The following is a 72,089-nucleotide window of genomic DNA, read 5'->3' as shown; positions in this document are numbered from 1 at the left end:
GATATCACGCAACTGGAAATTATGTCACACGATTGCTCGACTGTGATGTCATCAGGCAGTTGTGATGTCATCAGTGATGTCACTAGAGCAATTGTCTCCTTCATTCTTTAGTTAAAATTGGTTAAGTGGTGACGAGCTGAAGTGACATCTCAGCGTATGTGATGACGTATCCAAGTGAAAATAAACTGCTTTGACTGGAACAAACTTTTGATGTGAAAACAATTGGAAAAACGAAAGGAATTAGATTTTTGTGAATCTTGTGGCATACATGGTTAAACAGGTGCACTGAATACCCAGGGATGTGAACTAAAATAATAAAGAAAAGGGTTCAGCTCATCTTTAAAGAAGTCACCTTTCCACATGGTGTGTTTGAATTAACTGCTGCTTTCCTGCTTCCACCACTTCTGAGGAAGGCACTGCTGAACTTGAGGCATTCACAAACATTTCACGGTGATATTTCCCTCAAGATCTCCACACTTCCCAGTTACCCATACAAAGAGGCACTTTTTTGCTTCACACTTTCGCTCAAATTTCTGCCCTCAGCATTTTAGTGCAGCAAGCACTAAGAAAAACTTTCTCAATAAGAACTCAAGCTGTGCGAAACAGGTTGCTATTGAGTTGCTTTATTGATTAATTTCATAGGGCAGGAAAAAATAACCCAGAGCAAAGTGTTCATCAGGGCCACATGCTGACCGCATGGCAGTGCGGTTGCACTGAGGCCTGTGGGGTAGGGGGGCCTGTAGAGACAGTGAGTGCTCCAACAATGTGTTGAGCAGAGAACGGGCCCTTCGAGTACTATGGGGAGTATAATGTTAACACTAGAAGGACAAGAATTCCATAACTACTAGACCATAATTGGTAATTTTGACCACTATAGATACCAAACTATATGATCTCTCATGATAAATACCCAATTGAGAGATTCATGCATTCATGGTGTGAAGATATATTTTGAAAAGACGAAATAACACCTATGTGCATTTTAACAAGTTTAAAGAAGTGGCAGATGTGCATTTTAACAAGTTGAAAGAAGTGCGAGAATTCCATAACTACTAGAATGGCCGTCAGCGGTCATTTTGACCAGTAGATTCCAAATAATCTCTCAATACCCAATTGAGAGACTTATTGTGCTATTTAAAAAGACGGAACAACACCAAAATGTGAAAATATAGACCAAAAAATATGTCTAGAACCATGGAAAATTCAGTGAGGTCAAAATGACCGCCTACTTCCCACCTGGGACGATGTGAACGCTGAAGGAATGCGTGCCCGTCCGCATGTCCTCGAGTGCCCACCGCCCGGGTGGGGTCGTCAAAAGGGCCTTTCTGTGTGGAGTTTGCATGTTCTCCCCGTGCCTCCCGGGGGTTTCCTTCATATAGGAACCCCCTTCACCAAAAACATGCAATATCCTGGTTGCTAATGTGGTTCCTCCTCTGGTCGTTAAGGGCGCCTGTTCAGAGGGAGGGGAACTGGTTGGAATAGCGTGAACCTCCCACATGCTATGTCCTACCGGTGAAGCTTCCTCTGTCAGGTGAAAAGAAGCGGCTGGCTAACTGCCCATGTCTCGGAGGAAGCATGGAGCCAGTTTCGGCTCTCCCCAGATCGGCAGAGGGTGGAGTAGCAACCAGGATAAAGAAATTACGTTAGCACTAATGGGGGATAAAAATGGGATACAAAATCGAAAAATAAATAAATAAATGACCGCCTATGGTCTTTCTAGGTAACAATGATATTTTCTTTGCCTTTTGTGGAATTCATATAAAAACTATTTTACATGACGATACAGACACTTTTAGAAAAAGTCATGATCAGGTACCAGCAGCACTGTATCTTTTTAATTCAACAAAGTTATTGCACATTCTCTCTCTCATTATACAAAACACCCAGTTGTCCTCTCTTAAAATTTGGTATCAATTCCGACATCATTTCAATTTCTCTTCTGCCTCAACTTTAGGTCCTATAACCTCTAACCATCTATTTCCCGCTTCTTTAGACTCTCCCTTTTCTTTACGGAAATCCAAAGGAATCACCTCCTTTTGTGATTTATATCAGGATAACATATTCCCCACTTTTCTATCCCTTTCAAGTAAATTTGACTTGCCACGTTCACATCTCTTCACATATTTTCAGATACATCACTGTGTAACCTCTCAGTTCCGCTCTTTCCCTTCTTTACCAACTTTGCTTCCTTGGGAGGAATTACTTAATATTTCACTCGATCAGAGATCACATATATCTCAGATTTACTCCTCCATTATGTCAATTAATAACAAATATGTTGTGAAAGCTAAATCAGCATGGGAGGAGGGAATAGGTATTGAGTTATCTGATGATTGGTGGGCTGGAGCAGTTGATAGGGTTAGTTCTACAACATCATGTGCTCGGCTGGGTCTCATACAATTCAAGGTGCTGCATAGGCTCCATTATTCTAAAGCCAGACTGTCAGAAATCTATCCCATGTATAGATAACAGATGTGACAGATGTAGCCACGCCCCTGCTAACCTTAGTCATATGTTCTATTTCTGTTCCAATTTATGTTCATTCTGGGACATATTCTTTAAAACTCTATCCGACATCTTAGGAATTGAGCTTCAGCCATGTCCCCTGATTGCGATTTTTGGCGTTCCTGGTATTAATTTAAATTTGCGCACCAAACACCTAGACATAATCGCCTTTTCCTCCCTCCTTGCACGAAGGCGAATCTTACTATTTGGAAATCACCTGGTCCTCCATCAGCAGCTTCATGGTTGGAGCACATGATAAGTTTCCTTAAACTCGAAAAAATTAGGTTCTCACTAAAAGGTGCTGTTGGAAAATGTACTGCTAGATGAGAACCCTTTCTTAGTGTATATAGCCTTCAGAGGCTTCCAGTCGAGCAGCAGGTGTAACTCGCCTTCCTTTTTTGTCTTGCTTTTGTTTCCTTTCTCTTTCCTTTCCCCTCCCTTTTTGCCAGACCCAGGGGGTCGGCCTACAGGAGGCTTTGTCTGTCGGTCGGTCTGTCGGTCTGTCCCTCTTTTCCTCCCCAGCCATTCAGGAATGCTTCAGATTTCAACCACCAGGGGCAATAGAGCAGGTCTGGACTTGCTACCATTTGAACCAGCAGTGAATGGGGACACTAACAAACATTGAATTACCTTTAATTCAACTGGTTTAAACATGTGCCGTGTAACTGTACAGGATCTGTACTTGTTGTAATTGTGGTGCCTAGTTTGGTTCATTATTGGCCATTAGATCATATTAGATCATACTTATTTATTTATGGAATAGTTAAAAGAAAGACATGTCTAAATGTGGTCATTAACTACAGTACATTAGAGGGCAATAGAGGGCCCACAACACCTGAAGGTAATTTGTATAAATATCACCTACAGCCAACTGATTAATGAGATGGCAATCAATAGTATGACAGCAATTGATCATATTTACACAACCATAAACCCACAACACACTTGTAACATTCAGGAGTTGAAAATGTTTTAGCCACTCAAATTGCATTGGGAAGCTGCGTTCGGCAGGTCAGGTGAGCAAGTAAAATCAATGAGGGTCTAATCAACAAGGGACAGGTGAATGTAATCAGACTGGAAGGTTTGCTGGTCTAGCCTATACACAAATCTACAACCAAATACCCCTATACACCCCCACCATGCTGTATTCCCATTTAATTCCAACAAAATGTTAATACGGCCTAAAATTATTTATACTTTTAACTTATAAAGTGGTTTGTAGGTGTGTTGCCTACTAGGAATTTGTTCCTTCTGGGTCTGGCAGAACCAGGTCTCCTGGTCTTGTTTTTATGCCTCCGCCGGCGATAGCCAGGCCGGAGGCATTATGGATCCGGGTTGTCCGTCCGTACGGTACGTACGTATGTCCGTCCGTCCGTACAATGTTTTTTAACGCGATATCTGAGGAACGCCTTGACGGAATTTCATCAAATTTCCCTCAAACATCGACTTAGACTCAAGGATGATCTGATTAGATTTTGGTGGTCAAAGGTCAAAGGTCAAGGTCACTGTGACCTCTCAAACTCCATTTTCAAGCTTGTTAACGTGATATCTCAGGAATGCCTTGACAGAATTTAATCAAACTTGTCTCAAACATCGACTTGGACTCAAGGATGAACTGATTAGATTTTGGTGGTCAAAGGTCAAAGGTCAAGGTCACTGTGACCTCTCAAACGCCATTTTCCAGCTTGTTAACGCGATATCTCACGAATGCCTTGACGGAATTTCATCAAATTTGCCTCAAACATCGACTTAGACTCAAGGATGATCTGATTAGATTTTGTTGGTCAAATATCAAAGGTCAAGGTCACTGTGACCTCTCGAACGCCATTTTCAAGCTTGTTAACGCGATATCTCAGGAATGCCTTGACGGAATTTAATCAAACTTGTCTCAAACATCGACTTGGACTCAAGGATTAACTGATTAGATTTTGGTGGTCAAAGGTCAAAGGTCAAGGTCACTGTGACCTCTCAAACGCCATTTTCCAGCTTGTTAACACAATATCTCACGAATGCCTGGACGGAATTTCATCAAATTTGCCTCAAACATCGACTTGGACTCAAGGATGAACTGAATAGATTTTCGTGGTCAAAGGTCAAGGTCACTGTGACCTCACGAATGCCATTCCCAAGTTCGTTAAAGCGATATCTCAAGAACTGCTTGATGGAATTTCTGCCAATCTGGCTCAAACGTCGACTTGGGCGCAAGGATGAAAGGATTACATTTTGGTGATCAAAAGTCAAGGTCACTGTGACCTCTCAAACTCCATTTTCAAGCTTGTTAACGTGATATCTCAGGAATGCCTTGACAGAATTTAATCAAACTTGTCTCAAACATCGACTTGGACTCAAGGATGAACTGATTAGATTTTGGTGGTCAAAGGTCAAAGGTCAAGGTCACTGTGACCTCTCAAACGCCATTTTCCAGCTTGTTAACGCGATATCTCACGAATGCCTTGACGGAATTTCATCAAATTTGCCTCAAACATCGACTTAGACTCAAGGATGATCTGATTAGATTTTGGTGGTCAAATATCAAAGGTCAAGGTCACTGTGACCTCTCGAACGCCATTTTCAAGCTTGTTAACGCGATATCTCAGGAATGCCTTGACGGAATTTAATCAAACTTGTCTCAAACATCGACTTGGACTCAAGGATTAACTGATTAGATTTTGGTGGTCAAAGGTCAAAGGTCAAGGTCACTGTGACCTCTCAAACGCCATTTTCCAGCTTGTTAACACAATATCTCACGAATGCCTGGACGGAATTTCATCAAATTTGCCTCAAACATCGACTTGGACTCAAGGATGAACTGAATAGATTTTCGTGGTCAAAGGTCAAGGTCACTGTGACCTCACGAATGCCATTCCCAAGTTCGTTAAAGCGATATCTCAAGAACTGCTTGATGGAATTTCTGCCAATCTGGCTCAAACGTCGACTTGGGCGCAAGGATGAAAGGATTACATTTTGGTGATCAAAAGTCAAGGTCACTGTGACCTCTCCAACGCCATTTTCAAGCTTGTTAACGCGATATCTCAGGAATGCCTTGACGGAATTTAATCAAACTTGTCTCAAACATCGACTTGGACTCAAGGATTAACTGATTTGATTTTGGTGGTCAAAGGTCAAAGGTCAAGGTCACTGTGACCTCTCAAACGCCATTTTCCAGCTTGTTAACGCGATATCTCATGAATGCCTGGACGGAATTTCATCAAATTTGCCTCAAACATCGACTTGGACTCAAGTATGAACTGATTAGATTTTCGTGGTCAAAGGTCAAGGTCACTGTGACCTCACGAACGCCATTCCCAAGTTTGTTAACGCAATATCTCAAGAACGGCTTGATAGAATTTATTCTGATTTGGCTCAAACATCGACTTGGATGCAAGGATGAACTGATTCCATTTGGTTATCAAAGGTCAAGGTCACTGTGACCTCTCGAATGCCATTCCCAAGTTGGTTAACTCATTGAGTGCCAATGACAACTTTAGTCGTCAATTGCTTTAGTAACGTTGAGTGCCAATGACGACTAAAGTCGTCAATTGCGTTTTTTGACGGTGGGACGTGGATCAAAGCCTAATATATCTCCTGTAAAATTTTGGGGCATGTTGAATGTGTATAACCTATTTTATAGGGGTGGGGGAAAAAATCGATTCACCTAAGTATCGCGATTTTTAATGTCACGATTTTTTGGATCGATCTTTTATTCCAGAATCGATAATCGCAAAAAAAAAAAAAAAAAAAAAAAAATTGTGCTTGCAGTCAGGCCACTCACTGAACAGCAGGCCAGGCGCCGCCTACTGGTTTACTAGTGGTTTTATTACTTTATTAGTTAGTCTGAAGTAATAATTACACTTCAGGGTTAAAGTGGGTGCATCTCATTGTAAAATTGGACTTCAAACGGCCCAAATCTGGCTTCAAACGGCCCAAATTTCACGCGCGTTGGCCCATATCGGCCTGGCCTGCTTGGTATCTAATGCCCGGCCTGAATTATGATCCCAGTCCGCCCCTGTTTTTAACTATATCGCCCAGCCCTACTCATGATATATAATATACAGTCTCTAGTGTATGATTCAACTTTTCCCATGTTCTAATCTAGTGTAAAAAAGCAAACAAACTGAAAAAAGAAAAGAAAAAAATAAACAAAAATCGCAATAAATCGTAATATCGAATCGCAATAATCGTAGAATCGCAATACTTAAGAATCGCAATATAAATCGAATCGGCACCCAAGAATCGTGATAGTATCGAATCGGGAGATAAGTGAATCGCCACAGCCCTACTATTTTACCGACCCATTAGGTGGCGACAGTGCTCTCCAGATTAGAGGAAGGTCCGGAAAACAGCAGGAAAAACCCCCGTGATCAAAGAGAAACCGCTCATGCTGCAGCCAGAGCCATATACAGTAGATGGCTCTGACTGCAGCTGATGTTGGCTGCGAACAGCAGTGAATCCGCGCACACAACTGAGCCCCTCTGCCTCTGTCTGTCTGTCTGCATAGTTTCTTCACACGATTAGCCGCCAGAAAGGCAGCACCCGACGCCGAAGGGCCAAACCTTTCCCTGCAGTCCGGTTTGGCATTTCCGTGTCGCGCTGGGAGCCGGCGCAAAAAAACGGAGCGCTCCGAAAATAGACTGGGTGCGTGTTAGGCTGTGTGTTAGTGTGGGGAGGAGTTTGCAGCTGAGGGGGGGAGAGGGGGGTGGGGCACGCAGGCACCACACAACTACACCACGTCACTACATCAGAAAATATTATCTTCAGACTCAGTGAATGTGCTTGAAATGCTGCATTTCACAAAAGGCGGAATAACTCAGCTTCTAATTTGAAAAGTGTCTTTTTGCTCAAAACAGCCTATCTTCTCCGGCTCATAACTAAAGAACGGAAAATGGGATCAATAAACTTTTCTTTGCAGATGATGCGTGTTCGGTGTTTACATAGTAATATCACACAATATTCTGTGGGCCTCGAGAAATCACTGAAAACGCTCTGAAACTCTGGCACTGGGAGCGTCCGTTCTCCAAAAGTGGCTGGCACTCAATGAGTTAATACAATATCTCAAGAACGGCTTGATAGAATTTCTTCTGATTTGGCTCAAACCTGACAGAGTGCAGTGTGTGCGGGGGGGAAGTGCCCACGGGGTGGTGCATGGGGGAACGGGCACTGCACTAGTATATATAATGATGATATGGGTCAAAAACGGGAATAAAACTGTCTATTTAAATGGAGGAACAGCACGCTGCCATGTGGCCCCGACGGAGCTCAATTCTAGGACTGGCATGGACACTATTGATATCCAAACAATGCGTAGGAGGCACAAAAACGCTGCGGAGAACACTGGGTGAGTCGTCAGATAATAATTAATGTGAGGAGAGGGCTCCAGGTTAAAAAAAACTAAATTCTCCTTTAACTTAACCTAACTAACTATCCGGTGTGCACAACATTGTCACACTAAACTCCGGCTGACACCCCAAAAAACTACAATCCGCTACAGAAAAATGTATATTGTTTGTTTATTAGCTGGCCCCTGGCCTCCTATCATTTCACAAAAGTGGACCCCGGGCAAAGCAAGTTGAGTATCCCTGCCCTAGAGGCTATTATTTCTGAATGCGTGACCAGGGCCGTAACCAGGGTTCCGAAATAGGGGAGATCCAGCAAGGGGAGGCGGATTCGGCGGCGCCCGCTGGGAAAAATTTGAGGGGTTTTTTCCCCCTTTTTTAGCCATATTTAGAGTAATATATCATTTTAAATCAACATTAGGATTATACTGTTGTGATGTCATTATTCAGTATATTCTCTTTCATGTCACCATCTGCTCAGCTCTCCTGTCAACATAATTGTAACTAACAAACACAAACTGTTTTAGCCAAATTCATATCAAAATGACACCTACAAACACAGGTACACAACCCAAGCCGTACACAACACACAAAGTCATCATCGATAATAAAAAAAAACATACAGAGGGACATTTATTTATTCCTGATAGGAACGATTGAAAAATAAAATAAAATATATAATGTTGTTTTTAACTTTACACCACCTCTTTTTGTTACTTATTGGGTCATGAAACTGAAACCATGCATATAGCCACCTGCATACCTGACTTCGGGAGCTTGGCAATTGGCATCATGCATGATTAGCCAGTACCATCCCAACGTGTCACACAGGTAACATTACTTAAGAGACAGACTAGACACTTACTTTCTTGGTTGTTGCTAAAAAATCTGTCAGTGTCACTCACTGTCTGTCGTTCACTTCGCTCACTGTCTCGCAGCTCGCTCACCTTCAATTATCTCGCCAGGCAGACAGACAGTCATCACTCACCACCATGCTGCTGCTCTCTCGGAATCAAGTTACCGCAGACGCGGCGTCAGATGACTTCCTGCCTGACCTGCCTTTCGTTTCAAAATAAAAGCGATCCCGTGTTTTTCATGCTTTTCCATGCAGATTGTTTTATATAAAAAAAAAAAAAAAAAAAAAAATCTCTGAAATATTAGGGGAGGTCCGGACCTCCCCTTGCTCATAGCTAGTTACGGCCATGTGCGTGACTCATGCAATTTGACACGTACTGTACATTCTACTTTATTATACTTTACTCTACTTACTCTACTTTATTTTAGTTTACTCTATTGCATTTTACTGCATTTTACTTATTGTACTGACTGTTTAAGTTTAGGGAGATACTGTGTGATACTGTGTTATGCTATGTGTGTTCTGAGTGTGAGCTGCTGTAACTTGTCCCAATTTCCCCCCGGGGATCATTAAAGTCTTTCTGATTCTGATTCTGATTCATTATAGCCTACCATTATAGTCACATAAAAAACTGAGCTCTACTGATTATTTCCCCTTGAATTTATTCATGACAGACTTGTAAATGCATATTTGGACAGGCACATAGGAGGAGATTTCTTCACCCTCTGGTCTTAATTGGAACCTGGGGAGGGATGCTGCCCCCCCTAAACACAGGGTCGTTCCTCTGTGTACTTTCTCAGTAGGTGTCAATGGCCCTAATTAAAGCTGGAGCTTAGGGATCGAAGGAGCAGAACTGAAGACAAATGTGTCAGCCGCTGGTAATTACAGTACAATCTCGCCGAGGTCATTTTTCTGTTTTTTGCAGATTATGAAACTACAGACTGTAAGCTTGCAAATAATGTCTCACACATCAAAATCTGAAAATAATTGAAGAAGATATGCTCATTTGAATGTTGTTACACCTCAAATCCAGTTTTAGAGAAAAGGAGCCTCAAAGGTGGGCCACTTCTCACCTTGGGCCAGGCAGATGATGGGGGGAGTGAACAATAGCTGCTCATTTACATTGACCACTCCCCATGCACTCGAGCTGTCATCAGTCCACTGACAGATGGGACAGTGCTGTCTTTTGGGGGGTTCCAGGAGAATCCCAGCAAAAAGGGGGATACTTATTTTCACTAAATTATATATATTATATTATATATTATATTATTATTATTATTATTTAATATAATAAAATGTAGGACTGTTTTGGTAATTGATATTGAATATTCTTTCCATTTCTGTGGACGAGAAAAATAAATAATGTGAAAATATACCATTCAGTCAGTTCTAAATGAACAGTGAAAAGAAGACAAAAATGTCATTATCCTAAAAGGCATTTATTGGACTGTCAATCGTGACCAGCAACAAAAAAAAGTAAAAGGAAGCTCTGGAAGTTATTGTACAAGAGTTCTGGCTAACGAGGCCTCCCAGCTTTATAGATGGTTTTCAGAATCAGAATCAGAATAACACAGTATAGTATAGATAATACAGTCAATACAATAAAATAAAATGCAATAGAGTAAAATAAAATAAAATAAAGTTGAATAAAGTAGAATGTACAGTACATGTCAAATTGCAGTTATTGCACACTGGAATTACATTAAATCAACTTGCACATTACATGTGGCGTAACTAAGGCACAGCTATCTCTTCTTAGTGAGGCGTTATGGGTGGGATCATCGTTCTCTTCTCCGACACTGCTGTCAGAGAGCCCAGCTCCAGGGCAGGTTCTGAGTAACTGTCTATATGCGCAGAGGGAGCGAAGCAGCAGGTGGTGGGCATGTGATGTATTTTGCTGCATCAGAACAGAATTCTCTGATCTTCTCATAAAGGTACTTCTGCCTGGCCATGTCCAGTCCGGGCGGGGTCTGCACATTATCATCTTCACCATATCGGGGCGGAAGATTATCTGTGTCACGTAGCAGCTGAAATTCGACTGGTTTTGCATCACGGTGTTGCCTGGTCACAACCACACAAGGTCTCTGGGCATCAAAGCTGTAACAGAATCGAAGAAAGGGAGCACATTTAAAATATTGCCAACTGTCATTTTCACAAAATATTTGCCTGATAATTAAAATACTAAGAATGATAATTACCTGAAGTGCTGGTAACTTCTAATCTGTGGCAGCCTTCGGAAGTACTGACTCAGACGTTGGTGCCAGTCATAGGTTTTAACTAACACGGTGCCATCCTCTCGTCCTACCAGTTGGGGGATGTTTATGTGTGCAACAGGAGAGCTGGCCTCCACCACGTTCTCAATGTCAGCCAAAGTGCACACTTTGGTCTTCCTGAAGCACTGCTTGAACATTCCAAAACACCAGTCAGGGCCAAACTTTGTGTGGCCTGCAATCAGGAAGTGGAGGCCTAGCCTGAAGTGAAGTTAGTGGATAGTACGAAAGGCACATTACCATAAAACAAAATTGTTTTTGTTCTGACCGCTGCAGTTGTCACAATGAAGGTCCACGTCTGTTTCTCCAACTGCGTACTTTTCGAAAAAAGTGATCCACGTAGTTGATGACTGCATTGCTGCCCTTGCTCCAAGCCATTAACCTGACGCTGCCAGATGGATGTAAGTTCGTTCACATTTGTTTCACAACCAACATCCATCTGGGTTCGGCCAAGCTACATTGCTGAAGAGGGCGGTCACTTTTTTCAAGCTACAAGGCAGGTGATTGGATGGACCGTCTGTCACCGTCTGGGCTTGCCAACGCCAACCAATCAGATCGACTTCCCTTCATGACGTAGGAGCGCCTGGTAAACACGAACAGCTAGGACTACAATTGCTAAATAGTTAGCATGGAGGTCGCAGATTTCTTGCTGTTTTTGTAAGGTGAATATTGGGTGCAACCATTGACTATTCAATTTGCCAAAAGAAAGAAGAATTACTGCAGATGTCTGACTGAGGATGAAGTGCAGGTAGGCCATTTTGCACGTTAAATGTAACTGATTGGATTAACTGATGTTACGCTAACATTTACGCAGCATTTGCGAGTTAGCTTGGCAGCAGCAATCCACAACTAGCTAGCAGCCGCCCCGGCCTCCGGGGGCCCTCTCCCGGGCCGCGGACACCCAGGGCAGCCACCGGCCACGCGAAGGGGCTCTTGCCGTGGGCGGTGGCTGTGCTGGGTGCCCGCTGCCGGGGGGGGGGGGGGGGGTGGCTCCCGGCACGCGGCGCCCGCCCGGAGGTTGGGGTGCTACGTCTGATGATTGATGATTAATGTTAACGTTAACAGCGATTCATTCACTAACACATATCGTTGTTTGTTTCTTCAGGGAACTGATGACACGATATGACACCGAGTGGCATGCACCCTGGACGGCTAACGTCATGGAGACGCAACGCTCTCTAGCCTTTATGATCATGGCAATAACAGCCAAATGCTTTGATACAATATAATGATTTAACGCTACTATTTAGCATTAAGGACTGGTGAATTTTAGCATATCTGTCAGTGGAATGGTAGATGTTTACGCATGACTGGAGAATGTTATTTGCTTACTTTTGTGATAATAAACTAAACGGAGAAAAGACGGCCGTGTGGTGGTGTTGTTACATAATCTGCTGGTCTTGAGGCACGATTGGGTAAAATGATAAGATGATGTAAATTCATAAAGATGTTGATGTCAGATGAATCTGCGAAAGGGAGCTGCCTGGAGCCAAGAGGACGTCAAGGTACCAAGGTTCACAGAGAAGAGGAAAAACACCCTTAGGTTACACCATGCAGCATGTATTTGGATATAATCTCAAACTTTAAGAATGGTTCCTTGTTTATTTATTCCTAGTATTGGCTCCCATGCCGTTTGTTTACCCCCTATCTAAAGTACAAGTGCAAAATCAAAAGTGCATGTTCTATCGATAAACCAATTTCTCGAGTAACAGCTCCAAAATATCAGACATAAAGGACTACTATATGCTTGTGAGAGCTATATTCACACTTCACAGTATAATTTATGCAAGCGTCATACGGGGGAAAATATCAGATAAACTGATATTATATCCTGAGATCTTTAATCTCGCCTGTATAACATAATATGTCACTCGGACACCAACGTGAGTTAACGTGGTTTATTAAACAGCAGCCAACATTCCAATCATAGCAGAATACACTGCGTTCAGCTAACAGTAAAGGGACAATACATCACACTGATCTTTGCAGTTCTGTGTTGATTAGCTAATATTTCAGTGGCATTTTGATTAACGTTATGATTTATTTCTATTTGGAACAAAAATTATGGTTTAACAGATTGCATGTTTACTGGGCAGTGGTGAGAAGGGCTTTGTGTTTGTGTGACTTGCGTGAATGGCTAACGGCTAGCCATTCACTAGCCTTACAGCTAGCTGATGGCTGCTAATAAGTTATCCCAGCCTAGCAACGGTCTGAAGGCTATCTCCCCAAATTCTACAACAATGTCTTGTTTACTAACGTTCATAGTTGATAACGTTACAGCAATACAGTTACGGTTTCCTACTCACTGTAAGATCAAGTGTTTAACGTTTATGTTAGCTTATTGTTTTGAATAGAATGTTTGACTAGCTCACTGGAGCTAGCCTCGGTAGCCACCGCCATGTTGAATAGTGAAAGAACTACAAACGCACAGGCGCCTCTCGGTGGCGTCACACCCGGTCTCGCCTAAAGCCCGCCCGTAGCTCACGCTGATTGGTTCGCCAGGGTGGCGGCCGATTTAAACTCCAATCTTGAGCCGGGTCCAGACGGAGGTGGGATTGTGAATTGTGAATTAGCCTGGCGGAGTCAGGCTAAGGCAATGCCTGGGCGTTACATCAATCAAACCAATCAGATTCCCCTCTCGCAATCGCTGTAATACAGTTTGCGTGAGACATGCAATATGCTGTAATTCTCTCCATTGATGGGCATATCTCACCATAACACCATCACATCATTTACCTGTTAAAAACATCTGTGATTTGATGCTATTCGAGTTCTTTTGTTTACTGGAAATAAGTTTGCAGTGCGGAAACGGGGGGGGGGGGGGGGGACAGTTGGAGGTGTGAGGAAGTCGAGCTTGTCGACAGATCGTCTGTGCATGCCAACGACCCTCCGGGTTATGGGATAGGTGAAGGTGAATAGCCTATTGCGAGTATGCTACAATGGAGCTCAACAGGCACATGACTTTTCGTGACGTAATTTCCCCCGGAAGTAAGTTCCACGTCCATTTTCTCCATAGACATTTCGATAAATCCAAATATAATGAGTTTTAAGGCTCGAACCAAGCCAACACGTGATCCAGAGAATCTTGAGTGACCATAAAACATTTGGTTTAAGCCAGAAAAAAAAATAACAACGGGGATTTTTTTGTATTAATAATAATAATAATAATAATTAATATAATATATAGTTATATTATTTATATGCAATGACCAGGATAAGTGACTGTCCAATGTGTGTGTCCAAATAGCTTTGCTTCATCAACCTGTTCAACCTCTATTCCCTTCACTTTTATTTTTATTTTTGGTCTTGAGTGTAACATGTTGAGAGCCCATTAAAATACACTTTGTTTTTGAGATAGTCAACACCTTCTATTACTACTTATCCACTTTTCTGCTTGTTGTAGTTCGTGAGCCACACCCAAGTCTATAACAGAATCTGACGCCATGTACAAGGTTGTATCGTCCGCGTACATAGCCACGTTAGCTCTTTCAAGTATTAACGACAAATAATTTGTATAGTGTATAATATAGACCCAAGGCAGCTCCGCTTTGGAATTCCATACTTTACCTGTTTTGATTCAGATAGGCTACCGTTAAAAAACACTCTCTGGTTTATGTTGGACAAATAGCTTGTTATCCAGGATACTGCCGATGAAGCAAAGCCATAGGTTTTAAGTTTTTCGAAAAGTATGCCGTGATCAATGACATCGAATGCCGCACTGAAATCTAACAGCACTGATCCTACTAATTTATTTCTGTCTATGTTCATTAGACAGTCATCTACTAACTGTGTCATCGCTGTCACCGTTGAGTAACCTTCCCTGTATGAATGCTGAAAGTCAATATTCAGTTCATTGTAAACACAATTTTCTCCATGATCTTTGCTAGGGCTGGCAAAATACTCACAGGGCAATGATTTTAGCCTCCTTCCAGACTTGAGGACATATATCACATTTTATACTTTGATTAATAATATGTGTTACAACACCTGTCACCTGCTGTGCTGAAACTTTTAGTAGTCTACCGTCCATGTTATCCAGGCCTGCTGGTTTCTCCTTCTTTATAGCTGACAACAGCTCCTCCACCATTTTAGCAGAACATAGTTTAAATGAGCATGTTTTATCCTTCATAATCTTGTCTCATATATTATCATTACATTTTACATTATCCAAACACATACTTTTCCTTAATGTATCAACTTTACCGATAAAGAAGTCATGGTAACCCTTTATTTTTCAGGTACCCTATATGAACTATTTGTAATTACACATGAACACCACATGTAATTACACAGTAATTACCAATAGTTATAAATGACGTTCATATGTAGTTACATTGTAACGGACCTGTAAAATGGACTGAGTCTGTTCAACTGTATTTCATATGTAGTTACATTGTAATGGACCTGTACAATGGAGTGAGTCTTTTCAACTGTAGTTCAAATGTAGTTACCGTAAATTCCGGACTATAAGGCGCACCGGTCTATAAGCCGCACCTTCAAAGGTGACTATTTTTTTGTTATATAAGCCGCACCGGTCTATAAGCCGCGGGTGTTTTGATGTTTAATTACCATATGTAAGGCTTCGTGCACAGAGGGGATTGTCGGGAAAGAGATGGCTGTTTGGGGAAGCTCCCATTTATTAACATTTCAACAAAACAAAAGTCAGGTCACTAATCCCCAGACAAAATCACACATTGTGGTATTTTTTGTTTTTTTTACAGTGCACACAGTGTCCGCGGTGTGGTGAAAAGAGGGCAAGAGAGGAAATTAAAACAGTGGATTTATAGTTAGAAAGAGTGCTAAAGAAGAGAGAATTCCGTTTTTTATTTTTTTATTTTAGTTACTCACAGTACTATTGACCAGTCCAACTCAAAAGATATTCGGCAGTTTCACTTTGAGCTCGTTCCGCCGCTGTCCATCAATGGTTATGACGAGTCTCGCTGGGTACAGTACGCCAAAGCGATATCCATTGACTTTAACCTTTTCGATGATGCTGTTGTATGTTGCGCGTTTCTGTTGCACCAACGCGGAGAGGTCCTGCCGGACGAAAAAGCGCGTACCCTCCCAGGTGAGGGGCTTCTTCCCCGCAGCCTGGAGGATGAGGTGACGGTCGGGCCAGCGGAGTAGGCAGATGAAGATGGCCCTCGGTGGCAGGCCGGGGTCTGGACGTGGCCGAGGCGCCCGGTGTGCCCTGTCCACCTCTGGTGGTTTCTCGCCTTCCTTCAGGTCCAGGATGTAACACAGGATTTTGCCACGAAAGCGTCCATGTCACCAATCTCAGCTCCCTCTTTTACATTGATCAGGCGAATGTTATTTCTTTTACTCCTGCTGATTAAGTCATCAACCTGCGTGTGCAGGGGTTCGATTTGTTTTTGCATTTTATCCACTTTCGGACTCACTGTGTTGTTTTTGTCCTCCAGTGCGCTGATGCGCTTTTCCGCATTAGAAACTCTGTTCGCTTATTTTCTTTAGTGAGTGAGTGGATGGACTTCTGCACGTTTTCAAACTTGTTTTCAAGCTGCTCAAACCTCTGAGCGATGTCGGACTTAATCGATAGTGTTTCACGGAGTAAAAGTTTAGCCCAAGCCGTGTATCTCCAGCCTCCAGCAGGTGAGTCATTTCCTCATTCATGGCGGTGATTTGCTTCGTCTTTTTCTTTCTGCTTACCTGTGTTGTGTTATGTTATGTTATGTTATGTTGTTAAAAGAGGGCAAGAGAGGAAATTAAAACAGAAGTGGATTTATAGTTAGAAAGAGTGCTAAAAAAGAGAGATTTTTTTTTTTTTGGGGAAAAAATCCATAGATAAGCCGCACCGTTATATAAGCCGCAGGGGGCAAAAAAGGCCAAAAAACGGGAAAAAAGCCGCGGCTTATAGTCCGGAATTTACGGTACATGTTACCGGACCTGTAAAGTGGAGTGAGTCTGTTCAACTGTGAAATACTGTGCAATGTTAGCTGGCTTTGTCCTTACACTTCATTTTACAAGTCTGTTACAATGTAACTACATATGAACTACAGTTGAACAGAACAGTTGAACATCATTTATTTAATTACTGTGTAATTACATTTGGTGTTCATGTGTAATTACAAATAGTTCATATGTCACTTTTACCTGTAAAATAAAGGGTTACCGAAGTCATTGAAATACTGTGCAATGTTACCTGGCTTTGTTATAAATGATCCATCCACCTCTAAGGTAGGTACGCTGTTATACCCCCTATACCTAATGCAGCAACCAAATAAATCCTACAAATAGATAAACCATATCCTACAGTGGGGTTATACAATATGGAATTAGTGATCATTATCTCATCCACTGTACGCAATTCATTTTCAGCACACAAGGTAAGATCACTTAAAAACTATTCTGTTGATACCTTTCGATCTTTATTGGACAAAGTGGACTGGTCCCCTAAATTAAATTCCTGCGTTATTGATGATGCATGGGGCATTTTTAAATGTTTATTTCTCCAAGTGGTAGACCTAGTAGCCCCATTCAGAGAGATCAGAATCAAACAGAGGACCACACCCTGGTTTAACAGGGTCTCCAACCCCTCCGAGTCTAATGATTACCGTCCCATTGCTCTGACATCATTAGTGATGAAATGTTTTGAAAAAATAATTAAAAGGCATATAGTCGCACATACCCAACAGTCTCTGGATGCCTTACAATTTGCTTACCAGCCTAGTAGGGGGGTAGATGATGCCATCTTAACCCTGTTGCATCTTGTTCACTCACACCTTCAGGACCCAAAGAGACATGTTAACATTTCATTTGTAGATTTCTCTTCCGCCTTCAATACGATCCGGCCTCATATCCTGGCTCAGAGGTTAGCGGATGAGTTCTCCCTGGATGGTGGTCTGGTTCTCTGGCTGTTGGACTTCCTAAGTCAGTGAGTGCAGCAGGTGAAAGTGGGCCTCGCACTGTCCAACAAATTATTTACTTTTATAGGCTCTCCTCAAGGCTGCGTCTTATCTGCTTTGTTATTTATTTTATATGCGAACGGCTGTTCCAGCTCCTTCCCTGGAAGATTTTTAGTCAAGTTTGCCAACGATACAGCACTGGTTAGCCTTCTACAGGGTGATGAGGAGGAACATGGTCCAGTTTTAGAGGATTTTAGAGGAATTTATTAAATGGTGTGACGACATCATTCATTCATCACACCATTCATTTAATCCTCTATACATTCGTCACAAACCACGTAATCAAAGGACCCACGTTAAAATAATATTTTATAGGGGTTAATCCTCTACAAATGCTCTGATTTATTTTCATAATTATCTTTATTTCCTACATAGCAGCCTAGTTTGTCCTTTTCTATTTATGATCGTGTCTATTTAAGACTATCCATTTTTATAGGGGTGCCCCATTGCGCATGTGTTGCGTCACAGACCTCAATTTTGAGAGCATCCACCAATGCCTCTCTGACATTATGTAGGCTACTCTGAACCCACATATGCCATATACTCTTGTATGCACCTTAGAGACACCTAGAGCCATTTGTTTTGTATTTCAGTCTCTTCTGTATGTTGTGCTTCCTTTATTTATATCTTACTGGGAATTGTCTTTGTATGTAACTCATACCAATTCATTATGATTGTCTGACACCTGTAGTGTCTATTAGGCACTGATTTGTGCCCCAGATTTACATAATTGCCCTGTTCCTATTGGTTGATTTATACTCATGTTGCCTATTTAAACAGGCCTTATTTCTCTGTCTTGTCATATGCCAGATGAAGGTCGGTTGACCGAAACATTGCATCTTGTTATTGAATAAGTGAAGCAGGCCCGTAGCCAAGGTTTTAGAAATACCGAGGTCATTTGTTACAGCTCTTGCATCATCCACCCCTTGTTACAGCTCTTGCATCATCCACCCCCCCCCCCCCCACCCCCTCTTCCTCCGATATACATCCATCTGGCGCTGATGACAGCGAGCCACTTGCGTTGTTTGAGGAGCTAATGCATCGGTGGCGCTGCGCACGTGGCGACCCGGCTGAGGGCAGTAGATGGTCCTTTGGAATCTGTACATATTGCAACAAATGTTTTATGTACTGTATAATATTGAAGTGTGCCTTTATTACTTTCAAACTAGTAATATTGTATCTCAATTCTGAAGTGTGCCGTTATTACTAATCTCAAACTAGTAATGATGTTGTAATTATCCACTACTGTCTGATGTGAACCAAAGTGCCCTTCTGGGACATGTATTAAACTGATTGATTGATTGATTGATTGTCATTTTAGCGCGGCGTGGGGGGCCCAGGGGGGGCTGTGTCCCCCCGGTTAGAAAATGGTGTCCATTTGAGAGCAAAATTAAGAGGCTAGATCTATGAAGAACTACAGACATCATGTTAGATTAATATCCTCTTTACTGTGCTGTTGCTTTACAATGATACAAAAAAGAAATGTCTCCCCATATAATATAATTTATATTCTGCATACAGGTCACACGGCAGAATACTGCTCAATTAAATACAATGGCCCATCTACACAAACATCACTTACAGGGGAGTTACTTACCCATTCACTTCAATAGAGCTGTCCCAAAAGTCTAGCCCCAATGCAAAATGTGAACGTTGTGGTGAGTTATGTCTCTTCCTTCTATAGCACACAGAGAGGAAGCAAATTGTTGCATTTCTGATCAACTGTCATATATCATGTTATTTATGAGGGCTTTAAAACATCAATGAGAGATGAATAGATCTGGGGGCCGGGGCTGTTTTTCTATTAATTTATTTTTTTTAACTCATTGGCTGCCAGCCATTTCTGGAAAACGGACGCTCCCAGTGCCAGCCCTTTCAGAGCGTTTTCAGTGATTTCTCAAGACCCACAGAATATTGTGTGATATTACTATGTAAACACCGAACACGCACAAAGAACGATGAGACTCTCTTGTATCATCAGCAAAAAAAAGTTTATTTATATCATTTTCCGTTCTTTAGTTATCAGCAGTAGAAGATAGGTTGGTTTCACCAAAAACAGATGTTTCAATAGAACTTGAGATAATGAGCCTTTTGTGAAATGAAGCATTGCAAGCACATCACTGACTCTGAAGCTAATATTTTCTGGTGTAGTGACACCTCAAATATCTGAACAGTAATTTCAACAAAGGAATTTTGATGGCAAAATAATATGTTTTAGCTGCAACCAGCAGCGCTGGCCCCTGCGTGCGCAGACCCTACACCTTCTTGCTGGTCTTGATTTACTGCTGGTGGGCATCAGGTATTCCAGCCTGTGTTTGCCAATCTGTCCATTGAGCCTGCTGTCTGGGTCGGTGTTGTATGGTGCCCTGCGTGCCCCACCCCCTCAACTGCAAACTCCTCCTCTGTGGGAGTGTCTCTGGTGGCTCTCTGCTGCACGTTTGCTCTGAATTTTCTGCTGCACGTTTCAAAGTGCGCTGCACCCAGCGTCTATTTTCAGAGCGCTCCGCCGTTTTTGTGCGCCGGCTCCCAGCGCTCCCAGCTGAGAATAATTTAACTTTTCAGAAAGACGCTGGTGTCGGGTGCTCCTTTTCTGGCAACTAATCATATGGAGAAACTATTGCAACAGAGACAGAAAGGCTCAATTGTGGGAGCAGATTGGCTGCTGTTCACAGGCACAGCTAACGTTAGCTCCAGCATGCATCGGTTTCCGTTTCCCCACGGCTTCTTCTCTGTTTTTTCCTCACCTTTCTCTAATCTGGAGAGCACTGTCGCCACCTAATGGGTCCGTAAAATAGCTTAAAATCCCCCATATTTTTACAGGAGATGCATCAGGCTTTAATCCACGTCCCACCGTCAAAAAACGCAATTGACGTCTTTAGACGTCAATGGCACTCTACGTTACTATTTGAATTGACGTCTTTAGACGTCAATGGCACTCAATGAGTTAAATACCGAGGTCATGACCTGGGTGTCCTCAATGGTAGCCACGGGCCGTGAAGTCCGTGTGCGGGAGCTTCTTGCCTCTCTGTGTTTCTGAGTCTGTAGGAAGACAGTCAAACAGCAACTGCAGGACAACATAGTTCACACACTGAACTGCTTGTCCAAAATGGCGACGATTAGTTTAGATTTTTTTTAGATTTAATTTAAACTACAAAATTCAATAAGACAATACAACGGCAACAGCCTTAATGCATTCTCTGCCAGGGTCATTTCGGTCTGTGTGCTCCCAGTGCCAGGATTTTGAGCATATTTCCTGATCTTCCAGGACCCACAGAATATTCTGTGCTAGGAATAAAATTACACAACATATCTCACAATAAAGCAGAGACTCTCTTCTTACCCCTTGTAAAAAACTGAAACTCTACCATGTTTCCTTGTTTAGTTACAAGCAGTGGAAGTTAGCTTGTTTTCACTAAAAATGCCCTCCTTGGAAGAGAAATAGGAGAAAAAGAGGTTTTTAGTGAAGGACACCGTTTCAAGCAGAACTCTCTTTTGAGCCTTTTATTTTTTGCCTCAGTGACACATCAGACATATACAGTATTTGTTTTCCCAAAAAATAAAATAAAATAAATAAAATAAGAGAATGTATTTGAGGGAGCTGTGTCGGTCCATCCCGCCCAGTGAGCGGCTACAGAGAGAGAGAGAGAGAGAGAGAGTCTGGCCCCTGGGGTTTCTTGACAGATGAGGCTTGGCCGCAGCCTCCTTGCTACAGTATTGTCAGTAAAATGGAAGAACCTCAGAATAAGTTGGAACCTATTTCGAGACATGGTCTTTCCGAAATAGGTGGTGTAGGACTACACACAGGACTGGGACTAGGACTGGACTGCGCCTCCATCGACTCAGAGTCTGAAAACACAAAATATCAAAGTATGATAAATATGTGCACAAAATCAAATAAATAATTTACTTTTACAGTTGCCATCTGGATTTTTAGCTTAGCTTGATAAAAGCATAAACAAATGGAACCAAATGAACCCTTATGTGGTCACACTCACACACTCTCTCTCTCTCTCTCACACACACACACACACACACAGGAATAACGAGTGCTGTAACGTTACCTGCTGTCACGTTACCTCTCATAACTAACGTTAGCACAGAAGATCACACAATAGCTACGTTAGTGCTGTAAACTTTGAAATGTTTATGTGACACTTGTAGCCTTGGCACAACGTAGCCACTACCACTAGCCATCTCACAGGCAGCTGCAGGCACCCAAATGGCCGCACATGATCGTCACTAACGTATTGATCACAATAAAACAGTACATACCTTCTGCACAACGTTGCACAACACAGAGCTAGTCGAGTCGCTAGTGTGGCCCTGAAGGGATTTCAATGGTTAAAACATACTACTGATAAGCTAAAGTTAATACCCCCCCATTTATTTAAATTCCAATACAAAACAAACATAATAAATAACACCCCAATGCCATATTTAAATCGTTTCACTGTAGAGAGTTGTTGCTATTTCAGTCTGAGTAACCTGTCAAACCTGTGCATAACGTTGTCTGTGCTGTGTTATGCCGGTAAATGGACAGTAGAGGGCGCGGGCGTCCCTGCGTGTTCTGTTTACAACCCCACGAGCCAGACAGGAAACCAGGTTAGATTCAGAAGGCTCCGTGTGTGAACAGTGACAACGAGACAAGAGCTAGCTGAGCTAATCTGTGTGTGTATTGTGTGTTTCACAGGTAAGAGTTGAATTATGGTTAAGACAGATAACAACATGAACTCATACAGTGTGAATGGGCGACTGGGTGGCGTGAGTGTGTGTTTAGATGCATGAATGGGGATATGACTAGCATTATTAGCTAAGCGCTAACCCGTTAGCTTGGCGATCTCAATAGCTAACATTAGCATGATGTTGCATTAGCCCTGGTAAAATATGCAAGGGGAAAGGTATTTACGTAGTTTAACAGCTGTTTGGGATGTATGTGTGTGAATGTGTGTATGGATGGTACATGGAGTTTGTTATGGTTTGATTAATGTGCTAGTAGTGTTTAGAAAGAGACTGTAAAGGCTATCTTGAATGTAATGGTTACTGGGTTACCTCATGTTGTATTGGGAGGGAAGAGGGTTGTATTCCAGTGAACAGTAATGATGATCACAGGGCATTAGTTGCAGTGATGGTTACGCTGATAAATATAGTATAATAGAGAATATTGAGTTTGGGTAGATTTGAATAATTAAAGGGATTGAGAATAATAATATAGATTAATGGGAATTAATGACGATGTGTTTAGAATATATTTTGGGGATTATTGAATGTGTTTATGTGCCAGTTGAAATATGTTGTCTAAAGAAGTGTGAATTGAAGTGAATATTATTACGGCTATATGAGAAACTGTTGTTAAGGTGATAATGTCATAAGTTGGAATTGGAATATGATATGTTATCATTTGCAAGACAGGAAACCAGGTTAGATTCAGAAGGCTCCGTGTGTGAACAGTGACAACGAGACAAGAGCTAGCTGAGCTAATCTGTGTGTGTATTGTGTGTTTCACAGCACCCGGAGGAAAATAAATAAAACAAATGTGTTTGCACAAGTTGGACTCCTCGTTCATCTAATAAGTGTAACATATTTTGGCGAGCCAGCCAGGAGGGGGCGCTAGAGAGCAACATCAACTCAACTACCTCCCCCTTCATATGAGACGAACCTGGATCAATCTTCACCGAGATGGAAGACAACCAGCTTCAGCGTGACAAAGTGAGTGCAGCCTTATGGCAGCTGGGGTAACAGTCTCTCGTGGATGTCTGCAGGAGACTGAAATGTGACGGCGTGGACAGCGGAGACCCCCGCAGTAAGACAAGAAGGGCGCTCATCAAGATGGTGGAAGGTGTGCTGGATAAAGTTGAGGAAGAAGAGGAAACAGAGCAAAGTCATCAGTCCCTCATTGACCTACTGGCTTACATCGATAAACAAAATGGAGGACGCCTCCAGTCAAATGAAGAAGGATCCTCAGACAGACAGAGAGGACCTGAAGAGGAACCCTCCTCACCCTACAAGCCGCCCCCACAGACCACAGACTCTCTGTTCCAGCGCAGAGCAGTGCCAACTCGCCATCTGCAAGAGGTGACAATGAGACGGGAGTTTAAAATCTGTGGGCAAATTGGAGAAAGTGGGCGGAAGGAGAACTTGTCATATCTCAGCTTAATTCGCCAGATTGCGATGGGAAGGGACAAAGGACATTCAGAGCCTGAAGTGGTGGAAGCTGTAATCAGGGCTGTCAGTCCAGGGCTGCCTTTGAGAGACATGTTGGAGATCAAGCGTGACCTGACCCTCGCCACACTTCTCACCATCCTGAAGGGTCATTACAAGGTCGACAGCTCCACTGACCTTTACCACCATCTCGTCAACATCTCCCAAGAGCCTAGAGAAACCACCCTGAACTTTGTATTCCGAGCAATCGAGCTCAAAGAGAAACTTTTATGGAGAGCCGCAAATGAGGAAAACGATGACCATTACAGCAGGCTCACCATTCAACGCAAGTTTCTCCGCTCTATTGAAACTGGACTATTCAGTGACTCTGTGAAATTCCATATCCTGCCCTACCTCAGCGTTATAAGCATCACAGATGAAGAGCTAATCGAGAAGGTAAATGAAGCGGCAAAGGTGGAGAGCGAGAGGCTGGAAAAGCGGAAAAGGTTCACTGCCTTCAAAACCCCCAAAGTGCAGGAGCTTCAATCTGAAATTCAAACGGAGCCCACACCTGCTCAAAGCCCCTCTAAACCAAAAGAGACTAACGCCACAGTGGCAGTCAAAACGGTGAAAGGGAAAGAGACCAAGTCAGACAACATGAACACGCAGCAGATGATGGAAGAACTCCGCACAGAGATGAAGCAGATGTTCCTCGCAGCAATGGAGACATATCCCCGCCCTCCTGGACCAAGACAACGAGAGAGAGGCTGTCAAAGATGCAGAGACGAGAAAGTAGGCGAAAACTGCTCACACTGCTACAAATGTGGGCAAGAGGGCCACTTCTCTCGCGGATGCAGAGAGCAGAGATTCCCGTCGGGAAACGGGCAAGGATTACTGAGGCGGGGCAATCAGTAGTCCAAGACACATCGTCCCAAAATGAGCCGTTTGCGACCAGCCCAACAACTCTTTCCTTAACCACCCGCACAGAAAAGACAATAGACACCTCATTCGCTGCCAATGTAGTTCACTTGCTACCACCCCAGCACCAGTCACGCCTAGTGGGACTTGTAGGAGACAGATGTATGATGAACTGCTTCATGGACAATCATCCAGTTAAAGTCCTGTGGGACACAGGGGCACAGTCCAGCATAATAAATGAGTCATGGCGACAGAAACACCTGCCACACACTGTGGTCCGGCCCATTTCAGACCTTCTGAAGGAGGAGACATTAACAGTGCTCGCCGCCAATGACACGCCCATCCCCTACATCGGCTGGATTGAAGTCCGCTTCCGACTGGACAATGATCCCCCCATGACAAGTGACCTACAAGTGCCAGTGCTCGTGTGTAGTGACTCAGCAGTCGCCAGTGACCCCATCATAGGTTACAACGTCATCGAGATCGTCATCAAAGGGAGTGAGAGAAAGACCAAAGATGGGAGAAAACAGCTAACACACAGAGTGAGTAAAGCCCTGGCCATAACGGTGAGAACAGCTCAGAGTGTGGTGAAGCGAATGCAGAGCAATGACTCAGAACCAGAGACTGGTGTGATCCGCACATGTGGGAAAAGAGTATCCCTGCCCGCCAGCCAAGTCACAACCATCTACGTCCGAGCACACGTGAGCTCACATAGTAGGGGGCAGGACATGCTGTTCTCACCCGACATTCTGAACCCACCACCAGAGGGTGTAGCTCTCAATGAAGTCATGGTGCGGATCTCTGAAAGGAAGGTACCGTATGTACCGATACCCATGACAAATACCACAGCCCACACCATCTATCTGGAACGTCATAAAATCATTGGACATGTGGAGGCAGTGAAGACGGTGTACTCAGCCGCTGTTCAGACCAAAGAGAACAACCAAACACCCGTCACCAGCATGGCGTCCAAGTCAAACGAGCCGACCAGCATGACACGCCCTGCCTCACAACCTGACAGCAAGCAAGAGGAAAAACCAATGATATGGGACCCCCCTGTGGACCTCAAACATCTCCCAGAGGGTCAACAGGCAGCGGCGAAGAGGATGCTAAGGGAGGAGTGTCAGGCCTTTGCATGGAATGGCGATGATGTAGGGAGCATTCCATCTCTTAAAATGCGCATCACCCTCAATGAACCTAGCCCAGTGCAAAAGACCTACATGTCCGTTCCCAAGCCCCTTCACAGCGAAGTAAAAGAATACCTCCAAGACTTATTGAACAGAGGGTGGATCACCCCATCACCTGTGTTATGCATCCGCAAGAAGGATGGCAGCCTTCGTCTCTGTTGTGACTACCGAGAACTCAACCGCAAGTCAGTCCCCGACAGGCATCCGATACCCAGTATTCAGGACATGTTGGATGCACTGGGCGGGAGCTCATGGTTTTCGGTGCTCGACCAGGGTAAAGCGTACCACCAGGGCTTCTTGGATGAAGAGAGCCGCCCGTGGACAGCCTTCATCACGCCCTGGGGGCTCTATGAATGGGTCCGCATACCCTTTGGTCTGAGCTCCGCGCCCGCAGAATTCCAGAGGAGTATGGAATACTGTTTGGCTGGCCTCAGAGACACGGTTTGCCTCCCATACCTGGATGACAACCTGGTACACAGCAGCAGCTTTGAAGAACACTTAGAGCATATCCGGTTGGTCCTCCAGCGCTACAAAGAGCATGGTGTGAAATTGACTCCAAAGAAATGTGAACTGTTCAGGGCCAGTGTGAAGTTCCTCGGCAAGGTGGTGACAGCAGAGGGTTACACCATGGACCCTGCGGAGATGGCGCCGGTGAGGGCTCTACAGGAGAGAACGCCAGCCACCGTTGGTGACCTACGCCAGATAATGGGGTTCCTCTCCTACTATCGACCCTTCATCCCCAACTTCTCGCGCGTGGCTCAACCACTCTACCACATTCTGACTGTCACAAACTCTGAACAACACACCCCAGACCCACCAGCGGGAAGACGCAAGAAAACAGTAAAGAAACAGAAAGGTCACCTGCCATCACGAACACCTATCCAGTGGACCAGCTCCCACCAGACAGTGCTGAACCAGCTGTAGAGGCACTGACAAAGCCGCCGGTCCTCGGATATCCAGACTTCACCCAGCCATTCGTGCTACACTGTGACGCTTCACAGGTTGGTTTGGGTGCTGTGCTGTATCAGCGACAGCAGGGAAAGATGAGGGTGATAGCGTATGGCTCCCGCACCCTGAGTCCAGCAGAGAAAAGATACCATCTCCACTCCGGGAAGCTAGAGTTTCTAGCGATGAAGTGGGCCATATGTGAACGGTTCCGTGATCACTTGTACCATGCTTCATCATTTGTTGTCTACACGGACAACAATCCGTTGACATATGTGCTCACTTCTGCAAAACTCAACGCTACGGGGCACAGATGGGTGGCGGAGCTGGCCGATTACAACTTCACCATATGCTATCGTCCCGGCAAGAACAACGCTGACGCTGATGGGCTGTCCAGGATGCCCCTGGACATGGAAGAGTACATGAGCAGCTGTACTGGTGAGGTCGGTCAAGAGGCAATCAGTGCATCCATAAAGAGCGTGATAGTGCGAAGGAGAGACCCTTGCCAGGGGGTTGGGGTTGTGCACATCAGCGCCCTGAGCCTGGTAAAGGACTGTGAGACAGGCCAACCTCTCACCGCAGCACAAATCTGCAAAGCGCAAGGGGAGGATGAGTTCTTATCCAGGGTCCTCTGGTATAAGTCACAGAACAGGAGGCCAAGTCGAACTGAGATCAAAGCAGAGCACCCTGCGGTAGCCATGCTACTGCGACAATGGCTAAAGATCCAAGTGGATGAAGATGGCGTCCTGCGCCGCAGAACATCACGCCGAGAACAGCTGGTGATCCCCAAAGCCTAACATCAGTTGGTTTTCAAAGAGCTGCACCAAGACATGGGCCACCTGGGGGTGGAAAGAACGCTTGACCTCATCCGGGAGAGATTCTACTGGCCACAGATGCACAAAGACGTTGAACATTTTGTCACACAAGTTTGCGAATGTCTGAAGAAGAAGAAGCCAAGCAAGCAGACTTGTGCACCCTTGACACCGATCCAGACCACCTATCCATTCCAGCTAGTCTCAATAGACTTTCTACATCTGGATAAATGTAAGCACGGCTATGAATACATCTTGGTGGTCATGGATCACTTCACGAGGTTTGCCCAAGCCTACGCAACAAAGAACAAAGCTTCAAAAACTGTGGCCGACAAACTCTTCAACGACTTTGCGCTCAAGTTCGGCTTCCCCGACAAGCTACACCACGACATGGGCAAAGAGTTTGAGAACAAACTGATGGCGAGGCTGAAAGATCTCTCAGGCATCCAGGGCTCGCACACGACACCATACCACCCGCAGGGAAACGGGCAAGTAGAAAGATTCAATCGCACCCTGCTGTCGATGTTGCGCACCCTGGAGGACAAGGAAAAGGAAGATTGGAAGGAGTCACTGGCTAAAGTAGTTCACTCCTACAACTGCACAAAGAGCGAGGCAACGGGCTACGCACCCTACCATCTCATCTTCGGTCGTTCCCCCCGCCTTCCAATCGACCTGTTGTTCAATCTCAAGAAAGATGAAGCCCATGAGACATACGACGACTATGTAAGTCACTGGAAAAAGAGGATGCAAGAAGCATACCAGATCGCTGGAAAGACCGCTGACAAAGAGGCAGCTCGTGGAAAAGCCCACTACGACAGGAAGATTCAGGGGAGAGACCTTCAACCAGGCGACCGAGTCCTCATCCGTAACCTCACCCCAAGAGGCGGGCCTGGCAAGATCCTGGCGTACTGGGAAAGCCAGGTCTACAGAGTGAAAGACAGGAAAGGTGACAACAGCCCGGTCTACCAAGTCACCCCAGAAACCGGCAAAGGAAGAGACAGAGTGGTTCACAGAAATCTTCTGCTGCCGTGTGACCACCTCCCTCTCGAGCAGCCACCAGCAAAGGCTCCTCAACCACAAAAAGACGCTCGGGAGATCACGAAGAGGAAGACGAGGCAACAGCGCAAGGAGCTGCAGCAACCAGAAGGCGACAGCGACTCCGACGACGGTGCAACGTACCGGTGGCATCTCCGGTCCAGCAGCAGGAGCCAGCGGGGGCAAGGGTTGCTGAACCCTCGGGCAGAGTCGTTTCATCCTCATGATTGATATGAGCAATCTAAAAAGCAAAAAAGTATTTGGCTCCCTATTCATCCAGGGAAGGATGACTGAGTGTTCATGCTGTTTTCCCAGAAAGACCCTGCTTCACAAAGCTGCACATATTCACACCTGGAGCCAGTACAACAGCAGTGTTTCATATTCACAGTCACACCTGGAGCCAGTACAGCCACAGTGGTCCATAGTCACACCTGGAGCCCCATATTCACACCTGGGGCAAGTACAACCACAGTGTTCCATATTCACACCTGTAGCCAGTACAACCACAGTGGTCCATATTCACACCTGTAACCAGTAGGCTTTGATTGATTGACTTTATTAATGGATATAGAGAAACAAAAACAAGATCCAAGGGATAGCATGTAAAAGTGTAAACACTTATTTCCAACATGGTCCCCGATGTTCTAAACACAGGACAGACAATAACAGAAAACATATAGTCATCTAAAAATCTGTAACAAAAATCCCCATTACAAACATAAAATAGATTTAGACACCAATAAGTATGGTACTTGAAAAATAACTTATCCTAAAATCATCCATTATTAGTCACACTCAAAAATTGCATAAGAAACTACAAAAACACATGTTAAAAAATAAATAAAATAAAATAAAACAATCATCACAGTAAAACACATACTAACAGGACCCGCCAATTTGGCCTACTAACCTACCCAGTCACTTTGCTCCAGAGATGAGCAAGGACCCGACCTCTAAAAACTCCTCTAGAGTCTGAGAGTTTAATGCCTAGTGGAAGGCTGTTCCACAGTAACGTCCCTGTGTAAAAAAAGGAGCTCCGAGCTACACCGTTCACCCGTGGCACTACACATGAGCGCACACTGGCCCTGGTGTCGTGTCCATGCTGGGTATGAACCATGCCTATATGCGAACCCATGTAGTGTGGAGCAGTACCATTTACAATCTTATACATATGGTTGAGTTTCAGCAGTTCGATCCTGTGGTGCACTGGCAGCAGGCCCACCTTCTTAAATTCGTGACTCCCTACATGAGTTCTAGGAGGTGCATTTAATAAGTAACGAATGATGTTATTTTGCATCACCTGCAGTTTGTTCCTGAAGTTTGCAGTCAAGCCACTATACCAGGCAGAGCACGCATAGTCAAAATTACACTGAACCAAGGATGAAACCAAAAGTTTCTTTATAGAAAGATCGAAAGACCTTGTCTTTCGATACAAAAATTTAATTTTACCTGCACACTTACCTAAGATTTTAGCAGCAATTGGTTCACAAGAGAGTGTCTGTTCTAGTGTTACTCCTAAATACGAGACACTTGTCTGGGATATAATTTCAGCTCCATTGCAGGATACTTTAAGGCTACTTACTTTAGACAACTTTCTCTTCGTTCCAAAGAGAATTGATTCTGTTTTACCCAGATGTATTGAGAGCTTATTGTCTATGAGCCACTCTCTGGCACTTTCCAATTCAGTGCTCAGGATGCTCTCTATCTCATTTACATCATTTCCGGGGACCAACAATGCAGAGTCATCAGCATACAACAAAGGCTTGCATTTCACAGCCGCTGGCATATCATTAATATATAAGAGAAATAAAAGAGGGCCCAAAATAGATCCCTGCGGCACCCCACATACAATACCCAAAGGTTCAGATCTAATACCTTCTACATCACATACTTGAGTTCTTCCTGTGAGGTAAGAAGTGAACCATTTGACAGCAGTCTGACTGAAACCCATGCACTGTAGTTTTGATAGCAGTATGGCATGATTCACTGTATCAAAAGCTTTCTGTAGATCGAGCAAGATCATGCCAACATACTTACCATCCTCAAAGTTACTTCTAATAAAGTCAAACAAGTTTATAAGACAGGTTCCAGTAGAGTGTGCTGCTCTGAAACCCGACTGGAGCTCATACAGGAGATTATTTTTAACCAGATACTCCTCAACCTGTTCATAAACAAGACGTTCAAAGACCTTAGAAACGGTTGTTAAAATTGATACTGGCCTGTAATTTCCAACATCTGACTTACTATTCTTTTTGAAAAGGGGGACAACCCTAGCACTTTTTAGCTCGCATGGGAATTTACCCTGGCTAATAGACAAGTTTACAATATGAGTAATCACACTAGCGATTACATTTGCACTGTCCCTCAAAAATCTAGCAGGAATAAGGTCCAAACCTGTCGCTTTATTTGTTGGTAAAGCAGAAAGACACGCCCTTACCCTTTCCACTGAGACAGGACTGATCTCAAAGGCACCCGGAATGACATTTCTATCTTGGTAAAAAGACTTTACAAAGAATGGGCCGTATATCCCTGAGCCACAAGGCAATTTATCAACCAAACAGCCAGCAATTGTTGTGAAAAAAGTGTTAAAGTGGCTAGCAACCTTACCTTTATCGAAACACAAATTATCTTCAATGTCTAGACCGATATTGTTAGAGTTTGATTTAGATTTTCCTGTGGAGCCTAACTCACCAAGCACTTTCCATAGTTTTTTGGGCTGGTGTGCACTATCAGCAATAGAGTCCACATAAAATTGGGACTTTGCTTTCTCTATACTATAGCTGGCTTGATTTCTAAAATAAATAAATGTATCATAGTCCATAGTCAGTTTTGACTTCTTAGCCTTTTTCAGATATAGATCTCGTTGTCTAATAAGACCTAAAATCTCAGAGGTCATCCACTTAGCACTTCTCTGTTTAAGTCTAGTTTCCCTCATTGGAGCCACAGCATCAAGCACAGATATGAAATGCTGTTTGAAGAGGTTCCAGGCAACGTCAACATCCTTACTACCCAAAACATCAGCCCAATCTCTCTCAGAAAGTGACTTTTGAAAACCCTCACTGGAATATTTTTTAGTACACCTACTCTAATAGTGTGGCGATTTCCAGAATTTATCTGCATTTTAGATACCTTACGAGTACAGAAAATTACATTGTGATCACTCAGAGCAATATCAAGGACACCTGATTGGGAAATCTTTTCATGCTCTGAGACCAAAATCAGATCCAGTATGGACTGGCTATTTGCAGACACTCTAGTTGGTTCCTTAATTAGTTGTTTTAGCACCCCATCTTGGCTCTCTCGTGAGGGAGAAATCCACAAACGCTACGGATTAGCCTCCTGAAAATCTGCGCAAAGATCGGCGCGGCCTGGGGTCCTTCAGGCTAGAGCGAGGTGCTCGACGCAGGTAAATGACGTGCAGCGCACAGGCCCTCTTGAGGCGTCCTTGAGGCATCCTCTCAGCCTCTGGATTACCTTTGCCACGGGAGGGTCTGGTGAGACGAAGGAGGAGCACGGCCGGGAGTAACCCACAGAGCCTAGATCCTCCATGCACCGAAGGGCCAATACTGCGGCATAGCACTAGCTCTATTGCAGCGGATTGGGCGTTCTCGCTTACCCCTCCCGCGGGCAACGTTGCAGACAGAGTAGTAAGGCTGATCCGTCAGCGGCTTCTGGGACGCGAGTCGGGGTCTTAATTGGCCTCGGCTGGGTCTACTGGGCGAGGGTGTATGATGTTGACAGACCCGAAACACCTTACGACCCCAGATAACATCACTGATGACGCGTCCCAGCGCATGCGGCAGTAGTGTATTTGAGAATATAGAATCCTGGCTTGCCTCTGGCCAGTGACACTTAGGAAAGACTAGGTGACAACCAAGTATAGTTTGGTGACGAGCTGGAGAGACAGTTGACGGCCGGAGAGACGGCAACCGGTACGGGATGGGATTAGCACCCCATCTTGGCTCTCTCGTGAGGGAGAAATCCACAAACGCTATGGATTAGCCTCCTGAAAATCTGCGCAAAGATCGGCGCGGCCTGGGGTCCTTCAGGCTAGAGCGAGGTGCTCGACGCAGGTAAATGACGTGCAGCGCACAGGCCCTCTTGAGGCGTCCTTGAGGCATCCTCTCAGCCTCTGGATTGCCTTTGCCACGGGAGGGTCTGGTGAGACGAAGGAGGAGCACGGCCGGGAGTAACCCACAGAGCCTAGATCCTCCATGCACCGAAGGGCCAATACTGCGGCATAGCACTAGCTCTATTGCAGCGGATTGGGCGTTCTCGCTTACCCCTCCCGCGGGCAACGTTGCAGACAGAGTAGTAAGGCTGATCCGTGAGCGGCTTCTGGGACGCGAGTCGGGGTCTTAATTGGCCTCGGCTGGGTCTACTGGGCGAGGGTGTATGATGTTGACAGACCCGAAACACCTTACGACCCCAGATAACATCACTGATGACGCGTCCCAGCGCATGCGGCAGTAGTGTATTTGAGAATATAAAAAACCAAACATTTTGCAGAAATTTGATAATGATTTCACTAAGCAGCTCTTTCGAGGAGGCAATAGCAGATTTGTATTCAGATCGCCCAAAATAATACACTCCTTCTCTATATAAATATTACTCCTAATAAAAGATGCTTCTAAGCTTTCATAGAAATCTGTTTGTTTTGGAGGTCTATAGCAGACACCAATAATGATAGGTTTTGTCTTGATGAGCTGCAGTTCAATCCAAGCCGTTTCCAAACCCTCCACCTGAAGGTCGGCGTGTGGATTGAAGGCCAAATCACTCCTTATAAACAAGCAAACCCCACCACCATTCCTGTTACGATCACGGCGGTACACTGAGTAGCCTGATAATTCAATTTCTGCATCATTAATAGAGCCATCAAGCCACGTTTCTGAAACAGCAACCACCGCAGCTTTGGAAGAAACTGCGAGGTGCTTAATTTCCTCAAGTTTATGTAACAGGCTCCTTGCATTTACATGTAAAAAGTGAAGCCCTCGCCGATTTAAAAACTGCATTAAATGAAACGGCAGGATCATTTGATTCATCATGCAGGTTCTGGTTTTGATTTAAGAGACACATATCATCGTTTATGTCATCGATCAGACCTATATTTGGAACAGCTTGTAAACAGCAGAGGTTGCACACAAGAGGCACATCCACTTGCAAATTTACAGCCTTTTTATAAGTGTGGTCTGATATATTTCCACATTTAATATGTACAAACTGATCGCAAATGTCACATGCAACGGCTTTAGCATTTGATCTCACAGTCCTGCCACAATTTGGACAGTGTTGTTTAGTTTGTGTGGAGTTGTCAGGCGCGCGTTTTCTCAATTCATCCTTGAGACTTCTTACGTTAAGGTGTTTTATGTGCAAACCTCTGGATGCAGACAACGTGTCCATGTCCGCGGGTACAGACAGTCTGGGTGGGCTGTCTGGTATCGTCGCGGAATTCTTGATCTTGTTCCCCGGCTGCTGGGCCACTGGCCGTCGGCATGGCCCCGCCGGAGAACATGGGTGATGAGCTCCCACTGGAAATGCTGCCATGGCTCCCGTCTGCCGGGGCGATGTCATCGCTAGCGGTCGTTGGTGGTTGAGAACGCTGGTCTCCAGCTGCTGGACCTCGGGCCGTAGACACGGCCCCGCTGGAGAGCGACGATGCTGGGCTCCCGCTGCGGGGACAGGACGAGTGGTCCGGGTCTGCCGAGGCGATGTCATCGCTGGCCTGAACTGCCTGATGCGGGTCCGGTGCGGGCCCGTCGAGTCCGGTAAGCCATCTGAACACGGGGGGAGGTAGGTGTAGAAGGTGTAGAAGGTCCAACCAGTTGTTTGCGATGGTTTGCTGGGGTTGGAGACGGTGTTGAGTTAGCCAGGCTGGCTGTTAGAAGCTGCTGACGCTAGTTGCTAGCGGGCTGCTAGTCCTAGCGTTAGCATGTAGCTCCGTTGAGTTGTTACTTTCTCCCGTCTCCACCAGGCTGATTGGGCCTGGACATTGGTGAATATCACCGGAGAGCAGGAGGCAGAGCGTGATAAAAAGTTTACAGGCGTTCACAGTTCTGGTGGATAGTTTAGATTTGCGTCTGTCGCGTCTGTTATTGTGGTATGGCGACGCTAATATGCTGAGTAGCACCGCTTTGCCGAACCCGACATGTTTTGTTGGGCTTCCATTTGGAGCGTGAGTGGCAGACTCTGTGAAGCCGCCGGAAAAGTTTATAAAAATTATAACAGAAAACAGGGCTATTAAAGCCCCGAAGCCCCCCGGAGTCATGTTTGTTTTTCGTTTGCGATGTAGCCTGCCAAGGCTTACCAAGGCGGAGTCCTGTGCCCCGTAGCAGTTAGGCTAGCTAGCAATTGTGCTAGCCGCTAGTAGCCTGGCCAAGCTATGCCAATCTGGGCTGGCGAACAGATTGTTGAGAATAAGTATATTAGTTATTAAAAGGAGATCTCATAGAATAGCCTAAATGTGTGTGATTTGGTTAAAGAGATAGTTCAGAGATACAGTAGTTTGCGGAATCTGACTTTCCCATAGTCAGAAGCAAATAAATGCCTTCAGACAGACCTTTTTATGTATTTGGTGTAGTCTGAAGTATGTCAAACAGCTATATCAGGCTATTGCGGAGCGATTGTTGAGTGTCTATGGGGATCAAATAACAAAATCTTGTTACCATAGGCATCCAGGAGTTGAGTGAGGGGGGCTCCTTTTTCCATGTTTTGTCTGGGGGGAGGCCCACAGTCTCAGACTTTGAAAACCCCTGTCCATAGGCCATTGCTTTTCATACAGTGAGGTCTAGTTTCAAAAAAGTGTCTCACTACAATGAAATGTGACCTGCTCCATCATTTTGAGTCACATTGACCCTGAAACACATTTTGAGTTTAATACACTGTTGGAAAGAGGAGAATGTAAGCTTTCTGGGCATATACAAATTATCTTGTACTCCAAAGAGTGAGATACGCCCGTTTATGTCTTGACTGTTTCCAAACTATGTTTTTGAGAAAAACGGCCTCAAAGTTTGACATCACAACTACTGCTGCTACTACTACTGCTGGTGGTGATTGGTGATGTCACCAGTGATGTCACTAAAGCACTCAATGATGATGTCATCAGTGATGTCACTCAAGCAATTGTGATGTCATCAGCACTACTGCTACTACTCCTACTCCCACACCTCAGGTAGGATTGGGCTGGACATTTTTATGCCCGTGTGTTATGATCTAGGGAAGGTCATGGGAAGGTCCAGGTGGTTTTCAGGACTTTCCAGGTGGTTTCCTGGAAAGTGCTGGAAACCCCATTGAAGATCCTGGAAACAACCTTGAAAGGTCGGAATGGGCTGAAAATTTGTATGGCGGTGTGTTATGATCTGGCAAAGGTCACGGAAGGTCCAGGAAACCACCTGGAAAGTCCTAGAAACCACCACCCCAGGTTGGATTGGACAAAACATTTGTATGGCGGTGTGTTATGATCCGGGGGGAGGGTCAGGTTCATATGGGTTAGTTAGTTAGTTAGTTATTTATTTTTCAAAGTGTCATACACCTTAAGGTGCCCAGCCCACATGGGCTTACAAGACACTAGTTTCAAAACATACAGGAGCAAGAAAAAGAAAATGAAAGAACAGAATATGATACATCTCCAAACATGTCAGACAATGAAAGAAAAGATTATACCTCAAACATAAAGTACCATCCTACGCTGTTGGTAGGCATTTAACACAAACTGAGCAACCTGGAACACTTTTTCAGTAAACAAGTACTGAAGTCTACAATCATCAGACATAGAAAACAGATCAGGACCTTCATCAAAAGAAATTTTACAGAAAAGCCTATGTCTAAGATTGTGATATAACGGACAGTAGAACAGAAAGTGCATTTCATTTTCAACCTCTCCCAGATCACACAGGTGACATTTTCTGTCCTCAGGAATTGAGTGGAAGCGCCCGGTTTCCAGAGCCAGAGGCAGGATACCACATCTCAGCTGGGCACAAACTGACCTCTGAGCTCTGCTCAGGTTAAGGGTGACATAGTGCTCTGGGTGATAAATGTGTTTAATCAGACTATACATTCTCAGTTTTGGTTTACACAGAACTTCTTCTGACCATTTCTGTTTATAATTTTCAAATAATATTGTTTTAATTTGACTAACAGAACAAGATAATTTATTTCTATATATATATTGAAGACCTGACATATCAAATATCTTTTCAAGCGCATTTGACCAAGAGTAATTATTTGAAAGATCCCAGAGAAAAATTTGTTTAGTAAGTCTGTTATCGGGCATATTAATAAATCTATTCCACAGTCGCACCATGTCACCCCTATGTCGCACTTCACATGGCTCCCATCCCATGTCACCATATACTGCAAGTTTAGGGGCCATTTTATGCACACCCAGAAAACAGCGCATAGCTCTGTACTGAACTGTGTCACATTTTATTTGCTTACAGTAACCCCAAACCCCTGCACCATAATCTAAAATGGGACAAACACAAGAATTAAATAATTGAGTGTAGGTTTTATAACCAAGGTCTCTACATAATTTAACCTTATTAAGGATCGCTCCCAAAGCCCTACCTGCAGAGTCCGACAGAACTTTTACCCCTTCTTCAAAGGTAAGGTGGTCATCTAGTGTGAGTCCTAGGTATTTGTAATGCTCAGTGTAGAATAAAGGAGCGGAACCAAAACAAAAAGCAAACTCAGAAAGTAAATGTCCCTTCTTCCTAAAATGCATAACCTGAGTTTTTTCCTTGTTGATCCTCAACCTCCATCTCCCACACCAATTACACACAACATTTAATAAACTTTGAAGATCATTTTCAGACTCGGCAAGGAGGACTATATCGTCTGCGTATAGAAGAGAGCCAACCGTAAGGTCACCCAATCTAACCCCAATAGCTGCTTGCTTAATTTCTAAAACAAGATCGTTTATATAGACGGCAAACAGCGTGGGAGAGAGTACATCCCCCTGTTTGACACCAGATGGAGTTGGAAACCAGCCTGTTCTATACTGATTGACCTGCACACAGGCCACTGGGGTCCGATAAAGGGCTTTTAAGGCACTATAAAATTTACCATCTATACCGGATTTCAGTAACTTAAAACTGAGAAGATCATGGTTAATACAATCAAAGGCTTTTTGAAAATCAATAAAACAACTAAAAATAGTTGTTTTATTGATTTGGGAGCTGATCTTCCCAAGGAGAACCAGATATTTTTGAGCTACAAAATGACATAGCATTATGATATGCCCCATGTTCAGAACATAACATTCACCATGTGGTAGGCCTATCAGATGGATTTACAACCCTACAAACGTTCATTAGGCTATAGGCTATTATTTTGTTTTTCTAAGAAATGATTTCCTCACATTTTTGTCTCTCTCTCTCTCTCTCTCTCTCTCTCTCTCTCTCTCTCTCTCTCTCTCTCTCTCTCTCTCTCTCTCTCTCTCTCTCTCTCTCTCTCTCTCTCCCTCTCTCACACACACACACACACACAGACACACACACACACACACACACACACACACAACTAAACCACCTGTTTTATAATCTCCTGTACCTCTCTATTTTGATATGAAATAATTTCCTCATATTGTCTCACAGATGCTCATAAACACACAAACATTATTAGCTATTGATAGCTGTGATTTTCTTGTCCTCTGATTATCAGGAAAACACAGGCTATGCCTACAGCCTTTACAAACAAACAAATACATACATACATAAATTAATTAATTATATTTAGATCATGTAGCCATGCTTACATTACTAATTTCTTTAATTTGGTCGCGTCTTCTCACCATCTCTTCCGGCGTGCTTGTAACAAGGGCTGTCTTGTAAAGTGTGCAGTCACACTTGTAGCCTACTCCCATGCTGTCTCAGTTTCTTTGACACTATCGTCATTGTGTCATCTGAGAGCTTGCATCTCTATCGGGTCAGGAACGAGTGGTAAATGTTCCTCCTCGCCTTCATCATCATCATCATCTTCATCGGAGCTAGCCCCCTGACAGCCCGATCAGTCCGAATGCGAGGTGGAACGCTGTCAGAGTCGCGCACCTCTCCTCATCATCAGCAGTTATAATGAAGCGGTGATAATCTGAAATCAACTCAAATTACTCTCTGTTGCACCTCTAACAGGAATTTAATTTAAAAGACGAGCAATGTCTTCATTGCGCAAATTCATGGCTAGTTTAGTTTATCTGTCAGACGGTCACCTGTCACTGGACTTCACAGCCTGCCAACACTTTACTGACAGATGACGAACACTTGCTTTTTTCTTTTTCTAAAACGGGCCAGCGTGAAATCCATACATAGGCCTACAATACATGGACATGATGACAGTGGTAATCAAACTGTTGCTATGCAGAGAACATTCATACTTTTACGGGACGCAGGTGTAAGAGAGGATTATGTACAGTCAATGAGAGGGAGGGAAAGAGAGCGAGACACACACACACACACACACACAGTCGGGGAGACGGGTTGCCATGCCGTTTGCGATAAACCCCCCCGGCGGCAGATTTTGAAGAAGTTAAAATGTTATACAAACAGCTCAAACAAATCTAAAATAACAAACCAATAAGTAAACTCCACAATACAATGCTGACTAACATTATAAACAGTGTTTTAAATCCTGCAGTAGCCTATTTATAAGCCTACCATTACAAGTACTCAAACCGAGTTTATCTAGCAACAAGAATGAATGCTCAGCCCACAGCAGCAGAGCGGGGAAGTTTCACTTTCTCGTCCTTCCAAACTTTAGCTTCCAAACGATATTTAGCTTCAAATTTCTTAATAATCTTTAGACAGAATGAAAGCCAAGGCTTTATTTAACTAGAATCAGGTAAAACACGAAAACGGCTAAAGTAAGCAATTTCCGTTTCAAGAGAAACACATTAGCGCGACATCCGACTCATTTTGATGGAGCGGGTCACAAATGGCTACTCTGGGGACTAAGATCAGACATGAATAGCCACCAATTGGGCTTATTGAATCTATAAGTCTCAGCTGTCCAGTCATACCCAAATTTATGAAATTCCAAGACTCTTTAGGGACCCCAGTAGCCTATGTAGAAATAGTCAAATACACCATTTTTGCAATAGGTGGAAATTACACATTTCCAGGCCTACTGCATGCAAAAAACGGTGTGGTTCTTGCCCAAAACTGCATCAGATGAGCATACATTTGGCATATCTGTACAGGGGAGGCTTGTGGGTACCCATATACCGGTAACCCATTTCCATTCAGATATATTGAGGTGACAGGTCAAGGGACCATTTGGAAAATGGTGATGGCCGTTTTTCCCTCGCCAAAATTTTGTCTGACTTTGAATCATTAGTTATTTAGCCCCCTTGCCGACCCGCTAGCATGACAAGCTTGGACCCATTGGAAACCTTAGGTTGTCTGCTTTCAAATGATATCCCTCCCTTTGCTCTAGCTCAACATTTGAGCGTGCCACCATCTCTGAAATACAGTCTCACCGGCATTCCTGCCGGCAATCCCGCGGGTGTCAGGGGTAATAAAGCATTGGGGGGAAAAGACACATTTTGGACAGGTTTTTTTCTTGGGATCATCACAATCTTTATTTTAGAGGTCCTATGGATGCCAGAAATCCAGACTAGAAAAAATAAATAAGGGGGGTGCTTCTACTACTTCTCCAGGCATCATAGTAATGTAGGCTACTGAATGTGACCATGCATTGAGCTGTGACAATGCAGTACCACATAAACTGTTATTATAGCAATCATAATGTCACGTTACCATCGGCAGCTTTTTGACTTTGAACCGTAGTTGGGAACAACTATTAGCTAGCCTGGGTTGTTTAGCTACTGTAACTATAGCCTTTAGCAGTCCGGGTATCTGTGCTGGGTTGAAGGTGTTTCAGTGGCATTGTAAACAGTTGATATTCCATCGAGTGCAGCGATCACAGCACACTGCCTTCAGGCAGTTATTTTACAAACTGAGCTAGCTGGACCCAAACATTAGCATAACATGTCACTCGTAGCTAGCCGCTAGCGATGCTAACTAGTGATGCTAACTGAAGTTGCTGGCCAACCAAATATAGGGACAAAGCAACACACTCACTCGACAACAAAATGATAAACTGTGCGGCGGTTGGAAGGACAAGGTGTAGTCTATAACAAATAAAAACGTATGAACTTACTTTGATCGGCAGATGCAGCTTTGTTTTCCATAGTAGAGGGGAGAGGGGGTGTGATGTGATTTGATGGTAATGTGTCCATCTCACATTCGGAGCGAGAATACGGTGATTGGTTTACATTGGAATGTGAATAGGTGATTGCCTTACATCCTTTCTTACAGTGGACTTCATATCGGACTGTGAATGCGGTGATTGGATGATGAGATTGGAGTTTAGACCTCCGTGCAGTCCTCAGGTACCGCCACAGCCGCCCAGTTGTCACGGACCCTTGTGTTCACAGCAGAATAGATAGAAATCCTGATCAACAGAAATCCACATGCTGTAGACACATGACGCAAGCTTCACAAATCAATATGAGAGAGAGAGAGAGAGAGAGAGAGAGCAAGAGAGCTCCGGGCCAGGTGAATAATGCTCTAAAAAGGCTTTTATAGAGAGGCAGTAAATGTGTGGCTGGGGGAATGTAATCATCCCTTCTGTTAGAGGAGATTGTCGGCGAGGACAGAGCAGAAAATCCACTCGGGGGCTTTGAATAGGAGAGGAGGAAGAAGAAGATGAGGGGGGCCTTTAAAAGGAGAGGAAGAAGAAGAAGAAGATGGAGCTGAGAATCATATCTAGCAGTGGAGAAGGCAGAACAATATGGATCACACGGGGGGGGGGGGGGGGGTGACTCCTGGGGGAGGCTGTTAAATGCAGCAGGTGAACAGAATGAGTCTCAGACTAATTGTCCAAGAGAACATCCCCTACCAGAAGCCCGTCCTGCCTTCGCCCATCCTGACAGGGCCAGACATTAATAAAACATCACTTCTGTCATGGCGGCATGGAGGAACTCCCTCCACCTCAACCTAATGGGATCCTGACAGAAAAGGATGCGGTGTGTGATAAATGTAGCACTACCGCGGATGCCAATAATAGAGGACTTCGGCCCCCAGGAGTGGTGAGGAAGGGCCATTGATGGCCAGACCACAAGAGGACTCGGAATCGTGCATGTTTGAGATGGCAGGTCGCCTGGACAAACAGCGACCACGGTGTGCTGAGACGGGGTGGCAGTCCGATGGCTGGCCTTGTAACGGGGTGGCTTAGGTCTGATACACCATGGATGCCCGACGCTCCAACACACAAGAATGATACGTTTAACTTTGTATTCTTTCAAATGTACTCAGTACATTCGGGGGTGGCTGTTACAAAGCTTTCGCGTCCAGCAATCCAATGGCTGCCGCCAAGGCTGAGGCTTCGGATCTAGCCAGCTCCCTGGAAGTATCCTTGGATGACATTTCGATGATGACATCATCACCGCGACGATGACATCACAATGCGATCTGTGACATCAGGCATTACCGAAGATGTCATAACTAGCTAGACAATGCCAGACTATATAGTCTAGCAGCAAGTCCTCAAAAAAGGCTTTAGTTCCCTACCCGAGGTAGAACAAATGACAACAATGATTTTTCTTATCTTTAGGGTCTCCCATTAATGAAATTGATTGTTGTCAAATTTTATTTTAGTTGAAAAAAAGTTTTTTTGGTTGTTCTTTAGAACTACACCAATCCCTGAAAAAGAGACAAATTAGGCCAGTCCGAATAGGGGAAATGTGACAAAAAAGCCCATAACTTGAGAATGCTCACTCTTTTCCTCATCAGATTTGCTGAGGTATGAACCAGGTGGCTGCCCTACATCACCAAATAGTCAGAAAATGATTTACCTAAAAAGATCATGAATTATAATCCTGTAAATATAGCTTTAGTTTAGGCGGAAATTGTACTTTGTGGTGATAGAATAGTATAGACTCCATCACTTTTCTCTCATTTATCAGAAAAACAGAAATCCCTGAAAGATATTCCATTACTGAATTGTCTAGGGTGCTATTGAACACTGACAAGTAGTTGTATGGAGATATCTGGGACCGTTCTATTGCAAATGAGATTTCTTCATTCAAAGGCCTACTACCTCTTCTCTGAAACAGTCAAATTAGGTCATTCTGAATGGGGGATAGAGGTAGAGCGGGTCGTCCACTAATCACTTTGGATAAAAGAGGTCGGTGGTTCGATTCCCACCTCCTCCAGTCTGCATGTTGAGGTGTCCATGGGCAAGATACTGAACCCCAATTGCTCCTGATGGTGTGACAGCACCCTGAGGGGCAGCCTGCTGCCATCGGTATGAATGGGTGAATTAACCTACTGATTGTAAAGCGCTTTGGATAAAAGCGCTATATTTACCATTTACCATCAAAGATAGAAATACAAGGTGTAAATATTGGAAGTTTTATTGAAACTGGAACATTAATCCAAGTATAATTGTAATCATAATACATAATACACAATCACAAAAACGGACTAGAAAAACGGACTAGAAAACAAAATAACTAAGGCAAAAATAAAACAGAACAGAGAAATAAAAAGTGACTGCTTATTTGTCCAGGTATACAGTATGGACACTTTTTTCAGAGCCAAAGTCCAAATATCCAAATATGAAATACAGTATCAGCCCTTTGTTGAACGTATTATGACCCTACCAGATTATTGGGAGTCTGGGGCACATTCACAACCTTATACTCCATGGACTGCAATTGTAAGGATTGCAAAAGACTGATGCAAACAAAACTGTCTAAATATTGTTCAGACTGGAGGCAGCCTGTCTATCTATCAGCCTGTCTCGCTGGAGTTGACGAAGTCGCCCGGGTCCATCAGTCGGGCCAGGGCCTCGATGATAGAGCAGGATGGCCACCTTCACCTTCAGGTTTGTCGTCTGCGTCTGGTCCACGATGAAGTGCATCAGGATGTTGAACTGCTGCTTGAACGGGAACGACTCCCTGGTGACGTCCAGGGCCTTCTGGACTTTGGCCTGGATGGAGCCCAGCAGGTCGGCACCCATCTCCTTCAGCAGCTGGGTGAGCAGCACGAACAGCCAGTCCAGAAGGTCCTCTCTGTGTGGAGCGTGATGAAGTCCACCAGGGTCTCCAGGAACATGCTGAACACTCTCTTGCTGTGTGGGTCGGCAAACATTCTGGTGAAGATCTCACAGAGCCTCTTCAGCTCCGGTGTTGATGGCTTTTATCGAGTTGTCATTAATAAAACTATAATTTTTATACTAAATCCGGTTATTTTCTCCTGCAGCATTCTTTTATCCCACTTCTTTTAAAAAATAAACTTTGTTTGTTATACTTGGAAACCTGGTCTCTGCTCCCTTTTTGAACTTGTGTCCTCTTATCCTCTTATATGAGGTTAACTATTTCTCTGGGCGCAACTCCCAGGGTGGCGTTGTCAGGCTATACAACATTGCCAGGTCACAAAATGAAATGAAGCACTGAGATTTGGGGCTACCATAAAACAAATGTATTATGATTACTATTATACTTGTGTTATTTTGTCATGTCAAGACAGGAGATACTACTGATTTATAGTTTTGATTAATGTTCCAGTTTCAATCAAACTTCCAATATTTACACCTTGTATTTCTATGTTTTAGAAGCTTGTAATTTAGATAAACTATTTTATTGGGTTACCCACATTCTGACTAGTTGGTGATGTAGTTCAGCCACCTGGTATTTCCCTCTTCAAATATGATGACCATCAGAGTGAGCATTCTTAACTTATGGGCCACAGTACCCATCTGACCTGAACCACTACCGTCCCAACTCCAACCTCCCCTTCATCTCCAAAACTCTTGAGAGGGTGGTTGCCACCCAACTCCAGTCCCACCTCGACTCAAACAACCTCCACAAACCATTTCAATATGGTTTCCGCCCTAATCACAGCACTGAAACAGCCCTGGTAAAAATCACTAACGACCTGCTCCGTGCAGCTGACTCTGGACTCCTCACCATCCTCATCCTCCTTGACCTCTCCGCTGCTTTCGATACCATCTCCCACCCACTACTTCTGGAGCACCTGGCGAACATTGGAATCACTGGTGTTGCACTTCCCTGGTTTGCATCCTACCTCACCGACAGACAACAGTTTGTCCAACTAGGGAACCACACATCCGGGTGTTCTGCCATTTGACCCAGGGGTCAGTATTGGATTGGGTATTGTTACCCAGGTCTATATTTCCACTAAACCCACCACCGCTCTTCCTCCCACCTCCCTCACTGGCTGCCTCCAGGACATCAGGAGCTGGATGAGCAGGAACTTCCTGAAGTTAAACGCCAGTAAAACCGAGGCCTTGCTCATCGGCTCCAAAAACATCCTGTCCAAAGCTCAAAACACCACTGCCCCAAACATCATCATTGACAGCTTCCCTGTTCCCTTCTCCACTCAAGTCAAGAGCCTCCGCGTCATTCTGGACATCACTCTTTCCTTTGCACCCCACATAAAAAACATCACCCGGTCTGCTTTCTTCCACATCCGCAAACATCTCCAGACTCCGCCCATCCCTGTCCTAACACAGCACCGAAGTCCTCATCCACACATTTGTTACATCCCAGATTGATTACTGCAGCTCTCTTCTCTCTGGCCTACCCACCAAATTGCTCAACAGACTCCAAATGCCTGGATCATCACCCGTACTAAATCATCTGACCATCTCACCCCTGTCCTCATTCAACTCCACTGGCTTCCCATTCACTACCGGATTGATTTCAAAAACCTTCTGCTCACTTACAAAGCCCTACACAACCTAGCACCCATCCATCTCTCTGACCTCCTCCAGGAATACACCCCTTTCCGCTCCCTACGCTCTTCCTCAGCTGGCCTCCTGACCGTCCCCACCTCTCGCCTCAGTACCATGGGTGCTATAGGGCCTTCAGCTGCTCTGCACCCAGACTCTGGAACTCCTTGCCCCCACACATCCAACAGTCTGACTTCATCACCACATTCAAATCCCACCTCAAAACCCACCTGTTCAAATTGGCCTACTCACTTTAATCATACTGTATACAGCACTTAATCTGTTATTCGCCTGCCGTGTGTATCTCCTGTCTTTTCTTATATGTACGCTTGTTGTATTTTAATGGTGCTGGTGTTTGCCATGCCTGTTGTTTTTATGTACAGTGTTGGGCAGTAACGCGTTACTTAGTAACGCGTTACTGTAATTAGTTACTTTTTTAGTAACTAAGTAATATAAGGCGTTACAATTTCCAAAACAGTAATTAATTACAGTTACTAATCCAAGTAACGCATGCGTTACTGCGTTACATGATTGCCTGCCAGAATGCAGTGTTTTCTATGTAAAAGAAAACATTTTATCCTCACGGACTCAGGCGCACACATATACGTCATAGTGTGTGTGCGCGATACAGCGTCAGAGCGTGCACGCTGGCTTTCAAAACAAACCGAGTCAGAAGAAGGAGACGAGCAAGAGAAACCTGGCTACCTCGAGAGAGAATATGCGGGGATGGAGGCTAAATTGAAGGCGACGCTGGGTGAGGTAGACTTGGGTGTGTTCACTGGATTAACAGATACACTTTGGGTAAGTCAGTGTTGTACACTTTGCCTAACCTTCTCGTCAAAGCCTTTCTCACCGTAGTCAGACGGGCCGGCCCAGGGAATGTTGACAGATCATCACTTTTCTTTCAGCAACGAAGCTTGAAACGTTTGCATTGAGGCTGTTGTATTACCACTCCGAGTTTCCGACAGTAACAGCATCTTTCACTCACGTTATCTGTGTGACTGTCTGACTTTCATTTCGTGTGAAGCTAGCCAGTCTTAATACACCACTTCCTGTTCTTTCTAACCGAATTTCAAAGTAAAATGCCTTTGGCTTTTCGTTTAACATAGCCTATATAATACCAAAGCGAAAATAATTAACACATTGAGTGCCACAGCGCTTCAGTAAAATTGTCTGGAGCCTGTGCCAGGTTCACTTCCATTCAGTTGAAAACAGCTATAGAATTTTTTCTATTAGGGGTATATTGACAGGACTGGACTCAAATGAAACATTGGACACTCCTGCTTCTCTCAAAGAAGAAATTTTGTTTCTAGACAGTTCCATTATGAAATGACAGCCTCTGCAGGAAGAGCACTTTCAAGGGTTTTCTGCTGTTTTTTTTTACTTTCCGAGATAAACACACTTTTATGTAAACAAAGGTCACAGAATGAATTCTGCTTCAAGTGTGATAAAATGCTATACCTAAATGAAAGGTTGGAATGTCTACTTTACCTTGGGGGAAAAAGTATGTAAAAAGAATGTTTCATTGATTTTTTACAAATATTTGAACACCGCTTAGTCCAACTTCAAGACGCTGCTTTTTATGGCATCAAGGTGTATGTTGCAGGCCATCTCTCCATAAAGAAACATGATATCAACTTTTTTTTTTGTGATGATGAAAGTACACTTCCTAAGCTTTCATTTGGTGTGTAACAATCAAATATTCCACCACAACATTTCATGCAGTGTATTATTTTCTTCAAAAAAACCTTCAAAGTAGTTTGCAAATAAAACACATTTTTATGCATAGTATTTTCATAATAGCCCACAGAATGAATTCTGCTTGATAAAATGCTATTCCTAAATGAAAGGTTGGAATGTCTACTTTACCTTGGGGGAAAAAGTATGTAAAAAGAATGTTTCATTTATTTTTTACAAATATTTGAACACCGCTTAGTCCAACTTCAAGACGCTGCTTTTTATGGCATCAAGGTGTATGTTGCAGGCCATCTCTCCATAAAGAAACATGATATCAACTTTTTTTTTTTTGATGATGAAAGTACACTTCGTAAGCTTTCATTTGGTGTGTAACAATCAAATATTCCACCACAACATTTCATGCAGTGTATTCTTTTCTTCAAAAAAACCTTCAAAGTAGTTTCCAACTAAAACACATTTTTATGCATAGTATTTTCATAATAGCCCACAGAATAAATTCTGCTTAGAGTTGAACAAAATGCAATACCTCAAATGAAAGGTTGGAAACTCAACTCAAGTCAATAACAACAAGTATGTGAAAAGAATCTTCCATTTATTTTCTACAAATATTTGATTCCAGCTTTTTTTTTTTTTTTTTTTTCAAAAGAACCAACACATTTTATGAAAAAAAGGCATACACATGACTGATGCTATTACTGTGTTACAACTGCTACTATTCTTGTTACAGTAATGACACTGCTATTGGACGGCTTGACAACAGTCAGACAGCAGGCAGTTTGTGTTTGGAGCTAACGTTACTGTAGTCTTGAAGGACTGAATCCCGCTACAGCTTTCTCTCCAGTGTCTCTACTTTTCAACTGTCAAAGCAAATAAACATACTAAAGCTTGATGGACTGCCCACACACTCGTTGACACTAACTAAACTAAACTAAACACTGCATCACTGGCTGATGTCTTCCTTTGCGACTGGCGTCTTCCTCCGAGCTGTGCTCCAACTCTGAAATTGAATATTTTACATGGTATTATTAGTATGCTAACGAATTGCAGGATCGTTATTCTTACCAAGCTTTGTGTTGACGAAAATAAATTGATGAATAATAAAAGGTGTGTGGGTGTGTTTATTTTATTTTTTACATTTCTACCTCCTATTTTTCTCCTGCTTCTTTTTATTATTAGACATTACATTACGGCATTTGGCAGACGCTTTTATTCAAATCGACTTACAATATCAGAACTTACAATATCACATTTTTGTCAACAATCGAGAAGTCATCTATGCATACAATCGTCTGGCATTTACAGCTTTAGTAGTAATAGTTTCCTGTAAAGGATCAATAAAGTAGGCTATCTATAGCCTATATGTAGGTTCTAACCTCTGGAAGCCGCCTCGTCCAAGAATGTTCGCCTCTTAGGTCCAGGGCCAGGGGGCTGCCATTCCTCATCTCTGGCGTCATCAGGAGATGATGAAGCCGTCTCCTCGGGCTCATCCGTGTCTGTTTCAGGGAGATCTCTCTCCCGAACAGCACGGCTGAGAGCCTGTTGCAGTGTGAGCTGCCCAGGGCCTGGGAGCGGCCCACCACGCGTACGCCTGGCCTTGGGCATGACAGCTAACAGCTAACTAACGCTAGTCTAACTGTACACTAACGCTAAGACTAACGCTAGTCTAACGCTAGTCTAACACTAACGCTAGTCTAACAAAACAGACACACAAGACAGACAGACAGACAGAGACACACGGACAATTTTTTTTTGTTTTTTTGTTTTTTTGTACACAGATCCTATCTACCCTGACCTAACTAACGCTAAATGCTAACTGCTAAATCTAACCCAGGCACACTCGCTAGCACACTCACACACACCCGACACAACCCACCCACGCACGCACTCACCTCACACCAAGCACTCGAATCCACTCACTACACAATCTCACAAACTAATCTAAAATCGCTATGCTACTAAATTCTACTAAATGCTACTAAATGCTATAAATCTATTCTCTTCTTCTGCTACTGATACTGCTAATGCTAATGCTACTGACCAACCTACTCTACAAGAGACTCTGGGCGTCGCAAGGTTTTAACGTGGCTGCACTGCGCAGCTGCGATGTGATTTTTAAGGTGGCGCCGTGTGATCCCTTGAAGGGATTCATGCTCACTGGCTGGGTACGACCTTAAACAGAAGAATTATGGAATAATATGAATTATGATTTTAGGACGTCCACAGATGTCCTTGGCACTGAACGTTACTTTTTTTTAGGACGTCCACAGACGTCCTTGGCACTGAATGTGTTAATACAGTGACATGCTAGACGGTATTTGGGGTAAAAATAAAAGTAACTAGTAACGTACCTAGTTACTTTTTGAAAAAGTAATCAGTAAAGTAACTTTTATTACTTTTTTAAGGAGTAATCAGTAATCAGTAACTAATTACTTTTCCAGAGTAACTTGCCCAACACTGTTTATGTATGATCTTTTAGAATGTTCTGTCTCTTATGCACTGTACAATGACCTTGGGTGTTTTGAAAGGTGTCACCAAATAAAATTATTAGTAGTAGTATTATGCCACTTATCCCCCCATTCGGAATTTTGACTGTTTCAGAGAAAAGGTAGGCCTATGTCTAAAGAAATCTCATTTGCAATAGAACTGTACCAGATATCTCCATACAACTACTCGTCAGTGTTCAATAGCACCCTAGACAATTCAGTAATGGTATAGCTTTCAGGGATTTCTGTTTTTCTGATAAATGAGAGAAAAGTGATGGAGTCCTATGTTCCTATCACCACAAAGTACAATTTCCGCCTAAACTAAAGCTATATTTACAGGACTATAATTCATGATCTTTTTAGGTAAATCATTTTCTGTCTATTTGGTGATGTAGGGCAGCCACCTGGTTCATACCTCAGCAAATCTGATGAGGAAAAGTGTGAGCATTCTCAAGTTATGTTTTTTTTTGTCACATTTCCCCTATTCGGACTGGCCTAATTTGTCTCTTTTTCAGGGATTGGGGTAGTTCTAAAGAACAGCCAAAAAAAATGTTTTTCCCCAAAAATAAAATTGGACAAGAATCAATTTAATTAATGGGAGACCCTAAATATAAGAAAAAACATTGTTGGCATTTGTTCTACCTCGGGTAGGGGTATCTCAAAATCTGAGGGCCCTTTCTGCTAGACTAATAGTCAATAGTCATGACATCATCGAACAAGTGTCACATCACTAAGCGGGATGAGAGATGAGAGTTATGACATCACCAGTGATGTCATATCTCCAGGCCAAGCAGATATATAGCTGGAGAGCTATCAGCCCGCACACTCACCGGATAATTTAAAGTCTTAAGGTGCACGGCACAAGAGTTTCTTGAAGCAATAGAGAAGGAGCCAGCACTCAGAGAATCCTTTTGAGGGTTTTTATTCCTGTTGCACCACAACGTACGCGTTTCAGCGTTAGCCTTCGTCAGCGTTGTGCTGTGTCAGGCGGAAAAGGGCGTATAAATACAGCCAGACAGGAAGTACAAACAATTAGTGTAGAAAAAAAAAGGGTATAATATATATATATATATATATATATATATATATATATGTACATTTGAAAAGTGCATTATGCATCGATGAGATATACTAGAATGTAACCCAGCATAGTACACAAGCATTAATACGAGTATAAAGATAGAAGAAATGTATATATATATAATTCGTATTAGAAACATACCACAGCCTCGAAAAAACGACCTGTTGTCTTCAAAGTAACAGCAGGAGAGAAATAAAAAGGACTGGACTTTATATAAAATTAAAATAATAAAACAGTCAAAGAAACCATTTTGTTGTCTTCAAAGTGACAAGGCAGACTGACGCCTATGTAGGCTATAAATTTAAGAAAGTACAAATGACACTACAAATACAAACCAGAATACCAAAAAAGAAATGCTTTTACAGGAAACAGCCCAACAGTAACTCTTCATTCAATCCTTTTGGGTGTTCTGACTGGAGTGTGTGGATCCAAAACGCCTCTCTTTGTAATAAGGCTCGGTCCCTATCACCACCTCTTTTTAAAGGGTTAACAACCTCTGTTCCCTGAAACCTGAGAGAACACACATCATGGCCCATAGAATTAAAATGTCTAGCCACAGACGACTTCTCATCACGGTTTCTAATGCTACACTTGTGTTCACAAATACGAGTTTTGAGTTCCCTTTGAGTCTTACCCACATAAATATTGGAACATGGAGACTTAAGCAAATAAACCACAAATTTAGTTTTACAAGAGATTCTATTATTAATGTGGTATTTTTTACCAGAATGGGGGTGGGCAAAAAATTCCCCTCTGATCATAGCATTACATTGGATACAATTTCCACAAGGAAAATTACCAGTTGGTAAGTGTGATAAAAAATGTGTGGGGCGTGTGTAGCAATCTGCTTTTACCAGAGCATCTCTCAGGTTCCTCGCACATTTCTGTGCAAAAATGGGGGGCTGCTCGAACATGTGGCCCACCAAGGGGTCACTGTGTAGGATGTGCCAATGTTTGAGAATGGTTTTCTTAATGTCTAATGAAGCAGGAGAAAAGGTAGTAGCACAAACAATATTGGACTTCCTTACAGAGGGGGCTTTTGGTGTTAGCAGGTCCTGTCTGTTAAGGCCCCTAACCCTCTGCAAGCTCTTACTGAGAGTTTGGTTATCATATCCTTTAAGTATGATGTTCACAAAGTTCAGAGGCTTGTTCCTCAAAAGTGTTATCAGTGCTGCAAATTCTCCTCGTTCTCAGAAGCTGGCTGTAAGGCAAACCTTTCTTGAGACTAGGGGGATGAAAGCTGGAGAAGTCCAGGAAGCTGTTCCTGTCAGTTTGTTTTCTATATACCTTGGTCATAAGATGTTCCGATTTAGTCACCAAAACATCTAAAAATGAAATTGATTCTAAACTGTGATCTAAAGTAAATGAAATAGAGGATAGTCTGGAGTTAATGTATACCTTGAATTCTTCCAGTTCATTGAGAGACCCCGTGAAGATGAAAAAAATGTCATCAATGAATCTCAACCAGCAATGTAACAATTCTGAGAAAGGATTATTGTGATACACGAAATCTTCTTCAAACTTCCCCATAAATAGATTAGCGTAATTGGGCGAACAAGGACTTCCCATACTCACACCTTGGCATTGAAGATAGAAAGCATTTTCAAACTTAAAATAATTGGTATTCAACACAAGCTTAGAAAGGTCCACCAGAAAATCACTAGGGGGTGTCAGAGCTGATCTTTTCTCTAAAAAATATGATAAGGCCACCAAACCCTCCTCATGGGGTACATTGGTGTATAGACTGTTGACATCCATCGTACACAACAAGCTATTCTCTCCAATACGTTGTAAAGAGTTTAATTTATTCAAAAAATCAGTCGTATCTTTAAGGTAAGATGGAAGTTGTGTCACACTATGTTTTATGTGGCAATCAATGTATTGAGAAATGGGCTCTGTGATTGACCCACAGCCAGCAACAATAGGCCTTCCTGGTATAGGCTCTATACAACTCTTGTGTATTTTAGGAAGTGTATAAAACACTGGACGTACAGGATGTTTCTGTATCAAAAATTTATATTCATCCTGACTGATCAAAGAATTGCTCAAAGCATTACTCAAAAAATTGTCAACCTTCTGCATAAATTTAATTGTGGGGTCTCCTATTAAAGGAGTGTAAAACTGAGTCATACCAAGTTGTCGCAAAACTTCTGTTCTATATGCTTCTTTATTCTGTATTACAATAGCACCCCCTTTATCAGCATTCTTGATGACAATGGAAGAATCATTAGAGAGAGACAGTAGGGCTTTTCTTTCATCAAGTTCAATGTTGGAGTAAAGTTTCTTCTTATAGTACTGACGTACCTTCTGTACAGTGTCTTGTTCGACCAGCCTGCAAAAGGTGGCCACAGAGTAGATTCTGAGGTGGTGATAGGGACCGAGCCTTATTACAAAGAGAGGCGTTTTGGATCCACACACTCCAGTCAGAACACCCAAAAGGATTGAATGAAGAGTTACTGTTGGGCTGTTTCCTGTAAAAGCATTTCTTTTTTGGTATTCTGGTTTGTATTTGTAGTGTCATTTGTACTTTCTTAAATTTATAGCCTACATAGGCGTCAGTCTGCCTTGTCACTTTGAAGACAACAAAATGGTTTCTTTGACTGTTTTATTATTTTAATTTTATATAAAGTCCAGTCCTTTTTATTTCTCTCCTGCTGTTACTTTGAAGACAACAGGTCGTTTTTTCGAGGCTGTGGTATGTTTCTAATACGAATTATATATATATACATTTCTTCTATCTTTATACTCGTATTAATGCTTGTGTACTATGCTGGGTTACATTCTAGTATATCTCATCGATGCATAATGCACTTTTCACTGTCTGGCTGTATTTATACGCCCTTTTCCGCCTGACACAGCACAACGCTGACGAAGGCTAACGCTGAAACGCGTACGTTGTGGTGCAACAGGAATAAAAACCCTCAAAAGGATTCTCTGAGTGCTGGCTCCTTCTCTATTGCTTCAAGAAACTCTTGTGCCGTGCACCTTAAGACTTTAAATTATCCGGTGAGTGTGCGGGCTGATAGCTCTCCAGCTATATATCTGCTTGAACTTTTGTTGAGCTACGCACCTCTTCCTGCTTCACCTGTGTCGCTAGCTATGGCGGCGTACCAAGCTATCGATTCACTAACAGACGCCAGAGCCTCCACACTGGCCTTTTCGGACTCGGACTCCGACACTATTTTAAATTTATTTCCTAGTTCTTCTTCCTTCACCCGAGCTGCGGACGGGTCTACTGACACGGCCGCGTCATTCACCCAGCGCAAGACTCGCTTCAGTCTCCATGGCTCCACGCTGTCGCAATACTGGCGGAATAAACGCATCCCGAGAGGATTACGAATTAACAAGGAACCGGCGCTTGGGAGAAACAACGCAGATTTCTGTAAGCAATGGTGTGAAATTCTCAACAAATGTTCTTTAGACCTCATGTTGCTGGTCATTAAACATGCCGACTCTGAACTGTCCGAGACCCGTCGTGAAATTGTGAATCTTAAGAAAGAGATGTCTGACAAAATGAACTCTGAAACCCTTAAAGAAATAGCTTCCAAGAACACAGCTATCATCGCATCCTACGAGAAGGAACTACTTGACATCAAACTCAGCAAATACCGGAGGGACACCCTTGACTATAAGAACGGGCGGGTGTATTCCTGGTTGTCTTCTGACGGCTTCAGACCACATCATCGACACCACTACAGACGGGCAGAGTACACCGCTTCCAGCGGTCTTTCCACGGAGGAGTCGGGCAGTGAGGAGCGGACATCGGGCAGACAGCGCCGTTTTTTAGGCCCACCGACGCAGCAGCGCCGATATCTCACCAGATGGGCAACAAGAGGCGACCCACCCGGAGGGGAGGCCAGCGACACCGGTCGCGCTTACAGAGGGAGAGGAGGCCGCAGCCAGAGGGGCAGAACGTGGTCAACGTTTCCAACAGACACCTGACAACGCAGGAGACATCCATCTTATCTAAAGGTCTTTCTTTTGTTCCTTCTACCAAAGCTGATTCATTTAAGACTAGAGTCGAAATGTTCAAATTCTTAAGAAATGTTAAACTTCGTGCTTTCTTTGACAAGGGCCCCCATCCTACACAGCCTCACCCCCCACAGACTCCGAGTCAGGGACCCGACTCTACCTCTGGGTCCACAAGACTGAGGGCCAAAAGTACATTTGTACCTCCTATGTTGAACTACTCTGTGGCCACCTTTTGCAGGCTGGTCGAACAAGACACTGTACAGAAGGTACGTCAGTACTATAAGAAGAAACTTTACTCCAACATTGAACTTGATGAAAGAAAAGCCCTACTGTCTCTGTCTAATGATTCTTCCATTGTCATCAAGAATGCTGATAAAGGGGGTGCTATTGTAATACAGAATAAAGAAGCATATAGAACAGAAGTTTTGCGACAACTTGGTATGACTCAGTTTTACACTCCTTTAATAGGAGACCCCACAATTAAATTTATGCAGAAGGTTGACAATTTTTTGAGTAATGCTTTGAGCAATTCTTTGATCAGTCAGGATGAATATAAATTTTTGATACAGAAACATCCTGTACGTCCAGTGTTTTATACACTTCCTAAAATACACAAGAGTTGTATAGAGCCTATACCAGGAAGGCCTATTGTTGCTGGCTGTGGGTCAATCACAGAGCCCATTTCTCAATACATTGATTGCCACATAAAACATAGTGTGACACAACTTCCATCTTACCTTAAAGATACGACTGATTTTTTGAATAAATTAAACTCTTTACAACGTATTGGAGAGAATAGCTTGTTGTGTACGATGGATGTCAACAGTCTATACACCAATGTACCCCATGAGGAGGGTTTGGTGGCCTTATCATATTTGTTAGAGAAAAGATCAGCTCTGACACCCCCTAGTGATTTTCTGGTGGACCTTTCTAAGCTTGTGTTGAATACCAATTATTTTAAGTTTGAAAATGCTTTCTATCTTCAATGCCAAGGTGTGAGTATGGGAAGTCCTTGTTCGCCCAATTACGCTAATCTATTTATGGGGAAGTTTGAAGAAGATTTCGTGTATCACAATAATCCTTTCTCAGAATTGTTACATTGCTGGTTGAGATTCATTGATGACATTTTTTTCATCTTCACGGGGTCTCTCAATGAACTGGAAGAATTCAAGGTATACATTAACTCCAGACTATCCTCTATTTCATTTACTTTAGATCACAGTTTAGAATCAATTTCATTTTTAGATGTTTTGGTGACTAAATCGGAACATCTTATGACCAAGGTATATAGAAAACAAACTGACAGGAACAGCTTCCTGGACTTCTCCAGCTTTCATCCCCCTAGTCTCAAGAAAGGTTTGCCTTACAGCCAGCTTCTGAGAACGAGGAGAATTTGCAGCACTGATAACACTTTTGAGGAACAAGCCTCTGAACTTTGTGAACGGTTCATACTTAAAGGATATGATAACCAAACTCTCAGTAAGAGCTTGCAGAGGGTTAGGGGCCTTAACAGACAGGACCTGCTAACACCAAAAGCCCCCTCTGTAAGGAAGTCCAATATTGTTTGTGCTACTACCTTTTCTCCTGCTTCATTAGACATTAAGAAAACCATTCTCAAACATTGGCACATCCTACACAGTGACCCCTTGGTGGGCCACGTGTTCGAGCAGCCCCCCATTTTTGCACAGAAACGTGCGAGGAACCTGAGAGATGCTCTGGTAAAAGCAGATTGCTACACACGCCCCACACATTTTTTATCACACTTACCAACTGGTAATTTTCCTTGTGGAAATTGTATCCAATGTAATGCTATGATCAGAGGGGAATTTTTTGCCCACCCCCATTCTGGTAAAAAATACCACATTAATAATAGAATCTCTTGTAAAACTAAATTTGTGGTTTATTTGCTTAAGTGTCCATGTTCCAATATTTATGTGGGTAAGACTCAAAGGGAACTCAAAACTCGTATTTGTGAACACAAGTGTAGCATTAGAAACCGTGATGAGAAGTCGTCTGTGGCTAGACATTTTAATTCTATGGGCCATGATGTGTGTTCTCTCAGGTTTCAGGGAATAGAGGTTGTTAACCCTTTAAAAAGAGGTGGTGATAGGGACCGAGCCTTATTACAAAGAGAGGCGTTTTGGATCCACACACTCCAGTCAGAACACCCAAAAGGATTGAATGAAGAGTTACTGTTGGGCTGTTTCCTGTAAAAGCATTTCTTTTTTGGTATTCTGGTTTGTATTTGTAGTGTCATTTGTACTTTCTTAAATTTATAGCCTACATAGGCGTCAGTCTGCCTTGTCACTTTGAAGACAACAAAATGGTTTCTTTGACTGTTTTATTATTTTAATTTTATATAAAGTCCAGTCCTTTTTATTTCTCTCCTGCTGTTACTTTGAAGACAACAGGTCGTTTTTTCGAGGCTGTGGTATGTTTCTAATACGAATTATATATATATACATTTCTTCTATCTTTATACTCATATTAATGCTTGTGTACTATGCTGGGTTACATTCTAGTATATCTCATCGATGCATAATGCACTTTTAAAATGTACATATATATATATATATATATATATATATATATATATTATACCCTTTTTTTTCTACACTAATTGTTTGTACTTCCTGTCTGGCTGTATTTATGCGCCCTTTTCCGCCTGACACAGCACAACGCTGACGAAGGCTAACGCTGAAACGCGTACGTTGTGGTGCAACAGGAATAAAAACCCTCAAAAGGATTCTCTGAGTGCTGGCTCCTTCTCTATATCTCCAGGCCAGCCAGGCTATAAGGTTCGGACCAGTTCAGTGTTCAGAGTTCGACTTCCCAGGAGAACAAGCAGGGATAGAAGGAGCTACGGAAGCGGACGCCAGCCCCAGAGGTATGATATCGATGAGGAGCGATAGTTTTCCTCATAGTGAATCCCCAGGCTGGGGTGGCTTTTCCCAGGGTGGCTCTCCAGACTGGTGTCCAGACCAATATATGGAAAGGGTCCGAGGTGCAAGGAGGAGGGAGTGAGGGGAGAATGGAAGTGGGAGTGATAAGGACATAGGAGACATGGAGGCATAGACAGGGAACTGAGGGTGAAGGGAGAGAGGGTGCAATCCAGAGAGCCTGCACTGTGGCTCCTGCCTGCACCAATGGCTTGCTGTGATCAGTTCTTGGATGGGAGACCATGGTGCTGGAAGTGGTGTTGGAGGACCAGTAGGAAGTGCTCTTCCCTCTCATGAATAATATCCCCATCACATACTGGGAGTGAGCACTGTCCTTCGGATTAGATGCTAAACTGAGGTCCTGACTCTCTTTGGTCATTAAAGATCCCATCGACATTCAACACTCTTCACAAGAGTACGGGGTGTAACCCCGGTTCCCTGGCTAAATTCCCACACAGGCCTTCCTTCAATCAATCATGGTCAGCTAATTATCCCTCGTTATTTAATCACGTCCTCACCCAATAGCTGATGTGTGGTCAGCGTTCTGGCTCAGACTGGCTGCCGTGCATCACCCAGGTGCGCTACACATCGGTGGTGGATGAGTTGAGTCACACACACACACACACACACACACACACACACACACACACACACACACACACACACACACACAGACAAGACAGTATACACCCCCCCATGTGAAGAATTTTGGGTGCCTTGAAAAGCGTATATAAATTAATGCAATCAATTATTATTTATTATTTATTCAGAAAGATGGAAAACTAGGAGAGAAACAGAGCAGTGGCTGGACAAAAGGAGGAAGCAGCGAAGAGGAAGAGCACAAATAACGAGGGAGAGATCAGAGAGAAACACCGGTCGATTTGTCCTGCCTTAATAGTGCATACAGTGGTATGCACGATTAGTACAAAAGTCCCCACTCGTGCTTTTTCTCCTGCATCTGATATTCTGCATGTGTAGCCTACATTCTGGTGTAGAAGCAAATTAACACAAACCTCCAAGCTATAACATTCTGACAGCTGAAAAGAGAGCAAAACCTGACCTTTCCAAACAATTCCTTTTGGACGCGGAGCTACAGCGCAGCGGCAGTTCTATAGCGCGCCCGCAGCACAGAGCGGGGCTATAATGGCTACATCTGTATGCTGCCATGTTTTGGGCAAAACCCATTGATCAGAGGCCGCTGCGAGCCGAGGTTGACATGGTGTCGCCTACAGTTCAGAAAATCAAACGGAGAGAGAATGAGAAACACAGGAAAGGAGAGATGCTCCAATGGACAGCAAACACCAATCTCCAGTCTTAATGAAGCCACCCGGCTCTGTCTGATGTCTGCTGGAGACAGCTAATGATCAGGTTCAGTTAGGTGAGGGGGACGCCAAGCGAGAAGGAAGGGATGGTGAGGTGTGTGTGTGTGTGTTGTCTTCCAAGCAAACATACTTTAAACATCAGTCAACCAGTGGGCTCTACTATCATGTCATACAGTGATATTGATAGCGGAGTACAGGACATGCCTGGGCGATGTCCGACAATTGGTTTTTAATCCCTTTAACTGCATTATTAGCCTAACGTTAGCATGAAGAGGACTGTCCTACTCAGGGCCAGCCTAGCACACAGCTAAATGACCGGCAATGGCATCATTTTCTGGCTCTGGTAAAGACAAATCTAAAGTGAATGTTTAAAACAATATACTGTATGACGAGAAAGATAACAAGATATACTTGATTTTTACACCATTAAACTAGTTGGTAACATTACATGGTCATTTATAACTGTTACTATAGCTGTCTGAGTTAGAATCAGAATCAGAATGAGAATCACTTTTATTGCCACAGTATGCAAGTTACATATGAGGAATTTGTCTTAGTGTCTGTATGCAGCGTAGCGGTCACGTCAATATACAGAGATAAGAAGTAGGAAGATAACTAAAGACAATCACAAAGTTGCAAGTGCAATCAAATCGAGTAACTATAATACAATATGTACATGAAGTGTTCTGTGGATGATAAATATGAATTTACGTTGAATTTACATGAGATTTACAGACTGAGGTAAATAGATGTTAAATAGGCAGTGGATTTACATAAATTTACAGTCTGAGTTACAGTAAATAAGAGTTTACATTGAATGTACATTAATTTACAGGCCAAGTTAAATAGGCATTAAATGTGCAGGGAATTTACATGAATTTACAGTCCCAGTTAAACATAGCCTGACTCCACCAGACGGGGGCGGCATTGTTCCACAAATTCACAATCCACCTCAGTCTGGCCCTGGCCTCAGAGAGGCATTCAAACCGGCCGCCACCCAGGCGCACCAATCAGCGTGAGTTAAGGGCGGGCTTTGCGAGACCGGATGTGACGCCACCGAGAGGCGCTGGACGTTTGTAGTTCTTTCACTATTCAACATGGCGGCGGCTACCGAGGCTAGCTCCAGTGAGCTAGTCAAACATTCTATTCAAAACAATAAGCTAACATAAACGTTAAACACTTGATCTTACAGTGAGTACGAAACCGTAACTGTATTGCTGTAGCGTTATCAACTATGAACGTTAGTAAACAAGACATTGTTGTAGAATTTGGGGAGATAGCCTTCAGACGGTTGCTAGGCTGGGAGAACATAGCAGCCATCAGCTAGCTGTAGGCTAGTGAATGGCTAGCAGTAGCCATTCACGCAAGTCACACAAACACAAAGCCCTTCTCACCACAGCCCAGTAAACATGCAATCTGTTAAACCATCATTTTTGTTCCAAATAGAAATAAATCATAACGTTAATCAAAATGCCACTGAAATATTAGCTAATCAACACAGAACTGCAAAGATCAGTGTGATGTATTGTCCCTACTGCTAGCTGAAGTGTATTCTGCTATGATTGGAATGTTTGCTGCTGTTTAATAAACCACGTTAACTCACGTTGGTGTCCGAGTGACATATTATGTTATACAGGCGAGATTAAAGATCTCAGGATAACAGGATGTTACTCGAGAAATTGGTTTATCGATAGAACATAGCTTAAGATTTTGCACTTGTACTTTCTTTAGATAGGGGGTAAACAAACTAACGGCATGGGAGCCAATACTAGATTATATCCAAATGCTGCATGGTGTAACCTAAAGGGTGATTTTCCTCTTCTCCGTTGACGTCCTCTGGGCTCCAGGCAGCTCCCTTTCGCAGATTCATCTCTGACATAAACATCTTTATGAATTTACATCATCTTATCATTTTACCCAATCGTGCCTCAAGACCAGCAGATTATGTAACAACAACACCACACGGCCGTCTTTTCTCCGTTTAGTTTATTATCACAAAAGTAAGCAAATAACATTCTCCAGTCATGCGTAAACATCTACCATTTCACTGACAGATATGCTAAAATTCACCAGTCCTTAATGCTAAATAGTAGCGTTAAATCATTATATTGTATCAAAGTATTTGGTTGTTATTGATTGTTTTGGTTGTTATTGAGCGAGCTACTGTAACTTGTCCCAATTTACCCCCGGAGATCATTAAAGTCTTTCTGATTCTGATTCTGATTGCCATGATCATAAAGGCTAGAGAGCGTTGCGTCTCCATGACGTTAGCCGTCCAGGCCAGTCCAGGGTGCGTGCCACTCGGTGTCATATCGTGTCATCAGTTCCCTGAAGAAACGAACAACGATATGTGTTAGTCATGAATCGCTGTTAACGTTAACATCAAATCAATAATCATCAGACGTAGCACCCCAACCTCCAAATGTTGCTAACGTTAGCGTAACATCAGTTAATCCAATCAGTTACATTTAACGTGCAAAATGGCCTACCTGCACTTCATCCTCAGTCAGACATCTGCAGTAATTCTTCTTTCTTTTGGCAAATTGAATAGTCAATGGTTGCACCCAATATTCACCTTACAAAAACAGCTAAAAATCTGCGACCTCCATGCTAACTAATTAGCAATTGTAGTCCTAGCCGTTCATGTTTACCAGGCGAGGCTACGTCATGAAGGCAAGTCGATCTGATTGGTTGGCGTTGGCACGCCCAGACGGTGACAGACAGACGGTTCATCCAATCACCTGCCAAGTAGCTTGAAAAAAGTGACTGCCCTCTTCAGCAGGGTAGCTTGACCAAATCCAGATGGATGTCGTTTGTGAAACAGAATGTGAAGCAAACTCATCAATCTGGCAGCGTCAGGTTAAGTTAAACAGGCATTAAATTAGATATGAGTTCGAGTTTTGTGGAACTATATTGTTCCATATTGTCCTATATTGTTAGGACAATATAGCAGCAAAATGTCGGACTCAGGACCCAGTGACATTATACAGGTATATTACAGTTGCACAATGTCAATCAACTTTTCATTTAACATTCATCATTTGTATGTTAATGTTTTAGGGTCAGAAATTAATATAGGGAGAAAATGAAGAGTCATGTTGGTAGCAATCCGTCCATTTGTCCCTCTGTTTCAAGGGTCTAATGCCAGGATCAGACTACACAATATTTTTTGTCGTTCACGATGTCACCATGTCAGACGAGGCCATCATACTGCCATAGATTTGTGACATGTCTTGGTCGGGAGACTGGCCACACTACAAGTGTATTCTCGCTTGACACCAACAGAGCATCGTATGCCACCGTCATCACGTCGTCTGCTGTCGTCAGCGAGTTCACAGGTCGTCGGGGAGGCGGGTCAAATAATTGTCAATCATGGCGGATACGGAAGCGGTATGTGTGCTGCTAGCTGTCTTGTGTAGCGAAAAGAAAAAGAAAAGAAAGAGAAAACGGCTGTGGGTCCGTTCTTGGGTGTCAGGAAGAGGACAGTACGGGCTGTCTATCCTTCAAAGAGAACTTGAGGTATGTACTGTAACGTTACGAATGTTGTGTCAAGAACAAACGTGCGTAGCGTTAAATGTAGCTGTAGCTAGTTAGCTAATGCTCATGTTAGCCGAGAGGTTCTCTGTAACGCTATTCATTCGGAATGCTTCGTGGAGGAAAACATTGGTTTGGTTTGGGTTTATGCGTTGTGTTTACATACAAACGTTATATAGCCTATAGGCCTAGGCCCAGGGCAATACCACAAGTGCACACACAGCGTTAAGCATGGCAATTTTAAGGTCCTAGTATGCAACTTATAACATGTTTACCCACCACACCTGCATATTTTAGGTTACCAAGGCTTTGTATGACTGTCATACAAACATCATTGTTTTTACCAAAAGTCACTGAATCACATAGAGGTTAGTGCCAACCCAACTATTTGTTTGATTTTATTATTCTATAGGATACTGACAGGAGGGGTTTCCGCGACCTTCTCAGGATGGATGTGGAAGATTTCAATTACCTACTAGGAAAGGTGGAGCCAATCATCCGCAAGAGGGACACAAAAATGAGGATGGCCATCACTGCAAGACAGCGGTTGTCAGTCACACTACGATTCCTTGCTACCGGTAAAATAATCAATTTTAAAACATTGTGATTGTTTCAAATGAAATGTTGTATTTCATACACATAATAACTGTTTCTTCTCTGTAGGAGAGTCATTCAGGTCTCTGAGCTTCCAGTATCGGATCGGCCGAACTACTATCAGTGAGATCGTACTGGAGACCTGTGAAGCCCTGTATGGCGTGTTGAAGGAACAACATTTGAAGGTATGACATTTGAAGGTTTGAAGGCTGTGAAGGTTGCTATATCATTTTACTCCATTGTATTGTATTTGTGCTTGACATGAATTGTGTTGCCTAAAAAGAAAAAAGGTGAAATAACATTAAAATACTATAATGTGTTGATCATTATTGATGTTTATTTTCCAGACACCTACAACAGAGGCAGAGTGGCGAGAGGTGGCAAGGGCATTCCAAGAGAAGTGGCAATTTCCTAATTGCCTAGGCGCCATAGACGGCAAGCACATATACATCCAGCCCCCTGATAACTCTGGAAGTACCTATCACAATTACAAATCCAGATTCTCAGTGGTTCTCATGGCAGTAGTCGACGCAAACTATAAGTTTCTCTATGCTAATGTTGGTACACAGGGAAGAGTGTCAGACGCAGGGCTGTTTGCCCATTCAGACCTCTGTACTGCTATGGACAGAGATCTATTGAATATTCCCCGCCCAGACCCACTGCCAGATACCAACATAACCATGCCATATGCGTTTATCGGCGACGAAGCGTTTCCTCTCCGGACCGACTTGCTCAAACCATACCCTTTCCGGAACCTGGACCATGGACAGCGAATATTTAATTATCGCCTGTCGAGGGCAAGGCGCACAGTTGAAAACGCGTTTGGAATTTTGGCCAACAGACTACGTGTTTTCCTGACAACTATCGCACTTGAGCCTGAAAAAGTGACAACGGTCACACTTGCCGCTCTCACTCTTCACAACTTTCTCAGGGAGAAGGCATCAGAGGCCTACAGTACCTGCCCCCTGCCTTTGTGGATATGGAGGATGAGAACCACAGTCTCATTCAGGGAGCATGGCGAAGGGGTGGAGAACTCTCCTCTGTGGCAGCGAGCAGGGTACGGAATGCCACAGCAACGGCAAAAGAACAGCGAGACCAGTTGAAGGCATACTTTCGGTCACCTGCTGGATCTGTTCCCTGGCAGGAACATATGGTTTAGTTGTCAAACCATATAGTTGTTCAAACGGACCACGCACAAAGGCGACAACACAACTGACAAGATGTAGAGATTTGTGTGTGTGTGTGTGTGTGTGAGAATGTGTGTGTGGGGGGGGGGGGGGGGGGGGGGTTGAGAGGGGGCGAGTTACTGGGTAGAAACCACTCAACTCTCATGCATGAGTGCCTGATGTAGTAGCAGCTCCACATGTTGTGTCAGGGCACACACCCCGCACCCAAGGACCTTAGAAAGGAAGGATCAGACATCCCTCAAGTCACAGCGTGCATCTTTGTTTTCATTATTATTGGTCTCCAAATAGATCATGAATCTGTCCACAGCAGCTGCATCTGCTCAACTCAAGTACCTGTTTGGTCCAAAATAGATGCAACATGTTAAAATGGGACTGTGGCCTATCTGAACTGACAACTGTTCAGGATGTTATTGTTATTAAAAGGTTTGTCATTTGGAAATGTGCATGTTTTTGTTTCATTGATCATGTGACTAGTTAATTTGCAATTCACCTAAAAAAAGACAGGACACTGCTTATAAGTCAGAAATGTGCCTAGCTTTGCGAGAAAGATGTTCACCTTTTAGCCAACTGGAGCACTGCTTGATGACATCACTACAGTAGGTTGACTTACAATACATTGGAGTACGGGCTAGTTAAGTGTTGGTAAGTATTTTGAATTGTAACAGGCTCACAGCATATGTTTCTGACGGATTGTGATTGTTTTGATTCATCAAATCATTCAAAATCCTTACTACTGTACGGTACTGCCACCCTAGTGATGTCATCAAGCAGCACACTAGTTGGCAAAAAGCCAAGCAAAATGTCAGACTTGAAAGCAGTTCCCTGTCTTGAGGTGAAATGCAAATGAAATAGTCATATGATCAAATGTTTCATGCCCTCAAAGGTTGTATGGGTCAGAATCTTTTCTGTACTACAGTACCGCATTTTACTTTTTATTTTGTATCTCTCCCTTGTATGGTGTTTACTCCACATTCTAACTGTGGTCCATGCTAATGCTAAATAGTTCAAATGAATACATTTCTGGTGTGTTAAATGCGAAGAAAGGACCAGAAGCATTTCTGGAATGTAAATGTAAACTTTTATTGACATTAAATGTCAGCAGACATCCCAAGTCTTTGCTTCCCTTGAGTCATTGATACTGTGACAATGGTTTTCCTCCACCTAAAAAATCTAAAACAAAGTTGTGGCTCATAAAAACTTGAGCATAAGACAAAGTAAATAAAAACTTCAAAAGTTCACATATAAAGTTAGTCATATAAACATGGCTACTGTGCAAACTTGCAAATATGGCATGGCAGCTTTCTCACAACAGTTTGTAAACAAATCTTTAAACAAAACAAAAAATGGCTTTCAAGGCCTATGGCTGCTACCTGATTTGAACAACACTAACAATTCACAGTGTAGGCTACAGTCAAGACTTTCTAGCAAGACGGCTCAAGTTCAGAACACTTATGATCACCTGTATTTGTGTCACTGTTTTCACAGAGATTGTAGGTTGTGGGTGTCACTCTCTAAGGCCCTGAGGTAGCTTGTTGAAGCAGGTGTTGGCATGGGGTTGGTTGGCTTCTGATAGTAAGGTGGTTGAATACTATGGCTTGTGTGCCCCTGCCAAGGGGTTTGGTAATTGTACATCGACTGTGGCGGGCCTAGGGGGACTGGATGTAATGAGGCGCTCTGCTCAGCTTCGTATGCATCATATATCATAACAAGGATGTTTCGACGGAGTCGCATCTTGGTTGCTGGATCCTTGATTTGCTTGATTTCACTTACTACCTGTTTTCCAAATGTGTGATCTGCATCCTGACTCGCACCTAGCAGGGTTTGAGAGACACTTTTTAAAATGGCAACCTTCTCAATTTCAAGATCATCAGCTCCCCTGTCCTTTGACTTTTGTTTGGCCTTCTGTGCCCTATCATCCACCACTGGACTAGGAGTTGATGGTCTAGACGTACTGCACTCCTGGGCCACCACTGGACTAGGAGTTGATGGTCTAGACGTACTGCACTCCTGGGCCACCATTGGAAGTGGCAAGGTAGAGCTGTTGGAATACTCAAACGTATGCCCATCTGTCTCCTGGTCATCGGTCCACTCCTCTGCGGTGTCAGGCTGCATATCATCTACCTACAATAAAGAATCCCATTCAAAATATAAGACAGGGAAGGGAATAATACCCCTGGGCTATGTGGGGGGGAAAGAAATCAACATTCTCTTTGCAGAAAGAAAACATGTGGTTGGCCAGTTTTAGGTACTAATAATTTAAAAATCTGTTTTACATGAAGCATGCCAAAACCCTTTATTATTTAAGTAAGTAAGTTATCCTTTATTTATCCCCATGGGGAAATTCATCCTCTGCATTTGACCCATCCTCTACTAGGAACCTTCCTAGAACTGGGAGCAGTGGGCAGCCGCAGTGCAGCGCCCAGGGACCAACTCCAGTTATTTTACTAGTGCTTTGGTCAGGGGCACTAACAGGAGTATAGTTAACCCTAACATACATGTATTATGGTGGTGGGAGGAAACCGGAGCACCCAGAGACAACTCACACAAACACAGGGTGGGGAGAACATGCAAACTCCACACAGAAAGGACCTGGGACCTTCTTGCTGTGAGGCAACAGTGCTAACCATCGAGCCACTGTGCCGCCAAAAGTTACCTTATTACCTGATTTGTGACTCTTTGGACATACTGAATTTTCTGCAGTTATTTGCAAATAATATGACTAGCTAATAACTAGTCAATTATGAATAGCAGTCATGCTCATCAAACCACTTCCATACACTACCAAAACAGCATCAATCATTTTTTAGATTAAAAAGCACAGTTGTATCTTGTTTTATTTAATAGACAAGTTGAACCACATGGGGCAAGCTGTTGTAACAAACCTACATTCAATGTGGTCTGAGAAGGTCTGTGGGACACAAACGGTCGCAGGAACTCCAAGTACTTCAGTATCCATTTCTGCCTGGGGGTAGGGTCCTTGTCGCCACTTCCACTCGGTTTGGGATGAAGGAGCTTTCCATATTGGGTCCTCAGTGAGGAAGCTTTGGTTGTGATCTCTCCAACTATATATAGACATAAAAAATTTAGCTATACATCATTCCAGCAGCACATAAAAACGTATTTATCTATATACATTCTCCCATCTTAAATGGAAATTTTAGGGCTATCCAAAAGCAATGCAATAGGGCTGTATTTCTAAAACGTATGCCAAATGATTCAGAAATCCCCCCCAAACAAAATTGGGTAATAGCCTATGCTACCATGCAGACAGAATGTCGACGTTATAAAAACAATTGCGGGTTTCACCTCCAATCATTACATTTGGCCTTTTCTCGTGTTTTTCTCGGCACAGTTTGGCTGTGCTGATCACATAAAATGCTAAATTGTATATGGAAATTAAACACACGTTACGTTGCTATTGGAGAATGTTGACCAAGCTAGCTGGCATAACGTTAGCTTCCATCTCGTTTTACTCACGGGGTTGCTGAAGTGCGTCCGCTATTTCTTGCCAACTTTTTCCTTTTTTGACTTTGTCATGGTAGTCCCTCGACGAAACGTCAAAAAGGCATGGGTACTGTTGCCACAGCTCAATGAACTTCTCTTCGTTTTCGTTGTCCCACCTGGCACTGGGAGCAGCAGCAGCCCTCTTCCTCTTCGTCCCCGCCATGTTTAGTGACGCGTTCTGTGTTTACCCATGTGCCCCAGAGCACTCGTCATCCTATTGGTCAACGTCGAGGAACACGCCGTTGACCGTCTTCCGAGGTGTCAAACTAGGCAAAACCATGTCAAAAAGACTGACATGCCAGTCTTTTCGTCAGGGCGTCGTGAGGCGTCCTAGACGTCCCGACGCTGGTCTTTGATTATGTCACACTACAAGAGGTGAAGACGGCCGATCGTCGTCCCCGACGATCATATTCGGGCCCGACGCTGAAAATCTGTCGCGCACGACCAAATCGGTCTAATATCGGGCTGAATTTGTGTAGTCTGAACCAGGCATAAGACAAGGACACAGCCAGAGAGATTCAAGGATGCACCATTCATCCGACACCTGTTACCTATAAACACAGAGGAACCAGGCCACTGTCTGTCTGTGTGGGTGTGTGCATGTGTGTTCGAGTACGAGCCCCCTGCATACCGTACATCCACACCACTTGATTAATTATGGTCTGGAGGGGAGGGGACAGGAGCCGAGTGTTCAGCATCATTACCTCTGCTGTGGATGTCTGGCTGGCTGGCTCACTTGCCGTCCACTAACTCATTTTCCTTTTGTGTTTCTTAATAGAGCTCTGTGTTTCAAGGGCCCCGGGGCGCCAGGTGCTGTTTACGTAGGCTACGTACGCACGTGCGCCATCTGTACTCACCGCAGCGAGGACAGGGGTGACCGAGCTGCTGCAGTGTGCTCGCACCAAGCACTTTTTAAATGACTCTTTAATAAAGGCCTCTCACACCGTGTCTCTTTAAAGGCCTATCACACGGTGTTTGGAAAGTGCTTGGCAACAAGGGACAGGCCACCATGTTTGGAGAATGACAACCAATCTAAGACCGGAACTTTGTTGACTTTTTCTCCCAATAGGCTTGTTGAAGTAATTGTTACACGGTGGTTGGGCATACACCGATATTACTTGGCCACCGATATTACTCCCCCCAACCCCCCTCCACCCCCCCCCCCCCCCGCCCTATTTTGGTTTTTTATTTTGGGGTTTATTTGGCCTGTCTGCAACATCTGCAGCAGTCAGAGACAGAGGAGCAGAGTCAGATTTTACTTATGTAGTCTCGCTTGGAGTCTGGCAGCGCTGATCTGCAGAGGACTGTGAAGACAGCAGCTAAAATCATCGGCACAGAACTACCAAACCTCCACAACATCTTCACCACTCGCTGTAAAAAGAAAGCCGAAAACATTATCAAAGATACCAGCGACCCCGCTCATACCCTGTTCTCACTCCTCCCTTCCAAAAAACGCTACCGGAGCATCAAATCACACACCACCCATCTCAGTAACAGCTTTTTCCCTCAGGCAGTCAGGCTGCTGAAAAATTGACTCACACACACTGCAACGCACTGTCACTTTGTTGTGCACCATTATTGTATTGTACTGTATTGTGGTTTGTGTTATGTCTACACGCACTGTGTACAGACATGTCTGTATTCACGTGTAGCCTACATAGTTATGTAGGTCTACACCCTTTTTCTGTCGGTCTTTGTGACCATGTCCTTGTGTATGTAAGGCTGAGGGTGCTCAGAGCATAAAGAATTTCATTGTATTATACATTGTATTATACATATGACAATAAACTACTTGAACTTGAACTTGATCTCCTTTCTGGAATTGCAGGGAAAAAATGCTCTGTTTGGTTTAACTAATCACACCCATCTTAGTGGCAGTGCCCTTGAAAAATAGTTTCCAACAATCCAAATCTTCATTAAAACTTGCCATTTTCAGCGTGTAGCAACGAGCTAGCGTGTAGGTTTCTGTTAGCTTGCTAGCTAGTTAGCGTTGTTGTTTTCATTTCAGTGGCCGGGGACATTTACAGCGACACACAGGGAGGAGGGAGTGGAAGCCGCTCTGATTGACATGGTCAGAGCCAATGACAGAGCTTGTAAGCGGGGAGCGGAAATCCGGCGGCGAGTGAAAAGGACGCCTCCAATGGGAGAGCAGCTGTAGAGCAGGGGAGGGCAATATGCCAGCAGCCTGTTTCCATACAGCCAGACTCCTGCCACGGAAGCGAGACTACTTATCGTGAGAGTAACTAGAGAGAGAGTAACTAGTAACTAGACAGTAATGTTACTGTAACAGCGATCATAACGGCAGTATGGCTATGGGTTATACTGGACATGTAGCCGGGGGGGGGTGCTAGTTCCACAACACTGTTTTGTCTGCTAGAAGATGAGAAGAGGATGGTGTCAATGTGAATAGCAAAAGCGCCTATTGTATATGTCTATATTTGTCTATGTGTATTTGTATAGGTCAATATTTCAGATTTAAACCGAATGCAAATAGGGAACCTGATAACATTAATCAGGCAATCTGTAAGCGTTGACCGTGCCCTGGCAGTTTGTCGCACAATCAACGGCAAGTTCTCTCACAGCTGGAGGAGACGGGAGCATGTTCTGCATGCCCAGGTCGAGCCGACAAATATATTTTCTTGTCAAATGTCTGGTGTAATCAGTAAACACCGGTGATGTCAGGAGTTTATTAACGGCACAATTTCTTCACCATGACATCCTTACCAGAGGCCAGAAATGCCTTTAAAGTATGGGCTGAGGCAGGCAAATGTAAGCATGGCCCACTATTTGAACATAAGAAACATACTAATGCTCAGTTTAAATATGCTCTACGCTATATAAAGAGAAATGAGAACACCTTGAGATCTGATTCGCTGGCGAGGAAGTTTCAAAGCAACAATATAAATGATTTTTGGAAAGAAATCAGAGTAATTAATAACAGTAAAACACCTTTACCCTGTAATAGATGGTGTGAGTGGCTCTGATGAGATTTCTCTGCTGTGGCAGAGGAAATATCAGGAGATGTTTAACTGTGTTAAAAGTAGGGGTGTCACAATATATCGTCCCACGAAATTTCGCGATAGTAAAACGTCACGATATGTATCGTTGAGATGAAATCTCATATCGTGATTTTTTTTTTTTTTTTTTTTTTTTTCAAAAGTAGACAAAGAAACGTCTTTGTTTGTTGAAGTTCAATGTGTGGAAAGTAGTTCAGTTGAACAAGTCTCTGAAGAGACACATGAGAAGTTATACAGGAGAGAAACCATTCAATTGAGTTTCTGGCAAAACTGTTTACTTGACAGGAAAAACTGAAGATGCATAAAAAATAGACTAAGAAAAGTCTTGTTGTTTGAGTTTGAAGAAAAACTGAAGATGCATAATGAGAATTTATACTGCTGAGAAACCTTTTAGTTCAAAGTAAATCTAAGTGACGGTGTAACTCATTCTATTTCAAGATAAGCCTTATCTCCAATCTCATGTTTTTTCTAGTTGTTATTGTAATAACAATTTCCCACAACAGCATGTTTTGTATTTGTGCATTTCAAATAAAATACTACTTTTCCAGTCATATATTGTCATTATTCAAGTTTAAAAAAATATTGTTAAAATCGTATCGTATCGTATCGTTATCGTGAACCCAGTATCGTGATACGTATCGTATCGTGAACTGAGTGTATCGTGACACCCCTAGTTAAAAGTAATGTTCTTGATGTTGGCAATGTAGAGTATAGCCAGTATAGAGTGAGGATGTACCTCTCCAGTATAGAGTAGAGCCACTATTGACGCTTTTAAAACTGGACTCAAGACTCACCTTTTTAGCAAAGCTTTTCCTTAAAACTGTAACTTTTTATGTTCTTTTAATGTTCTTTTAATCTTTTAATTTTTATTATCTTATTTTCCCTTTTAATTTTTATTCTTTTAGTAATTTTTATTCTTTTTACTACTGTAGCACTCTGAGATTTTACCCAAAATGAAAAGTGCAAGACAAGTTCAATTTATTATTATTATTATTATTACTTCTGACAACCAATTTGGGTTTAAACATAAACATAGCACAGACCTGTGTATTTTTGCTTTGAAGGAGATCTTGGATAATTACAATAG

Source organism: Poromitra crassiceps (genome assembly GCF_964638095.1).
Source record: "Poromitra crassiceps genome assembly, chromosome: 1".
NCBI lineage: Eukaryota > Metazoa > Chordata > Actinopteri > Beryciformes > Melamphaidae > Poromitra > Poromitra crassiceps.
This window is presented reverse-complemented; position numbering follows the sequence as displayed.